The 60,948-nt window shown below is 33.1% G+C and overlaps 6 protein-coding genes across 6 annotated transcripts; 3 read left to right on the top strand and 3 right to left on the bottom strand.

The window, feature by feature from the left end:
* Positions 1-527: 527 nt before the first annotated feature.
* On the bottom strand, positions 528-2,930 carry LOTGIDRAFT_97309 (hypothetical protein; the record flags this gene model as incomplete). Its single annotated transcript, XM_009047109.1, has 3 exons — positions 528-652; positions 1,994-2,090; positions 2,847-2,930. Coding segments are annotated over 3 exons (306 nt in total), but the record flags the coding sequence as incomplete, so codon positions are not given.
* Positions 2,931-5,025: 2,095 nt separating this feature from the next.
* Positions 5,026-16,560, top strand: LOTGIDRAFT_185236 (hypothetical protein). Its single transcript, XM_009047108.1, has 11 exons — positions 5,026-5,169; positions 7,474-7,556; positions 8,374-8,540; positions 11,003-11,197; positions 11,645-11,737; positions 12,267-12,337; positions 12,814-12,924; positions 13,313-13,486; positions 13,824-13,931; positions 14,608-14,729; positions 16,376-16,560. Exons 1-11 carry the CDS (start codon positions 5,099-5,101, stop codon positions 16,495-16,497), a joined length of 1,317 nt encoding a protein of 438 aa, XP_009045356.1. The 5' UTR covers positions 5,026-5,098; the 3' UTR covers positions 16,498-16,560.
* Positions 16,561-21,039: 4,479 nt separating this feature from the next.
* LOTGIDRAFT_177773 (hypothetical protein) lies at positions 21,040-26,030 on the bottom strand (the record flags this gene model as incomplete). The annotated part of the gene is made up of 10 exons (XM_009047107.1): positions 21,040-21,157; positions 21,442-21,575; positions 21,943-21,993; positions 22,475-22,671; positions 23,100-23,142; positions 23,646-23,734; positions 24,095-24,163; positions 24,476-24,653; positions 25,189-25,233; positions 25,953-26,030. 10 exons carry the CDS (start codon positions 26,028-26,030, stop codon positions 21,040-21,042), a joined length of 1,002 nt encoding a protein of 333 aa, XP_009045355.1.
* A 553-nt stretch (positions 26,031-26,583) lies between these two features.
* On the top strand, positions 26,584-35,133 carry LOTGIDRAFT_230191 (hypothetical protein). The gene is made up of 14 exons (XM_009047106.1): positions 26,584-26,760; positions 27,093-27,176; positions 27,510-27,588; positions 28,560-28,660; positions 28,936-28,982; positions 29,238-29,329; positions 29,741-29,814; positions 30,178-30,251; positions 30,906-31,550; positions 32,156-32,300; positions 32,697-32,791; positions 33,129-33,324; positions 33,571-33,653; positions 34,329-35,133. Exons 1-14 carry the CDS (start codon positions 26,702-26,704, stop codon positions 34,556-34,558), a joined length of 2,004 nt encoding a protein of 667 aa, XP_009045354.1. The 5' UTR covers positions 26,584-26,701; the 3' UTR covers positions 34,559-35,133.
* A 5,201-nt stretch (positions 35,134-40,334) lies between these two features.
* On the bottom strand, positions 40,335-43,070 carry LOTGIDRAFT_110353 (hypothetical protein; the record flags this gene model as incomplete). The annotated part of the gene is made up of 6 exons (XM_009047105.1): positions 40,335-40,400; positions 40,725-40,779; positions 41,130-41,231; positions 41,607-41,821; positions 42,591-42,674; positions 42,990-43,070. The coding sequence occupies 6 exons, from the start codon at positions 43,068-43,070 to the stop codon at positions 40,335-40,337; spliced, it is 603 nt and encodes a 200-aa protein (XP_009045353.1).
* A 13,169-nt stretch (positions 43,071-56,239) lies between these two features.
* On the top strand, positions 56,240-56,656 carry LOTGIDRAFT_84400 (hypothetical protein; the record flags this gene model as incomplete). Its single annotated transcript, XM_009047104.1, has 1 exon — positions 56,240-56,656. A coding segment is annotated over one exon (417 nt), but the record flags the coding sequence as incomplete, so codon positions are not given.
* Between the last annotated feature and the right edge of the window lie 4,292 nt (positions 56,657-60,948).

Raw genomic sequence — 60,948 nt, 5'->3', positions numbered from 1 at the left:
ATAGATTCTGACTAAATCCAGACCATAAAACTTTCTGCAGTAGGGGCCTATTATTATCAAACCATCCGTAACAGTTTCTGATCAATGTCCGTATCACATACATAGGAACGTATTCAAAGATTTGCCCCGCGTTTTAACACCGATCCCACTTACAACAACTTGAACGACCTAGAGCACCTAGTTACTCGCAAAGGATTCCAATCCATGATTCATGATATTCTGAAGCTCTATTGAAATATCCTTCACTTGTATGCCCAATTTGCCTTGCAATCTATCCCGAGCCCCTTTTACAACAAATTGAACGATCTGGAGCTTCTATGTAACTCTGAGCTAAGGTCTCTACACGATGGCTTATTCACAAAGGCCCCAATTCTAAAATTTCTATGTGTTTCAGTCCTGTAGGGAGAATATCTTCTGAAACCTCGTTCTATTGAAAAACCCCTTACTTGTCCACCGCATTCTGATTTCGGTTCACGGACACTTTGGGGAAAGTCGTTATTGAGGGATATATTAGGGGATAGTCTTGTCTGAAGATACGATAGTATTCTAACGCATCTCGAATCGTTGAGTCCCAGGCCCTCTATATCAGTCATGTAATGGACCACTTCTCTCATACATTCGTTATACCCCAGCTCATAATTCTGACAAAAATCTGTCCATGTGGATCCGCTCTGGAATAATCCTGAAATAAAAAAAATGGAAAACATTGAATCTTAGTCAGCCACACTTTATTCGCTAGTATGATTATTTTTCCTCCTACAATTTTGCAGCAAACATACGATCCTATTTTAATGAAACGTATTTGTTCAGGGTTCGATTAGAATTGTTTTAAAGTTATACGTGATTATAGGCATTATAGAAGCTCCTAACATAACAGAACATTGATAAACTTATTCACTAGTTGGATTTTTGTACACGGTTGCGATGCAAAGCATACATCGTCGTATCCCGAATGAGAGTTTTGACATGGAAGTATGACGAATAGGGGTGTGGTTTGGACACGATGAGTTATTGACCTTGCTATGCGATGACTATGCCATATGATGCACATTGCCTGCGCACACGTCATATGTTTTCCAAGTTCGCAACATCTTAAGTTTTAACAAAGTCTTCATCTATAAAATTATAGAGTGATCGTTGCGCGGGCGTTTCGTGTTACGACGATAATTGCTGGTGTCTCGTGTGCACCCCAATCGAGAGAAAAGCAGATTTCCTTTCAGTTTCTCATTTTGACATGCGTTTCATTGTTTCCGCACACTCTGCTATAAAATTAGTCGGGTTTCCTGCAAATAAAGACATACACATCTGTTTGAAACACGTGAGCTTAGAATCCAAGTCGCGTGCGCATTTGAAACGCACGTGCGTGTTTGCGTGTGGACGGGTGATGTCGCGTGCCGTTACCGGGAAAGATGTTTGCACGTGATATCTTTTGTGCCCTGCACGTGCCAGTGAGGCAACACACATTAATTATTTGATGGAATTTTCGACGTGTGTAAAAGACCCCAGCCTGGTAGATTGATCAATAATTCGTTATCTTCCGGATACAAAATGTCTAGTCCAACTAGCCAAAACATGGCAGGTTTTTGTAGTCAGAATGGATATCCTCGTCCCCCAATATACAGGCACATAAATATGATCACGTGGGTAGGGCTGCCAGAATTAGCGCAAATCATTGGTTGATCGAACAGAAATAGACTTGTTTCGATCGAGAACTTAGGTCAATATGCGCGTGCATTATTATATCGAATTATATACATATTGTACCGTCATCAATTAATCAAGTATGTTCCCGTTAGTAACAGAATTTTAATCTTTCGAGATGTAGTTTATCAACAATATTTCCCGAAAGTTTAGATAAAAGTACGAAGCGAGGCTTCAAGTGCGACGGGTCATGCACGTTAAAATCAAATTGATAAGGTGTATTCCAATCCCTCGTTGAAAACGGCTAGCACCGCCAATATGTATCAGCCCGATGAGGAGTATGTAAACTTACTTGTGTCGTGTTTCGACCCACTTTCTGTTCTTTGTATTGTTCTTAAATATTCGACTGTCATCTCTAATATCTCGGCTTTTTCTAACTTTCCTGAAGACTAAAAATAAACCTCAGAATATATGGACGGATATATGGTTTGGATGCGTGAATGCTCAATGCGATAGTCTACAGAAAATTTGCATAGCACCAGGCCCGTAGGGGGGGGGGGCAAATTTTGTCTTAAAGGCCCCCCCCCCCCCCCTCCCTTCTTCTTCCCCCCACCCCTCCCCCTCCTCTCGCTACGGTCATGGTTAGAATGTGTGCTCATACCTCTATTGTTTTCTATAAGGGGTATATTATGCTCAAGCTTATGGAGGTATAACGTTGCCAAACTTACTATATCGAAGCTTTGAAATACCAAAGTCGTCCTTACAAAATACATGTTACTGCTACAAAGTAGGCTATCAAAGTCGATGTATTAAAATACAAAATGTATGAATGTTAACTCCTATGAAATACTATATATACAAATGCAATAGGGTGGGCGTCTTTGTGTGAAGTTGAGTTCAATTGCTTGGTAAGGCCTACTCTCAAACTTTATTATCTACTTCCCCAATGCCTCCTCCATTTACCCTATTGCAATATAACCTTTATAATAAAACAATTACTACAACAACAACCTCACTAAACTCGGACGCCCGCATAGTTAGGTAGGCCTATCAGGTATGGTATAAATCCCATATTTTAAAAATACAGATCACAGTCAGCATATATTGAATAAGGTTTCATATGTCAGGTTTAAAATTGATTTAATATTGTGGCGTTTAAAACTAGGCTACCTCCTATCAAGAAAAGTATTAAAAACTGAAATTACCTGTTTGGCGAAAACAGAAGGTACTGCTTGAGATAGTTCCATTAAACAGTTATTAATCCGATCTCTTCGTCTTTTCTCGATAACTTTATGGGAAGTTCTTTCCTGGATAACATAAATAGATCAAAATAACTGGTATACACTTATCAGGATAAACCAAAATTTTTACTTCTGACTGAAATTAGGGTGTCAAGAGAGTAAAGAAAAGAATAATACAAATATCAAAGGGATTGTAAGAGATTTTCTAGATCAGGGACACTGATAGTATAAATTTGCACCATTCCAATTTTCAGTCAGTCGTTTGTGGTTCCTGCAATTCCACAATAAATAAGTGTTTGTTGACGTCAATAATCGCAAAATGAGTTCGTATCACAAAGGGCCTTTAATGACGTCATTTGATGCTATCAGTGTTCCCGATACACATAAAAAAATCTAGAAAACCTCTTGACATTCTCTTTAACTAGTTATTTTTTAAAAAAAATAATTTAAACACTAATTTACACAACATTGACAAAGACAGATAGTTTTTAACAATACAGATATAGGCCTTCTATATAAGTTAGGTATAACCTAGGCTATATTAGAATTCTAGTGTAAACAGTTTGTAAATTTTTCCCTAATTTGTATTGTATCGTATTGTAATGATTTTGAATGGTAATGGATGTATATAAGCTTTAAAGCTTGTTTCCAAAACCATATGTTTATATATATGTATATTGTAATATTTGTAATTCTTGAATAAATATTGTTTAAATAAAAAATTCTAGAAGATTTCCAATTATCTTAAAAAGCTAATGACTAGAGAAGTCCTCGACTTTTAAACATCAAAATCATTGGAAATCAATCAATCAATCGGAAAGAACACAATTGTGCTGATGATAGCACAGATAACATAAATCAAAAGTTTTGATATCGAAACAAAACCATGCCTTTAACATACCGAATCCGCATTATAGAAATCCTCTGCCATTTGAATTTCACTGCAAATGTAAGTCGCTAACTAATTCCAGACGATGTCTTCAGTTAGAGTTGCACACATCGATTGATCAAGTTTTACCGTTAACAGTGAACGTGATTCAGATTACACGTGCGTGTCGCAGGGTCACGTGTCACTGAAAGATAGCGAGCGTTGACAATAACGGACCGTCCTTCATAGCCTTCCTGTATATAGTGACAAGGTATCTGCATACCAAACGTTGTAACATCCTGGATATAACGGTTTCCTTTCTAATGCACGTGCATTTCAATTAACGTCACGCATTAGACACGTGACCCGGTATAAACGCCAGTTAGTCTCGTGCTGAATGATAACGTAGCGTGCTAACATGAAATACTCAATCGGAAAATGTACCAGAGTGTCAAATCGACTTATTTGCTTAGTTGTATTTTTGATGATTCTGTATGGTTATAGGTTACGTAGCCATATGGGGTACGGGATCCTCTCAAGGCTTCGCAGGGGTGAGCAACTGCCCCTTTCTGTGAAGTCGGCATGGTATACGGGCAGAATTAATAACATTGAACCGAACATAGCCAATTCACTCGCTGTTGTAAGTTTTGAAAGCCCCCTCAAGAGGGTAGGCTACGGTTTTAAGCCTATTTTTCATAATTTTAAAAGCTAGCCAACAGAAAATTAGGCCTATATCGTTATCAAATCCGCTTTAGGACTTGTAGATTTTTTTTTATCTTGAATAGAACCAAAATTGTGAAAAGGCAAGTTACAAATTTACCCAATTTACTGACTAAGAAATCAATTAATGATCAATAGCTTTGTTATTTAAAATGGGCCACAGATGGCTATTGAGAAAATTATGACTACAGATATTAACAGTGGTCTGAATCAGTACAAGAGTTATCTCTGCTATTTTTAACCTAACCAATCAGATAACATCATTCTTGTGTCATGACCTTTACTGACTATTAGCACTGCATTCACGGATTGATAAGAAATTTGAATTCGCCACTTTGACTAAATCATACACAGGTCGAATCACGTCATATTCACATTCCAGAATATGCATACAATTAAACTTCTAATTCAGAACAGAAGATCATAAAAAGAAAAGCTTCGAGTGAAAATTGAAATTACACTTTAAAAAAAAGATTGTTTCTGATAATTCTACTTTGTACGTAATTGTAGTGTACATAGCCATAATCTTTATTGTCTACAATCGTAAATGGAGTCCACTGAGCTTTGGACGTAAAATATAAACACGGATTATATCTACAGTGGTGTTTCTCAAGGCTGGACTGGCCTCATGAACCTCGCAAGTCAATCGGGCGATCAACAGTCCAATCTGTTGTTCGTTAATTTCAACCAGGACTGTTCGTAAGTGTTCAATAATGGCTTTGTTTACATTTAATTTTTATAGTCTGTTTTCATTTTGACGTCTGCATCATCAGCTGAACTGTTTCGGTTTTGGTTTGTCAATGTCAATAAGTTAGAGTAACAACTAACCTATCTAAACAGCCATTGGGGCTATTTTTTTATGCAGGATCTACCTGAAAATTTTGATGGAGGACCACAGTTACAGACTGATGAGTTCATAATTTGACCTAAACTTTGAAACAAAATCAAAGCCAAAATTTTCCAGAATAATAAGTGGCAGAACTCCTAGCTTGTCAACAAACATTACATATGTTCTATTTTTAGAAACTTATATTGAATAGTTGTAGTTTATTGATTCTAAAAAAAAAAAGTAAATCAGATGAAAGATTCTTTCAGTTTCATTCATGAATAACAAAATGCCTTTCTTCAGATGAACTTATACAGTCAAGTAACTTAATTTCGTGGAAACCTATTATTCGTGGATTTCCGGAAATGTTTAATAATTTACATGAGCGACCTTGCACGACCTCCGCATTAGTTTGTTTTGATAAACATGGGTTTTCTCTACAATATCAGCTAGTAGAATGAATTCAGTAGTTTCAAGTAAGGTAAAATGTATTAATGTATACTTTGACAAATACAAAATGGCGGATTTCACTTATTACCAAACGTCACCATTTTTTAACGGCCGAATTTCCTTATAATCCCAAGCGGTAATCGGAGTTCCAAGTGTCGTCTGCTAGAATATATTCCAACGAATGAAGTCACGTGATCAACTAGCGGATTCTGTGTCAGCAGAAAATTTGTATGGAACACAAAGTGGACCATATTCTTATGTTGTTTCAGTGACTTTCAGCAATAAATCACGCTACGTATCTTATTTTGTCAGCCACTATTTTTTTTTTAAATCGTGGTTCTTTGAAGGAATTGTCACTAGTTATAATGAATTGATATTAAAGACAAATACTAAGAGAAGTTAATTATACCACCCGGTATCCATACAACGTGTTTTTCAAGACTTATTTATAGATCAAACATTGTACACGAAAATACGTGACGCATTCTGCCGCCGTTGCCGAGTTGGTTGCTCATGAAATATGGGTCAAAGTGAAGGATTCATAAAGAAAATCGAAATAAACCAATTTTAATTATTTTGTAGAATATCTGATGAAACATCTAAGACATAAAATTTTTTTTTCGTTTTTTTAACTTTGAAGAAATTCGGTGTTAAATCCCTATATCCACGAAAATAGGTTACACCACTGTACTGGTTTTATAATTCCTCTGAATTGCTTTGGATAAATTGTTCCTTGGCCTAGGTTCTCACTAAACCCTAGGAACCTATGATAAAGTAAATCAAATTGTTTTCTGTCCTTATTAATTATTAGTTAATATCAAATCTGTGAACTTTGAAATAACAAAATTTTCCAGAATTATATTTCACTCTGGTTCAATACTCAGAATATGCAGCGTCAACAATTTTGAGACTGTACTTGAGACTTGTCAAGAAACCATACAAAGTTAAAACAATTCTCTACAATATTATTGATGTATTGAGCTCTATTTTAAGAGTGAAAATAGTTTATTATTGCATAGTTAAGACCATGCATTTTCAGGACACTTTTTTTTGCGTTACCTAAAGAATATGTCTACAGAACCCAAGTGACCATTTGCATTGCTACAAGTATTAAAGTAGGTGTTGGATAAGGAGATGAGTTATAAGCTTCATTATTTAGGTTTTACAATTGAACACAAGACGACTCGGAGCAAAACAAACTCAGCCCCCTTTTTTGACTAATCAGGACCACTTTTCGAGACTAACTCGGCCCACTTTATATGGGAATCACTCACGACTTTTTACGAGAAATTGGACCAAATAATTATTATTTTTCACGACTTTTTATGAGACTCGGACTTAATAATTATTATTTTTTATGACAAACTCAGCCCACTAACTATGCAAACTGGGACCACTCATATTTTTTAAACAAATTGAAAGTAGAATGCTGAAGACAACTCAGATTCAAACCAATGTTAAAAGTCAAGACGCTGGATGGTCTTGAAAAGGGCCGTTTGAATTCTTTAATTACTAAGATAATTATATTAGAATTAAAAAGTAAGGTAAGTGTAAATAGTGGTTAATAATTGTTTAAAACTTGGTCCGAGTCAAAAAAAGTGGGACGAGGTTGTTATAAAAAGTGGGTTGGGTTTGTTGTGAAATATTGTTGATAAAAAAGGTTGGCTGAGTTTGTTTTGGTCCGAGTTGTCCTGATTCCCTCACAATTACATTTGTAATATTTTCAGATCGCTTGCAGTTGGCACCAAAACAGGATACAAACTATTCTCTTTGAATTCAGTTGAGAAGTTAGAATCTATCTATGAACATGGTAGGTATTATATATATATGATGAGGTTTTAGACGTCCTGTACCCCTGAATGTACCCAATCACCTATGAAATCTTTTGTCTGCTATTGGAGAATTGAAGAACCAAAATGATTCAATGAGAACATTACTGTGGTACATTGCCTGGTATTAGTCGGAAACATTCCAGCATCTGATAGATATTTGATCGTCTGACAACTACCAAAGGCTAGTATTTCTCTGTGACCTAGGCCAGTGCTTTCATTGAGACTCCATACACCTTAACACCAAAACCGAACTGGTTAGATTCTGATGGAAAAGTAAACTTTTAAAATCAGTCAACCGTAGAATTAATCTATAAAATATTTGAACTTTATTTGACATGGCTGTGAATTTAATGAATTTCAACTGTATCTATCTCTAACATGGTGGATGGATGTAATATCAAAGTGTATAACTTTATTGATGCACTGGATGACCTTTCGGATGATTTCTCTTGACACCTTTTTCTTTGCAATACCAAATAATAGACATGAAAAGAAAATTTCGTTAAAGGACATTGAGCCTTTTTCACTCGGTTTTTGTGGTTTGGAATACATCAAACTGCATGCCAACACGTAGAGGAAGATGCCCCTTACCTTCAGTGAAAAATTTAACTTAAAATATCCAAATGTTGAGTCAGAAACAAGTACAAAAGTCTACACCGGTTAAGTGAAAATTTTGAATCCCCCTGGGCTCCATTTTTTTTACTGTATTAGATAATTGATTATGAGAAATGAATTCTGATTGGACCACGAATTATTAATAACCAATCAGCAGCAATTTTTATATTTTAATTACAGATAGTGAAGATATAGCCATTGTAGAAAGGTTATTCTCCAGCAGTCTAGTGGCCATTGTCAGTCTTTCATCACCTCGAAAATTAGAAGTTTGTCATTTTAAAAAGGGAACAGAAATATGCAACTACAGTTATTCCAATTCTATATTAGCTGTCAAGCTCAATCGACAGGTAATTCCAAAGTTATTCCAATTCTATATTAGCTGTCAAGCTCAATCGTCGGGTAATTCTAAAGTTATTCCAATTCTATATTAGCTGTCAAGCTCAATCGACGGGTAATTCTAAAGTTATTCCAATTGTATATTAGCTGTCAAGCTCAATCGACAGGTAATTCTAAAGTTATTCCAATTCTATATTAGCTGTCATGCTCAATCGACAGGTAATTCTAAAGTTATTCCAATTCTATATTAGCTGTCAAGCTCAATCGACGGGTAATTCTAAAGTTATTCCAATTCTATATTAGCTGTCAAGCTCAATCGACGGGTAATTCTAAAGTTATTCCAATTCTATATTAGCTGTCAAGCTCAATCGACGGGTAATTCTAAAGTTATTCCAATTCTATATTAGCTGTCATGCTCAATCGACAGGTAATTCTAAAGTTATTCCAATTCTATATTAGCTGTCAAGCTCAATCGACAGGTAATTCTAAAGTTATTCCAATTCTATATTAGCTGTCAAGCTCAACTGACAAGTAATTCTAAAGTTATTCCAATTCTATATTAGCTGTCAAGCTCAACTGACAAGTAATTCTAAAGTTATTCCAATTCTATATTAGCTGTCATGCTCAATCGACAGGTAATTCTAAAGTTATTCCAATTCTATATTAGCTGTCAAGCTCAACTAACAAGTAATTCTAAAGTTATTCCAATTCTATATTAGCTGTCATGCTCAATCGACAGGTAATTCTAAAGTTATTCCAATTCTATATTAGCTGTCAAGCTCAACTGACAAGTAATTCTAAAGTTATTCCAATTCTATATTAGCTGTCAAGCTCAATCGACAGGTAATTTTAAAGTTATTCCAATTCTATATTAGCTGTCATGCTCAATCGACAGGTAAAATTTAATTCTTCCTCAGTGTAAGAGCTCAATTTTATTAACACTTTCTAACACAGCATCTAGTATCCCAACAATGTAGGATGCTAGTAAATCTATCAATTCCATGCAGATATTACTGATAATATAACTTAATAATGGAGCTTTATCAGTTGGTAATCCAAATATTTAGCCTACTGTAACACTTTTAATATCATCAATAAAAAAAATAAAAGTACTAACGGTCCAAACGGGAAATCCGAAATGTTAGTATAGCAAAACATTGGTTGCAGCAAATTATGATATTATTTTTATACGCTCACATGGACATGTGTTCAATAACAGACACGCAAATCATTTCACAAAGATTTTTAACAGTCCATTTTTTAGTTGATCAATATAATGTGGATACTCTAAAGCACAACACATGAGTAAACATTCAAAAAAATAATCTGCTATAGAAAAAACTAAGTAGTCTTAAAGTTTTTTCAGTTCAGATCGTTAGTACTTGGTATATTTATTCTACAGCAGATTATTTTTAAGTTTACCAATATTATATTATATTATATCATATGATACTATTTCTATAAGCTGCATATATAGACTTATATAAAGTGATTGTTAAATAGGTCTTTATATATTCACAATTCACTATAACATTGCACCTTTTATTCACTTAAGCTAAAGAATATTGTCTGAGAAATATATTATATATAGCACCCACATTTACTCTAATTATATCGACTTATTACATACTGTTTACATATTATCGTGTGATTTATTTTTTCCTTTATAAGTTGACTCATTTTATTTTTTATTATATTTTTTATGTAATAATGATTTATTTAATAGCCATTGAATTGATACAGACACTGCACCTTTCACTATTAAAATATTTCAATATCAAATATGATAGTTTTTAGAGGTTCATAGAAAGTTTATATTCCCTAGAACTGCACCTTTTATTCAACTCAAGTTAACAAAATATATTTGTTAATATTTATGTTATAAACTTCAAGATGCGTTCCCTTAGTTTCATTTATGAAAATGAAAATGCTAATACTTTTATTAATAGAAAGTAGAGGTGTTCTAATGACTTGGAAAATACCAGTTTATTTCACATGTCCATAATTAATTCATAATTAGCTAAATTAGAAGAGAATTACCTGCAGAATTCTAATGAGTGACCGATCAAGAAAGGTCAAAAAGTTTGTTTTTGGTTTATCAAGACTGTTTCATACATGGACATTTATGATTGGTTAAAACTCTTTATTATATGCAATAAGAATATAATGATATGATTAAGAATACATGATAATTCATTAGAAACACCAATTAATCTAATAGTTTGCTTAATTTGACATTAAAAAATAATGACTAATTAAACTAAAGAAAATTATCAAAGAATTAATATATTATCTTAAAATGATTTATTTTTTAGCTGTTGAAAGTACCATCTTCTACACTAGCAAAACACCTTCCACTTGTATTTTTCAGCGATTGATTGTAGTAATTATATTGTATTTTCCAGTGATTGATAGTAGTATTTATATTGTATTTTCCAGCAATTGATAGTAGTATTTATATTGTATTTTTCAGCGATTGATTGTATGTTTAGAAGAGAGTTTATATATACACAATATTCGAGATATGAAAGTGTTACATACGATACGTGATACACCACCTAATCCTACAGGACTTTGTGCTCTGGCTATAAGCAATGATAATTGTTTCTTGGCCTACCCTGGTAGTAATCAGATTGGTGAAGTCCAGATATTCGATACTATTAATTTAGTAAGTATATTTGATTATCTATGAAATTTCAATGGTAAAGTTCAGTTTTATGTAATAGTTAGATCATATTAAAGGGATTGTATAGAGGATTTCTAAACTTTTTATGTGTATCGGGGACACTATAAGCATTGATTTGCACCATTCCAATTTTCAGTCAGACGTCTGTGGTTCCTTCAATTCCACTAAACCTAAGCATTTGAACGTGCTTTTTTATAGTGACGTCATCAAACTCTTAGTTTTAGTGGAGTCGCAGGAACCACAGACTGAAAATTGGAATGGTGCAAATTGATGCTATCAGTTTCCCCGATACACATGCAAAATTTATAAAACCTCTTTACAGTCTCTTTTATTAAAGAAAGTGAATTATACTGTACAGTATTACTAGTGTATTTTGTTTTATGTTCTCTCAACTTATAAATGTTGTTAAACCTTATGTTATTATTTTAGAGAGCAGTTACTATGATACCAGCCCACGATGGTCCTTTAGCTGCTTTAAGTTTTAGTCACCAAGGTAACAAATTAGTCACAGCTTCAGAAAAGGTAAACTCTTTGAATTTGATTTAAAAATGCATTCATTTGATTCTTGATTAAACTCTTGGTAATACAAATTAAAAAAAAGCGGTCTTATAAAATGTTTTGACATTAAATTTAGACTGGAGTTGGGAAAACAGATACTTTGACAACTATTTACTTATCATGAAATTCAAAATATCCTGGCCACGTATTATCGCAACGATCTTAGCGCTAGGATGTCCTAGAATCAATGTTAGAAGATAAGATCCTAGGACATCCTAGAGCTAAAATCGGTTTGAGAATACGTGGCCTGGTCCATTGATAGCAGAGCTAGAGCCCAGACATTAATGCCCCTAAGCACACATCTTTAAACAAATGTTCCAACTCTTGAAATGTAGACATGAGAATAAGTTCTACTTGTCTAACTTCAATAGGGACACAGGCTGAAATAGGTCAGTTGTCTGAAGATCACACAGTGTGAAACTCTGAGTAACAACATGTTTCAGGTTCTGTTTTAATATTTCAACCTATAATAATATTTTGTGTGATATTACAGGGAACAGTAATCAGAGTTTTCTCTATACCAGACGGTCAGAAATTATTTGAATTTAGAAGAGGAGTTAAAAGGTAAAATAAAATACCAACATGGCCATTAGCAAACAAACAGTTGGTTGAGGTCTTGGAAATACCACATGGTAAAAAGCATCTAGTAGTTCGAATGGGACTATTAACAGAGGCCCTGTGTGCTACAGGCTGTGCACACTAAAGATCCCTTTACAGTTTCCCTCATTGCATACTGCATGGTGTTGCCTGTAGCCTAGAAGGGGCAATAAAAACTTACAACATACAAAATGTAAGCTATGTGTCCTTTTTGAAAGGGATGAGAAGTAAGCTAACCCAAACACCAAATAAACATTATTAGCTTTGTGGACCCCCCTGAAATACCAAAATGCTAAGTTGATAAATCTGAATACTAAATGATGCCCCACTTAATTTTGGCTTGATTACTGTTTATTTCAGGTGTGTTATTATTAATTTGTTAGGGTTTAGTAATGATACATTGTTCTTGTGTTCAGTTTGTAAAGTGTTATTATTTATTTCAGGTGTGTTAGTATTAATTCGTTAGGGTTTAGTAACGATGCATTGTTCCTGTGTGCCTCTAGTAATACAGAAACTGTTCATATCTTTAAATTAGATATCAATATGAAAGACAAGTAAGTTTTCTACTTTCATTTTAAATAACCTTAAAGGAATACTACTTCTTAGAATGGACATAAAATTTAATGTCTCAAACTTGGTCAATAAGAGTATTTATTCATCAGTTAGACTTACTAGGTGCCATGACTAAAGAATAGAATCTCTATATAACATGATATATCCATTAAATTAATTAATTATTGTGAAGTGCTGACATGAAAAAGATGTCTCGTTGTGCAACAAAAGGCAAAAAATTGTACCTTAGCTTCCTGACTAGAAATATCTTTTGGACAGCCGTTCCTCTAGGTATCATTGAATATGGGGCAAAGAAGGTGTAAAATAATGAGAAATTATAGTTGAAACATTAAAAGTAATAATAACTTTGCACAAAACTTATTATTTTAGACAAACAAAACCACAAGATGAAAATCAGAGTTGGATGGGATATTTTAATCAAGCTTTAAAAACCTCAGCTAATTATCTGCCCACTCCCGTTACAGAGATGTTTAACCAAGGGAGATCATTTGCCACGGCTAGGCTACCTAACTCGGGCTTACGCAATGTCTGTGCTTTAGCCTTGTAAGTAATCTATTTTATCTATTTCCCAATAAAGCTTGCAGGGAGCCGCGATGGGCCAGTGAGTTACACCCTTCCGATTTTTCAACCTGGTTTTCCTCTGTCAGTGATGCAGGTAAGAGGGGCTGACGTGGAAAAAGCGTCTAGTCGTTTGGAGGGGAAAATAAACTGAGGCCCGTTTCCTACAGGCTGTGCATGTTAAAGATCCCTCGACAGTTGGAAATCGAAAAAGGGAAGGCTTTCGAAATTTGTAAAATTCAGATGTAATTCTACTGTTATAAAGCTTTAGGTGATCCGACATCTTTATAAAAATGCTGACGTTGTATATTTTTGCTTACAGAATACAGAAGATACCCCGATTACTAGTGGCGTCTCAAGATGGTTATTTATATATTTATAATATTGATCCTAATGAAGGTGGTGAATGTACCTTAATCAGACAACATAGGTTAGTAAATATTGTATGGTTCATGACTCAGGTGAGGTTAATACGAGAATTATCAACATGTAGTGTGTAATATTTACTGAGGCCAACGGTAGTTAATACAGAGATGAACTGTTAGTTCGAGATTTTCTGTATGTCCAGGTGGATGACGTCAATTTGCACTCCAGCAAATACGTGGAAGGAAATGGCAGCAGTAGATTTCGGAATGGTTTACTTTTGATTGGAAATTTGGCAGCAATCATACCTTTCAAGAAACGCTGATTTTTAGCAAGAATTCTTCACTATTCAAACCCAGTAGAACACTGATGTATAAGATGTTTTGAATAGTGATTAAGTAATCCATAAGTTAACCATTTTTTTGAAAAATGTAAATACTGAACAACATTGAATATGTATGGTATAATTGCGATATTATGAGCAGTAGTTTAAATAGTGACAGAGCCAAAGGGGGGCAGAGGGGGCAGTTGCTCCCCCACTCCCCCCCTCACAGGCCTGGAAGCAAGTTTTTCGGGCAAGAATCTCATAACTATCTCAGATATCTCGCCTTCCCTTGGACGTAAACCTGGCTCCACCACTGAGTTTAAGACAGTTTAGTTGGCTTGTATAATTGAAAATTAAAATTGATTAGATCTTTATTTCTTTTGATTTTTTCATTTCATGTGGATTATGTTTCATACAGGTTAGATGGGCAGCCGGGTGAATCCTTCTCTCAAGATCCAGCCTCTCACGATCGTCCTCTAGCTCATCCAGGTGCCACTTATACTCGTCGAGATAACACTCCAGCAGGTGGCACTCCGCCAGGTAAGCCACCGTCGCTTGACCGTCCCCCGAATTCTTCAGGTTTTAGTTACGCAGAGATGCTGTCAAAGAAAGACGTGAAACCGGATTCTGTTGCTCTAATGGATGATGTTCTAGTTGGGGAAGGTAAAGTATGGCCCACTAGTTTGCTCCTCCCCGCACTGGTCCTCAACCATAACGTCGGCCGGTGGAGGAGAAAGGCTCTCGCTTTTCAAAAAATCTTACAATAAAACTTGTCATAAGTGTTGATTTTACCAGAAAAAGGCCATCCATGAATGAAAATTCATAAATGTTGGTTTTATATGAAGTATTTTACTATAAATATTTCATTAAAGAGATTGTAAAAAAGTTTCCTGAAATAAATTATGTGTATTGGGGACATTTATATCATCAATTCCCTAATCATCAAATCCCTAATCACAAAGGACCTTATGTGATAAAGCAAATTTTGCAAATTGATGCTATCAGTGTTCCAGATACACATAAAAAATTTAGAAAACCATCTTACATTTCCTTAAAGCTTGTAGGATTTTTTACATGATGCCACACTCTCATTGTGAAAGTTGAGATGAACAAGGGTCATCCACACTTGTGACAAGGATTGTTGGAAGATTTTTGAGAGAAACGTGGCCTAGAAGCCTGCCATTTACATCCTAGAGTAGCAGCCATTAATGTCCTTGACCTTCATCCATATTTCTGTAACTTTCATTTCTTTTGTTTGATCATTTTCAAATCTCACCAACGGCTTAGCATGGTTTTAATTTTAACCTGGTTAACCAAGTCTCAATTTCTCGAAATCTTATCTAAAAGGGATATATCTTTCTAATTATTGGCATTGGCAATACTTCAGAAAATATTTCCCTTTTACATATATAGCAATCTTTTGATCGGTTATTCCCCAAACTTCTTTTGAATTGAGTTTTTAACCAATCAGATTGCTGAATTTTCTGACATTTGTTTTAAACCAACTGTAATTGACTTATCGTTAGTCCGGAAATCATTTCTTGAAAGCTTTAAATGATTACTTACTGTATTTAGCATGCTCATTGGCTCTAAATGAAGGACTGAAGCATGATTTTTGATGATTGATCTAATCAACATCAGCAAACTTGAACAACTCTATACTACACGATGTTGAAGGAACATGATCTCTGGGTTTATTGGCTTGATCAGATTATACATAAAATGCTTTCTAAAATTAATGACTTCATTGGCATGCTTTCTTAATGGTTTTTTCAATTTAAAAAGATCTCCTCTTTTCTCTTCTCAAAACATTGTGTTGCACATTTCTTTAACTTCAATTCTGTAACTTTGTGGCACATTTCATACTGTGTTTATTTGGGCCTGTATATTTCAAATCTTAGTTAAAAAGAGCACGTCACTAATCAAAATATGCGTTATCACAAAAGGCCCTTCGTGATTAGTGACGTCATGAAACACTTAGTTTTAGTGGAATTGTAGGAACCACAGATTTCTCATTGAAAATTGGAAAGACGTAAATTGATGCTATCAGTGTCCCCGCTACACTTAAAACATTTAGAATTCTTTACAATCCCTGGAAATAAGTGCTTTATAAATTACAAAATAGTATCATCAAAATATATGACTCCATTTTTCAATTTTTATATGAACATATCTTTTTTTTTCAGAATCTCAGCCGTATGAAGAACTAGAGCAGGGAGCTGTGGGCGGGGACGAGGCCAGCAACATGGGAAAATTACGTTTGGATGATGAAAATGAATTTCCACCTATGACTCATAAAAGTGATTGAAAATCAGATAATTTTAGATCAGGGTCTGAGGGCCACAAACCGTTTTTTTTCCATACATGTACTTCTACCATTTTACTCAAACTTCAAGCTGTTATTACAGTATAACTAATTGTATCAAAGAAAAAAATATCAAATTATTCATTAGGATACAATGTTTCTAACATTATCACATTTATCTTCAAATTTTACCTTTTCTTGATGAGAGAGGTATTATGAATTTGAGTAGAAAGTAAGCTGAGAATGAGAAATGTTTTGTGGTCTGGGGCCAGGGCGTGGTCTGGGGCCAGGACCCTGTTTCTCAAGATGTCTTACGAAAAAAATTTGGCAAACTGATTGCCGGTGGGGAATTTTACTGTCAAAAATAGGGCACTTACGATTCAATTTACATCTAATCAGTGTTGAATTTTATGTGCAATTTTCACAAGAGCTTGATTTTGATGTATTTACCAGTCATGTCTGAGTCGAGCTTAAAGTTTATGATCATGTTTTTTTTGCCAGTCATGTCTGACTTGAGCTATTATTTTGTTGTATTTACCAGTCATGTCTGACTAAAGCTATTATTTTGTTGTATTTACCAATCATGTCTGACTAAAGCATTAAAATTACGACTTTTTTGCATTTGCATTCATGTCTGACTAGGGCCTTAAACTGTATTTATCAGTCATGTCTGAATAGAGCTCCCAACTGTTGATTATGTTGTATTTTGCCAGTCATGTTTGACAAGGGCTCCAAATATATGGATATGCATTTGGTTTTAAAGATATTTTCCTACAATTGAGCCAGGTTTTGCGAATTTTTCATATATTCACAAAAATTTTGTAGCGAAGTCCCTGATTTTTATTTTTAATTTATTTTACAGAAAATTACTATTATGTTAATCGTTTTAAATCTTTGATATGAAACTTATGAGTTTTGATATAATAAACGTTTGAAAAAGAATAACCTAATGGCCAATGTGGAATTGTGGGATAGTGAAACCCAAAGAGACTGCTCTACAATAGGTTTCGATATCCCACAATTCCTTATTTTATCAAGAAATTGGTTTTACACGCTTTGATAGGTCGTAAATATCAAAAAATAAAATAGATACAACTTTTTCATTTAATTTAAATTAGATTAATGCTCGCCCAACACGTTCTTGTTATCATGAGTTTTGTTGCTATGTTTAATAAGTAAAGAAAATGAAATAAGATGTTCTATAAAACAAGTATTGAATATCAAATGAAATGAATGGAGTTTTACTTCCTACTTTTCTGCACCATGTTATTGAAATATCAAGTATAAGAATTTATTTTGTAAATTTTTTACAATTGACTTTTATTATGTTTGTATGTTATAAATTATTGTGGGTAACTTATGTTAAATATAAATTTAAAATTAAGAAAATGTTATATGCACAAGAAGAATTATTATGATGATACAGATAGAGTCCTGATTGTTTTATGGATCAATATTATTTTGTTTATATATTATATTAAATTAAATTTGATAATCTTACAGAGAACTACAGAGCTCATTGTATTTGCTACAAGCTAGAAATTAGATACTGCACTGAAAGCAAGGTTCATAATGCAAATTACATCATCCATTTATAAGATGGCTACGTCGTATGAACAAATAGCCAATTTGACTTCATTAAACACCCGATCAACAGCGAGAAAATGGGCTTAAAACTGCCCTTTCTTGAAAATGTGCGAAGGTAAAATTCATCTGAAAGTATTCATAAAAACTTTGAATGAATAATGTAAAATATGATTAGTTTTGAGTTAGTGGGATTGGAGAAGGAGGCTTTAAAGACATCAAGTTGGCAATTTTATGCAGTGATATGTTCCCTTTTTATTGTTTGCGCTATGAGCCTCGTTCTCGATTCAATATTACCGACGCGTGAATAAGGTCTATAATGCTTCTATATCACTCACTTGTTAAGGACTAGAATATTAGTCTGTTAGCTCAAGGTCTAGAAAGACTGAAGATATAGCATTATGTACATACACATTACATTTTGTATAAAGTTACTATTTTGAAAGATACACATTGCTTTTGTTTTTTTGTGCTTCGATATAAAAGAAATAATATTTATTATATAGGTCTTGTGTTTAGGTATAACAGAATGTAAACACGTTTTCTAAAAAATGTTTGTTAATAAGGGACATTGATAGCATCAATGTACACCATTCCATCTATCTGAAAATTAAAATGGTGCAAATTGATGCTATCATACAAAATTTAGAAAACCTTTTTACAATCCCTTTAAAGAAGCATGTAATATGCCTTATGTTCTTTGTATGAAAATCTCACTGCTAAATGTTATAGTATAAATTATATAGTTTATCACTTGCTTTATTCTTCCAACTGGTGTAAAAAGCTTTTAAACCTGGGGCCTTATTCTTCAACTCCAAAATCATCTGATTGGTCAATAACTAAAATTGATTTTAAATTAAGTTTTATTATCCAATCAGATTACTGTATTTCTTCAAATCTGGATTTTATACTCCAAAGTCATCTGATTGGTCAATCACTAAAATTGTTTTTTAATTCAGTTTTATTATCCAATCAGATTACTGTATTTCTTCAAATCTGGATTTTATACTCCAAAGTCATCTGATTGGTCAATCACTAAAATTGATTTTTAATTCAGTTTTATTATCCAATCAGATTACTGTATTTCTTCAAATCTGGATTTTATACTCTAAAGTCATCTGATTGGTCAATCACTAAAATTGATTTTAAATTAAGTTTTATTATCCAATCAGATTACTGTATTTCTTAAAATCTGGATTTTACCTTAGTTAAGTTATTTAGAATAAGGCCCCCTGTTTGTGTAAATAGTGAAATATTGTTTTGTGAATATATATATATGTGTATTACTATTATTATTATAATCTACTATCATCTTGCTATGTGAATCACGGAACACTGTAGCTTTTATTCTCAATAAATACTGATTTCTTATAAAATACTTACTCGCTTGTGTCAAAATTCAAAATTATTAAATTTACGGGTGTGGCACTAGGCAGGTTATGCTTACTCTTCTAGACATCTGATACTACTTTTCATTATGAAATACTCACTTATTATTGATATACTTCTTCATGTGAACAGTTCATTAGCTGCTTATGAAATACTGACGCACTTATAAATGATTGATCAACATGTACTTCCTCATGTGGTATTTTGGATTATGTTTTGTAATTCAGTCGTACTTGGTTTATTTATTCAGTCATTTCTTTACATATATATACTCTTGTTTAAGCTCTGTCAATTATCCTGAGCTTTTAGAATGGACTGGAGACTTGCAACGTAGTATTGGATCTAGTCGAAGGTGTATTGTCATCAACTGGATCATTATAGTAACTTGTAGCAACTTTGACTTTTCTGTCATCTTTTATTCCCTGATGCCCAGACTTTTCCCGACATCTTTCGTTGAAGAGTTGCATCTTGTATCAACTTCGGGACTACCATGCTGCTAGTTACCAACTCACAAACATTGGCCAAAGTTGAGCAGAAAAGCATTGCATAGACAAATAGGGTCTGGATGACAGAGTCTAGTCATCAGTGCACTTAGGTCGTCTTTTCTGAATGAGACTCCCTGAACTCTTACCATCCCCCGTTAGCAAAATATTAAAAATAAATAATTATCACATAAAGGTTAATTTTATTATATAATTATGTACAACTACAATTTAAAAATCGATGATGAATTTAGAAGCAAGGCCATTAAAGATGATACTCTCACAAAATTCATTCATTTTTTTTACCAGCAACCCCTCTCATAATATGTAAAGGTTTGTTTTGATTGGTTAAATTCACTGCCTAATACAAAGCTATTTAGTTAAAGTGAACCACAATCCTACTATTTACTGATATTGAGGTCATCATTATTTATATGCATTATATCTGCCTTACTAACACACATATAGTCTTGATGGAACACGCATAAAACATAGTACAGTGGAACCACTTTTATCGGCACATTACCGTTCCCGAAGAATCTGTGTGCGATTAAATGATTTTCTGGATAGATGAAACATGTCATGCCACAATTAGAGTTATGTCCCTTTCTGTTTGTTCAAGTGTCACATAAATTACTATATAATTTAATATTTCGATGCCAATCACAGCCCTGCGGAAACCGGATTAACAGGTAATTTTATATACTATATATTCTGTTCCCAGTAAATAGCGTGTGAATATCAGGGTTTCCAGGGGCAACCTGTTAAACACGTCTCCACTGTACACCAACATAACCTATTGACTGAAATCTACATCACTATCTGTTTTAAAAGACAATCACACAAAAGTTTCAATACAAGAACAGATACAATTCATAGTTTTTAGTCATCCATATCAAGCTAATGTCTCCCCCTTCCCATCAAGAAGAGAGAATGGGGGTCAGCCAGACAGCCGAAGTTCTTCCCTGCCCCAACGAGTACTAATTATATTACTGTATTGCTTAAAATCTTGATCTGTCTTTGTAAGTTTTTAAGAAAATAGCTCCAGTCTTTTAATTAGGATGCCATTTTACTAAAGTCTGTGATTTTATCAATCTAGATGAAAATTAAGAGGTGAACTTGTCGATAAGGACTTGGTTTGTCGAACTTTCTTTGTCGCACTTTCCAGGTCCTTCATATTGATTCCACGCATCATTCCTTCTGATTCTCTGAAATAAACAAAGCAGAACAAATATTCACTGAAAACATTAGAAAGAAGACAGACAAATCAATTAAACAAACAGGTAAAACAGGTCCGAATATTAAATAATTCGCAATATAAAGACTTGTGTCCACATCCAATTAGAATTTCAATAGTTGTCCACATAAGCAAAAACCTTCGAAGATTTTCATCGTTTGAACTTGTATTTTTTTATACTAAAACTTATTTTACACTTAGACTTATTAAGGCGAGAATTCTACATCATTTCGGTGAATTTCAAATTTAACTTACGAATTAAAACCCGAACTACGAATAAATTCGTGTGCGACAGAAACAGCTGCTGCTCGACAGATTTCTCGTAAATCACTGCCAGAAAAACTCTCCGTGTGTTCAGCTAGTGTGTTATACTCTATATCATCGTCTACCTACAAAAAATTCATCAAATTTACAATGGCCGACTAGTTCAGAGACTCAGCAAGAAAATTGTGCACTTTTTGCAATAAGCATGAAACTTCTAGCTAAGTTAGATTGTACCGTAAGATTCATTTTCAGATGCGGAGGGAAGTCAGATTTAACCTCTGATGACCCTCTTCCGCATTTTCATGCGGTCTATAAAAACTAAAAGGCCAATGGTACCTGGGTGCCTCAGTACTGTAATCATAACCTCTACTTAGTCACCCCTGAAGAGTTCAACTTGAACGAAACCTGTCAAGCAGTAAACACCAGATCAAGGGTGTCCGAAATGAAAGTTACTTTTCCTTAGTTTGATCTTATTTCAAAATGTCTACTTACATTTTCACCTGATAGTATTAATCTTATTATATTTTCTCTCTGTTTCTTCCCCTATTAATATATATAATATGATATGAATTCATTAACAAAAGTCATGCTGGGTTAATAAATATACTGTGTTGATTCCATAAACAGGAGGATTTTTAAAGGGTGTTTATCATTCATTTTCTATTTTATTTCTATTTTCCATTTTTATTACCTTATCATTTTGTAAATATGTTATTGTAGTTGTATGTAGAAAGATCCCAGGAAAGGTTGCCTTGTACATCTGGGTTTCTAATAAAGTTATTATTACTATTATTATTTATGTTATGAAATTTATGAAAAGAGTTGCCAGATTTAATATTTTCCAAGTCTAGAAAACCATCCAATCTTATCTTGACTACTTCAGACAAGCATTCATAATATTCTGGCTTCGTAAGAATTCTCACATCAATATGAAAAAGATTAGAGAACAGGCTTACGACTAAATAATCTCTCTACATTTAAAGTGTAATGAAAATCTTGTAAAAGCTATAAATAGCACACGTACCGGTAACCCAACATGAAACATACTGGGCATTCTACGTAATATAGCTGCATCTACGTCTTGAGGTCTGTTGGTAGCCCCCATCACCATGACTTGACAAGACGGGTTAGTGATTAAACCGTCCCAAAAACTCATAAACTGTGTCTTAATCATCACAGTAGCTTCGTGGTCTGTTGAGGTTCGAGATCTAAGGAACGAGTCTGACACAGAAATAAAAAGATCTTATAACCATTACAAGGAGAAAACCTATATTCCATACATTTTTTAAGATGCCACTTTCAGGGTATCCAGTTTGAGAGCCAAAATGACCCCTTTTTAGATTCAATATTTCCCAAGATTAGCCGAAATTAAAATTGTTTATGTGTATCAGGGACACTGATAGCAACAATTTTCAATCAGACCTCTATTGATCCTGAAATTCCACAGAAAAGAAGTGTTTGATGAAGTCACTAATAGCTATATGCTTTATCACATAAGGTCCTTCGTGATTAGTTTTTGAGGAATTGCAGGAACCACAGATGTTTGATTGAAAATTGGAATGAAGCAAATAGATGCTATCAGTATCCCTGATACACATAAACAGTTTTGAAAACCTCTTCAGAAATAGAACTGACAATAATCAACTTACCAATTTCATCAATAAATATAATACAAGGTTGTAATTTCATAGCCTGGAAGAACAAGATACAGGAATGATAGGAAATGATGCAGTGTACAATGAGGGAAATACAGAAACCTTAGGAACTGAAATATTAAAAGGGACAACGAAATGAATTGAGTTTTACCTTCTACTTTTTAGCACCTGATTGAGTTAATGAAGACGGGCAATACCATACAGTGTGCAATGAGGGAAATTTTGCCATTAAAATGACTAAATGCTTTTCCATGCCAGCCCCTCGGACTAGCTGCTGATAGGCAGAAACTGAGGGCATTATTATGACCTATTCTAAATGGATCATGCTTTCATCTGCATTTATCTTTGTAAACAATACTCAATATAAAAATAATGTCAAATGACCATTAATTACCGAACCTCAAAGTTTTAAGATATGATGAGTCTGTAAATTCTTCATGCATGTCTCTACAGTATATAAGATTTTACAACAAATACTAAAGATAGCCCATAAATCTATTTCTATTGACAGCTACAAAGAACTTAGTAAAAAAGAATTACCAAGGAGAAAATAGCTTCTGCTCTCTTCTGAGACTCTCCGTACCATTTGTCTACTAACGATGATATCTGTAGATTGATAAATCTAGCACCTGTATAATTATAGGAAAAAAAATATATATATATTAGACGAAATCTACTTAGGTTTTCACAGATCATTGGCAAAAACTAGAACCTGTTTAATTATACATAAAAATCTATCAGATGAAATCTTACTAAGGTTTTCACAGATCATGGGCAAAAACTAGAACCTGGCTAATCATAGGATAAACCTTCAAATTTTATGAAAATAACTACATATAAATAAATATATCATAATACAAATATATGAAACAGCATCCACATTTTACAAAAATATCTTTTTTTGTACTCTGGTTTTAGACTTTATGAAGTAGATCAGTCCATACACCAACTTTGACTAATTAAACTCAAGAAAAATTAACAAATTTTACCTGCTCCTTTTGCGGTAGCCTTGGCTAACATTGTCTTTCCACATCCTGGTGGACCATACAGTAATACACCTGTAAAATAACATCAGTAAACAGTATTGATAAAAAAAACAACAACATATTATTCTAAAATTGAAAACTTATAAATCTAGAAATTATCTGATAGTACTATAATTAAATTCATAAAATATACCTATGATATTCTCAGATAAAATATGTGAAGGTACTATCTCAACCAATGCCAAGTTTGAACCCTGGATCTTCAGGTTAGCAAGAAAGCAAGAAAGCAATCAAACAATCAAACAATCAAACAATCAAGCAAGCGTTCAACTTGCCAAATGTCTGCGTAAATCTTGCTGCAATATCATATTGAAATATGCCTACCTTTAGGTGCTTGTAATAAACTTGAATTTTGGAATAAATCTGGACGATTAAATGGAAGTATAACAGTTTCTTGTATATTTTGTATAATATCACTTAAGCCACCAATATTATTCCATTGTACATCAATAGACAGAGGATCTACCAAGTTAGCTGCCATACACAATTCATACGCTGTTAACTAGAATAGAATAGGATATAATAACAAAACCTTATCACTGTTATAATAGTGCTCAATAGAACTTTAAAAGGAAAGAAACAAACAACTATTTTTACAAGGATAACCATCCATTCTCCAGCTGGTCCTTCGCATTAATCTTTCCAAGACAAACCAAATTACAAATGGCTTGACTGGAATAATGAGGAGAGTTACTTATTCAAGGTCATAAGGCTTTCACATACCAGCACCATTTGTTGGACATACCCTAACAATGTAACACTATGCAACTTATAAAGGGTGTCGTCTTTTTAATTTTCCAACACAGATAATTCTAGACAAACGAGGATTTGACGGCTCAAATTATGTTGGTAAGATGTCAACAGCTAACAAAATGCTGTTTCTGAGACTAGAGTAACTTGATCAAACAGATAGCCAACTTATCCCTTTGAAGACAGTTAATAAATAATTATTTTTATCTAACACAATGCAAGAAGCATTGATTAAAATAAGAGAATTTCGAATCATCAAGTACTAAAATTAGTGCTTGGATCTTTACCTCTTTCACATTTTTTACTCCCAGTTTTTTTAACATTTCCCTGGCCTGTAAAAAAAAAACAGTAAATATAATATAGTTAAACCTGAAAAAACCTGAAAATTCTGATGCCATAACTACAGAGACAGCTTTCACCGCCTTACAGCTTATATCTAACTAAGAATGATACAAGTACAATGCAACAGAGTTACAGATTTTTAGATCCCCTACAATAATCATTGTAAATGTCATTAATGACGAGGGCATGCCCAACCTTCTGCAACATCTAAATGGTTGGAAATTCAAAAGTGGGAAATTACTACGGGAGGAACTTATAAAGTTGTGGTAGTGGTTCCCACCCTTTACAGTTACGTCAGGTTCCCCCCAGTTTATCTTATCTATTCTAAGTGGATTCTTCCCCTAATTAACTCATAATAAACTAATTAAGAACCTGTTAATCTTTGATCAATTATTGTGATGGATCAACACAAGTAATGTATCGGGAATCCATTGGATTAATTTGCTTTCATATTTTTAATCAAAGATGTATTTTATTTTTAACTTTCAGTTTCACAATCAATAGATTAAAATTAAAACCTCTTTATTCAGCAATTTCCATCTAATTCTTATCTTGTCTTGTCTAGTCTCAATATCATTGCATCAGACAACCTTTGTAGATGTAGGCTACCCTAGTGGCCTAGACCTATTTATGCCAATCTTAAAAACCAAATTACTTTTCTGGAGGTCGTCCTTAAATAAACTTCATTCATGCAGAAATTAATGATTACCTTTATCTCTGCTGATTTTTTATCACTGTTAGTGGGGTCCATTGCCTTCACCAACAATTTAATACCAAAATAAGTCATTGCAGCAGACAATGACAGGCCCAAAATCGTCGAAAGTAACTTGGCCACGATTACATTTCGAGTTAGATGTTGCGGGGCTTCTTCGTAAATTGGTACCGCTGCGGAAGACATTTCCACCGGTCTCACTTTTGGTATAAAGGAAGATATTTTGTGCAAGGCATCCGAAAATACTTTCGGAACTTCCATCTTGGAATTGGTCTGTTTTCCAGTCGTTATGTCTATGTAATTTTTATAATAAAATAGAACTAAGATGATCAGGTCTACTGAAAACGTACAAAAACTCAAATTCATTTTAACCATGAACGACATATCTAAATTTATTTTAGGAAGAGACTATGTATTTTTTTTTATATTTCAGATGTCGTAGCAATTTGTAAGTACCAAAATACTTTAGCTATGTGCTTGCATGTGGATTTGGCAACATAACTTCATTTGGAAAATTAAATTCGTCGTTTCATAATTTTAAAAGATCGCCGTGATTATCCAGTAGCAATAATTTAGGCTGTTTGGTTTGATAAACTTTGACGTCTTGATGTAAGAGAGTAAAGTGTCACTTTTTAGCGGGGAAATATGAAAGAAGTCATTGAACTCAATGATCATCAGAAGCAAATCTAGATCTAAATCTAATTTAAATCTTGGGGATATATGCTAGATCACGAAATGAACAAGCCATGTCTGATCATACACAGTCCTTCAATTCAAAATCATTTTACGGAGCCAAATGCAGAAAGTATGTCGATAATGATAACATAAAATAAATAATTTGTTTTGTGTGATACATTTCAATGGCCAATTCCCAACTTATCTAACACTATTTTCTCCACATTGCTCATGTTTTATTAATCAGGACTCAAATTACTGTACTGAGTAGTCATAGGTTAAATATGACCAAGTGGAATATATACCAAAATACTTTCCTACAACATATCACAAACCCAAGTCAATATTTTGGAATAAGCACACTTGCTTAATATTGTCTTGTGTATGTGATATTTTCTCCCGACTTCAAGAGTCATATATGTCTTAAACATATTTTAATCAAACTGTTGTTAACCTTTTCAGAAGAAGATATGAAATAAAAACATTGATTGAACAACAGGTTCAAAAACAGAGTAAATATTCGTTACCTGAGGATTTTAAATCCAGGTGAGAAAATTGGATATTGTTTTTGATTATTCAACAGGCCATGGCAGTGGAATAGCTCAGTCGACTGTCGACTGCTTGGCAATTAAATGCTGTGGGTTTGAATCTTTCTCAAGATAAGAAAAATTCTAATGTCTCTGCCTGTGCTTCTGAGACTAGGCAATGTTTACTGCCTAATACCTAAAACAATCTTCTCCACAATCTCAAATTCAGGCCTCTATGCCTATTACTGATAGACCCCAAAGGTATTAACTTGATATGTTACTAATGAGTGTGCCATCTATATTCCAAAAAATAGACCCAAGGGAATGGTTTTATGTTAATGATGTTTTTTAGAATTGGTGGTCCTTCTTCCAGTTGGAAAATCTTCTATAAACAGAATGAAGCTTTTAGATTTGCTCAGTCAACCTCAGAGGTAGGTAGTCTGCAATGATTCTGGAATGTATTTTACAGAATTTAAAATACTTGCACACTGCAATGCTATTTCCAATCTTCATTACACACAAACACACTTGGGCAAAAAGTAGAGCTTAAAAATCATTTCATTTCATTTCATTTCTCTTATATATTAATTTGGCCCAAGTTTTCAGTAGTCACAATGTCAACTGCTACATAGAGTCCCATTTCCTAAAATATATTACGAGCAAAGTTGTTAAAATATATAAGATTCCATACTTACCATAAATACTTGTCTTAATATTTTTTGAGGAACTGAGAACATGCTTCTATCACTTTACATGTTTATATCTTTCTATTCTCTCTGTTTACAGGATCAACATCTATTCTCTCTGTTTACAGGATCTACATCTATTCTCTCCATTTACAGGATCTACAACTATTCTCTCTGTTTACAGGATCTACATCAATTCTGTCTGTTTACAGGATCTACATCTATTCTCTCTGTTTACAGGATCTACATCTATTCTCTCTGTTTACAGGATTTACATCTATTCTCTCTGTTTACAGGATCTACATCTATTTTCTCTGTTTACAGGATCTACATCTATTCTCTCTGTTTACAGGATCTACATCTATTCTCTCTGTTTACAGGATCTACATCTATTCTCTCTGTTTACAGGATTTACATCTATTCTCTCTGTTTACAGGATCTACATCTATTCTCTCTGTTTACAGGATCTACATCTATTTTCTCTGTTTACAGGATATACATCTATTCTCTCTGTTTACAGGATCTACATCTATTCTCTCTGTTTACAGGATCTACATCTATTCTCTCTGTTTACAGGATCTACATCTATTTTCTCTGTTTACAGGATCTACATCAATTCTCTCTGTTTACAGGATTTACATATATTTTCTCTGTTTACAGGATCTACATCTATTTTCTCTGTTTACAGGATCTACATCTATTTTCTCTGTTTACAGGATCTACATGTATTTTCCTATGAAAAGGAAGTTATAGGTGAAGAAAAAGGTCAAAGGTTATATTTAGTTACGAGTTATCCTGTGTTTTGGCATTATTATAGGTAAGATTTCAGTATTAAAATAGAAACTGAAACATGTTATTACTCACGCTATGCAATCTTAAGACAACTGACCTATTTCAGTTTTCTGCTCACGGAAGTTAATAAGTAAAGATCTTCAGACAACTGATCTACTTCAGCCTGAAGTTTAACAAGTAGAGATCTTCAGATAACTGAAGTTAGTTTTCCTACTGAGTAATTTATAAAGGCTGCCAAGTATTATATAGTAAATTCATTCCTTTTTGATAACTTTGTGTTTCTTTGTGGTATATTTTCAGACAGTTATGTTGTGATAAGAAACATCATTATGAAATTATACCTGAAGGTACGTCAGAATTTATTAAAGAGAATGTAAAGAGGTTTTCTAAATTTTCTTTGAGCATCAGGGACACTGGTAGCATTAATTTGCTTCATTCGAATTTTCAATCAGATGTCTGTGGTTCTTGCAATTCCTTTAAAACCATGTTTTTAATGACATAACTATCGCAAAAGCTTTTGTGATAGCTATATCATAAAACGCTTTGGTTCAGCAGAACTGCGAGACCCACAGATAGTGAAGAATTGATTGATTTATTTACAGGCAGCGTATGTAAAATATATTTTGATTTGGAATATATGAAAGAATATAATCCAGATTCAGCTGGCGTAGAAATGGTTCAAATCTTTATCAAGGTATTTGAAAGAAATTATTTTACAATATTACATTAAGTTAGCCATGTTTTTCTCGGGAAAGGATAATGATAAAAGGGAGATAATATTAAAGGGGAGATAATGATAAGTGCTGGTTTATAATAACTGTGTTAGCCATGTTGATTTTTTTTAAGTATGTAAGTGATATGGAGTTGACAAACCAAGTCGTAAAAGCATCAGGTGTTCCAGATATAAATACCAAAAATACAGCATTACCTACATGAAAGAGTTGCCTAGCGATATAAATGCCACAGTCTTGCCAGTCCTGTCCATCATGAACATATATCAAATTAACAATATTAGCTAAGAGACAGTCTTGTCTACCAACCTATTGGTGTCCAGAATGCCATTATTGATTTATTGTGTGAGCAAGAATATCAAACTTTATTTCAGTATGTTTGTTTTTGGTTGAAGAAGAGATTCAGTGAATCCTGTGATGTTTCAGATGTATTAAATTTAGATGCCAGGTAATTATGTTCAAGTTATTTCTAAGATGTTGCTTGATTGGTGAGATCTGCTTGTTCCAGATTCATAGAATCAACCAAAACTATAAGGGAACAGGTTTAAAAACAAGAAAAGGTTGGCTGAATTCAAAATGACAGAGAAAGAAATAGAATGGAAAGTATTGAATGTGACATCCGGTTGCAATTGAGGCCTAGAATGGAACCCGTTCAGAACTCATCAATCTAACACAGCCGGTCTAAAATGAATAGATTTGGAACCTTTTTTTCCAATGCTCAATTTTAGCTAATGACATTCCATTTTCATTTTTATTGAATGATAGGACCTGAATATTTGGTGGTTGACCTTTTTTCTTTAAATTTTTTCAGCACAGAACATAAATTCAGTAGACATCTTATATTTCAAATGAAAAAAGCAGCATTTAAAGATAACATACAGCTTGGTAAGAATGATATTTTTTAAAAAGATAGTTGAGTATCTTTAAAGACTCTCAGGAAGCAGTCTAATCAAAATTTTTGTTCCGTTTTTAATAATCCTTTATCCTGATGACCTGTACCTTTACCAGTGCTGGGGGAAGCCGCGGTGGCTCAGTGAGTTAGACGCTTGCTCGCTAACCTGAAGGTCCCGGCATAGGTCGAGATAATACCTTCGGATTTTTCAACCCGGTTTCCCCCTGTCAGTGATGCAGGTAAGAGGGACTGACATGGAAAAAGCGTCTAGTCGTTCGGATGGGACAATAAACAGAGGCCCCGTGTGCTACAGGCTGTGCACGTTAAAGTTCCCTCGACAGTTGAAAATCGAAAAAGAGCAGGCTAATGTCGCTGTCCTGGCAAAATTTCCCTCATGGCACCCTGCATGGCGTTGCCCATCTTCATTAGCCCACAAGGTGCAGAAGAGTAGGACGTAAAACTCCATTCATTTCATTTCAATTCATTTTTACCAGTGCTGGGATTTTGTGAGGTAATGATGGAATTTGATTGATTAAAGCATGAGTTCATTTATCCCCATGTAAAAAAATGGCTGTTCTGATGAGGAATCTATATCTGAAACACACAGCATATGAGCTCTTATTATTTAAAGTCCATTCTTTCTGTAGGTTATTTTGTAAAGGAGATAATGGAGAAATTAGAAGATATAATAACATATAAAGATGTTTTATCAGACTCGGGTATTGATGTATCTATAGACAACCAAATAGACAGTAAACTTACAACCAATATGGAGGACAGCCATAAAGATGCAGGATTTAATAAAAGGGAAGCGACTCAAGCTGATTCAGAAAACATTCAAGGCAGCAATATGCATAGGAAACAACAAAGAAACAACAAGGAAGGTAGCCTTAGAGAAGCTGAATTTGATAGAAGGGAGGCAACTCTAGCTGACTCAGAAATTAACAAGGATGACAGACCACTACTAGGAAATGTAAAGAAAAGTCCTCAAAAGACTGGAGTTGAAAATGAACAAAACTCAAATCTTGTTTGTAGTTTAAACAGTGGAAAATTTGATTATGGGGAACCAACTCTAGCAGGTTCAGAAAATTTTAAAGACATGAAACAAGAAACAAACAATACAGAAGACAATCTTGATAATGATGAAGTTCATCATGGTTATTCTCATCAACTAAAATCAGAAAGCAGATTTGAAGAGTTGAATGAATTATTAGAAATATTCAATATGGAGGATCTACAGTCTTTATTTATTTATAATAAAAATGGTGATAAAATAACATTTGTTGACACAGGTAAGTTTATTCCGAAAATATTTTATATGGATTGGCATCCCTTTCAGTCAAAAATATCTGTAAAAATCCTGGTTGAATTACTACACAATTCTAAGAAAGAAACCCTGTAGGTATTCCCTTAAAATTGAAAAGTTGTAAACTAGCCAAATAAAAATAGACACTGGAGTCTTGGTAGCACTTGCTTAGAGGATGCAAACCCACTGCACCCAACAATCAGACGACAATCCAACTTGCTACACAGACAGTATCCTACTGTCCATGCAGAAGATAATCTAACTCGCTACCAACTGAGATATATTCTACAGTCCTAGAAGACGTCAGTCTAACTCGCTACCAACTGAGACGTCAATCTAATTTGCTACCAACTGAGACGTCAATCTAATTTGCTACCAACTGAGATATATTCTACAGTCCTAGAAGACATCAATCTAATTTGCTACCAACTGAGACGTCAATCTAATTTGCTACCAACTGAGACGTCAATCTAATTTGCTACCAACTGAGACGTCAATCTAATTTGCTACCAACTGAGACGTCAATCTAATTTGCTACAAACTGAGATATTAAAGAAAGTAATGAAGTAATTACTGATTTCTAATTTACAGGGGTATATACTAAGAATAGAAATTTCAGACTATATTTATCCAGTAAACTTGGTAAAAATAACCCCTTGGTTTTATCAGACGACAACCAGTTTCTATCTAATACACAGGAAGATGTTTTTCTAGCCTCATTGATATCTAATGTAAGGTATAGTATTCTGATTTTCTTTCTTCATTGCACACTGAATGGCATATAATAGAGGGAAAGTATTCTGTGGTTCCCTCATTGCAGACTGTTTGGTGTTGCCTCAGATCCGTGACATCTAAAGTAAGGTATTGCTTTTAGTGGTTTTTCCCTCATAGCACACTGCATGGCATTAAGTTCATTGATATCTACAGTAATTGATGGCTTTGTATTGTTTTTCCCTTATTTCCCATGATATGGCATTGTCCAGTTTCAATAGGTTATCAAGATGCATAAAATTGGAACATAAAACACGTGTTCAATTAAACATGTGACCAAATGATCCAATGAGATGCCTTTAATTGCCATTTTTAAATATTTAACGTTAACAACCCATTTTCTCATTTTATTTGTCGTTAGTTATACTGATGAATTAAGAATATTGAAATTTTGTGATGATGTAAAATATAATGAAAAGGGCGTCTGTTTTCCTGGTAGAAATAAAAACACAGAAGGTATGTTATGTATTATCACAATATCTTCTCTTGAGCTTCATCAATATTTGTGATTTTTTTTCAAATTAAAATTCACAAAGAGATCCAAGTTCCCATTATCATTGCATTTTTAATTGAATATGGCTTAAACTGCAGAAATTAAGATCTCTAGACTCCTAATTCCTACTCATTTCGATCCATTGTACCCCCTTTCTACATTTGTACCTCCGTCTTCATTAGCTCAGATGGTGCAGAAAAGTAGGACGTAAAACTCATTTCACTTTCATTTATTCCCATTTGGTACTCTCTCAATGAACATCAGCAAAGTTTTAACATTATTTTGTTAACTTTAATCTAGCTACATTAGAAGGAGAGAGAAGTTCACCGTATCCAGAAATAGATCGATATATCAAGACTTTAATTAATGGTGGTGATCACCATGGTTACGTACGTCACTGGACATATTTTACCAATGGAGAGTTACTGATTTACGATATAGCTAAATATAGATATTGTGAAAATATCAACAGACAACATAGAAGTAATAATATTATGTAAGATGGTGTATTTTGTTTATTTAGTAACTAGTTGTTATGAGACTGCTAAATTAAGTTTAGCTATGAATATCAGAAACTGTGTGACAGGGGGACATAGGTGGCCCTAAACATACGGAAGAGTTCATGTTTGCAGGCAATTTGGGTGCCATTGTTCCCCTTAGACCAAAAACATTGCCTATTTAAAATCTCAAAGTGAGATTTAAGTCAGGTCGTTTTATGACAAAGAAATGTAATATTTTACAGGTATGTAGTCGATATCAGAAGGGGAGTTTATTATCAAAAATGTCATGATCCTGATTGTAAAAAACAAGATTTCAAATCTCAAGGTAAATATCCCTGCTTTTATTGTGCCGAAAAAAGGTAGCATCCCTAATAAGTGTTTAAAGTGGCAACATTTTAGAGTCAGTAAATAACGAAACAACCTTATATCCACATGGATAACAACTTAGGTTCTTGAGGATCCTTTCGACAAACTGGTTCTTGCTTAAACCTCTTGACAATGATTGTTCAAGGATATCAAGTTAACTTCCTTAAGTGGCATTTAGTAATTGAGTAATGCATAACTGGACACAATTATATGGATAACAATTACTTAAGTTATTTATTAAAGTAATTGTTATCCATAAAAATGTGTCCAGTTAATTAGATAACAATTTAGGTTCACAAGGATCCTGTGTACCCTTTTACAGCTGGGTCATGTGGGATAATGAGGCTCTGTCTCAAAACATTGATTATGGGTGTCCTCTGATTAAAAAGTTCACCAAAAACTGGATGAATTTGCATGAGTTTTTGTGACCACTCATATTTTAACCCTTTGAACACTGAGTGTATAATAAAAAAAACGTCATACACCCTGATATGAATTGTAAGATATATAACTTAAAGTTTATCTTGTGTGTTAGGAGAATTCACTTCACTGGCTAGTAGAGTGACCCCTAGTGTTGAGATGGTTAAAAGTGAGTGGATTTTAGATCAAGAGTAACAAGTTTTTATATTTTCAGAGCATGAAATACCTAAAGAATATTTACCGACCTATCTTCTAGAACAAGATGATTTCATGTCCAACTCTGATGACGATGATTTATTGATTCAAGCGATGGAAAACGTAGAAAAAATGAACGCAGAGAATTCAGATTCTAAAAACTTTTCCGATTGTGATTTGAGTGATAATGAACTGTTGTCTATTACAAATGAAATAGAAAAATCAAGTGATGAAGTTCACAAGCAATAAGCCTTTTTCACCTCTCGTTGAGAATAGTGTCATTAAATAGGTTAATTTCAATTTTAATGATGTTGATAAGGTTTGAGACATTTAACAAGTCAAGCAATGGTGGCAATTTTATTGCAGTGACACAACAGTACATTTTTGTTTGCGTTATTAGCCTCATTCTGGATTCAATATGGCTGATGACTGAAATAGGTTTATAGACCTAAACTGATAACTGATGTTTTGTTATAGGTTATATTTCTAATATTGTTAGTAGAGCAAAAACTAAAAATACAAAAATTTTGAACAAGAACTGAAGAATCCTGTCTACCAACTGGTTCATGACCAAAATTCTTTGGGTTGTATTTACCCATTTGTAGTTGAATTGCAGTCAACCTGAATTAAAATTTTATGTTTTGTTGATGTTAGCAGAGAAAATAGCAATAAATCAAAACAGCAGCTGGTTCTTGACCAAAACAATTTAAACTCAGTAATTTATCTAATTTGGTTTGTTATTTTTTCAATTCATCTATAATATAATGTGATATTGAAAACTTTGATTTATGCTGTGAATTAAAATAGAAATATTTATTTGTAAGAAATAAGTGTTGTTTTTGTCCTTATCGATACGAAGGTTATTTCAATTGCATTTCCAGAAGGTGGCTCAGTTATATTCCCCAGATCCTGTCAATACCTTGAGATTTTTCTACTGGGTTCTCCTTGCAGCGATGCCGCCCAGAGTGCTAAAATAGAATGAAATGAATTGAGTTCTGCGTCCTACTTTTCTGCAGACGGGCAACGCCATGCATGTGGCAATGAGGGAAATTTAGCCATCTTTTTCGATTTACGACTGTCGAGGGATCTTTAACGTGCACAGTCTGTAGCACTCGAGGCTTCGGTTTATTGTCCCATCCGAACCACCTCCTCAGTTCTGAGAAAAACATCTACTCATATGATATAAGCTGTACACATGCAATCAAAAAGATTATTCTAAGGCAGATGTCTTTCTCATTGCATGTCACTGCCTGTCTTCATTAGCCCAATCTAGAGCCATAAAAGACCATTTTATTAGCCCAAGGAACTGCACATGAAGATGTTTCATTCTTTACAAAGTAGGTTTGAGTACTTGTGTAGTATGGTCATGTCATCAACGGCAAATTCTAAGAAAATAAAAGAAAGCAAATAAAAATGACCAACATTTTATGTCAATGAAAATTCAACAATACATATTCAAATAATAATGATGATAATAATAGGAAAATAATTTATATTTATGTACAGTAAGAACGGGCTAATGTGAAATTATTATACATCGCATATTTCTTGCTAAAACATAGAATGTCGTAAAACAATGAAAGTGGTCTGCCTGACCAATTAAAACAACAAAACTTCAAAATAAATTGTTTATAATCCATCAATGATATTTATTAATCGTATCCAAGAACCATCAAATCAAAATCTAAGATTCATATTGATGAACAGTGGTGGCATTAGCCTTCTGTAACTAGGGTTACTAATGGGCTGCAGACAGACTCAAAGGGGGGACAACTGTCCAGGCTAATTTCTAAATTCATTAACTCTGTGAAAGCTAGACTTTGTTAGTTATGATTATCATCATGAGCTGAATTTTAGATTGACCATTGGAACTTCTTTGAAATTGTTCAACTTCTCAATTCTTGATTGACAGTAGATTGTTTTTGTTAATGTCTTGGAAATGAATAAATATCAAAGACTGACTTCATTTTGCATGTTCACACTCAAATCTTCGCTCAAAAAACACCTTGGTATTAACAGCTAGCAAAGCTGAAATAATGTAGACCCTATCAATCATGTTCTAAACATCCCTTAACTCTCTAATGAACTCTTCCACACATGCATACTTTCAATCAATATAATACAGTGTATTGAATGTTTAGGAGAGTTCAATATCAAAGTAAGGGGTGTTGTAGTGGCATGTCACAATGTAAAAATGAATAACATGACTCTTTACAAATTACAAATCAAGGACAAGTTCAATGTTTTAATAGTTCAACAAATTCTTTCCCACCAAATATCAAACTAAAATAAGACATGAAATTGGCCTGGCCTTATTAATATTCTACAAATGCCATATTTCAATACAATAATTCCAAACGAAATATATACAAGAATAAAAAGTTAAAAAAACCTAATTCAAATCTAAAATATTATCTGCAATCATTTCATTTATAAAAATACTAACTTTTACTGTCCATTCTTACCACACAACCCCTCGAAGTTTTGAATTTTCTAAAATACAAACACATTTGGCTTTATAGACACAGCTTTAACAAGCAACGATCATTAGTTTAAGTTTTACGCATCGTTTTGATGTGTTTCCCCCGTCATCCTCAGGCACAGAATACACAACACGTCAAAAAGTTACATAAAACTTTAACCAGTGATTGTTGCTTGTTAAAACTGTGTCTATATATCATACTTAATTACTAAATGCCATTTTAAGACCCACCGGGCTACGAACTATTAAACTTTTACATCTTATAAATCATCATTCAACTGTCAACACAGTATCAAATTTACCTAAATCGCCATTATCCTTTATCTATAGACCACACTCAAACTTTCAAATCTTAACATCAAATAATACAAAACTAACCAAACTTCTAGGCTATCAATACAAAATTTCTTATTTTTAGTAAAGTGGACGTATAAACTCTTAGTAAAGTTTCCAACATGAGAGGAAAATTACAATTTCTAAACAAAATTCATTTGTTTCTTATAGAAAGAAGATAGTACTCAACTTGTCTAGTTTTCTTTAATTCACCACCTTACAGTTACAAAACAACACACTTTACTTTCCTTTGAATTTCATAAAAACAAAGAATGGCTTCCGATTTGGCATAAAATAAAAAGATGGCTTCCGATTGGTTATATGGCTCATTTAGACAATTTTTCTAGTGGGTCGTGCAACTGGAAATTGGTGAATTACATCCATATCAATATCTTTGCTTCCCAAAACTATCATAGATTTAACATTCTGATACAAAATAAAACATTTCCTTTCTATGATTTACATAGCAACTACAAATTTAAGAGAATTATTAAAGGGATATGGTTGTTTAATTATCTGCTTTAATAGTTGACAAAACTTCATAAAGAAATATAAATTACAAATGATCTCAATGTCAAATATTCTTACTGAGATATCCGAAATTAAGCTCTCTTTATCTAGTCAGCTGAATAATTAGCTGAAATTAAGCTCTCTCGGCTAGTAGGCTGAAATTAAGCTCTCTCAGCTAGTAAGCTAAATAATTATACCCCTATATCCCTACTTTCTCACATGAATATTCATACATTTTATATCTACGGATGTACAAAACTTGCCCTGAGATGGACAATATGAATAAATGACTGGATGACAAGGACTATAGTCTCTATTATGCTAGTACAAACAATGAGAGTATAATACAATATACAGTATGAAGGACAAAATGTTTGATATTTTTCTTTTCTGTAACAATTTGTTCAAAATAAGGCTGAAACAGACCTCTAACTAGCCTCTGATAAAAATTAAAACACTGATATAGTGTCAAACAGAATAACATATTGAATATAATTGAGATAAATTGACCAAGGTCTTAGATCATTGAATTAAATGTAGCAACATTCTAAAAATCTTGTCAATTTCATAAAATTAAAATCAAAATACTTTTAGAGTGTGCACAAAAAAAAAAAAACAGAAATACCAAACGTGTCAGATGAACAAAATATGAAATGAAATGGAAGTTTTACCTCCAAATAATCTGCAAATGCATAGCTAATGAAGTCATGCAGTGTACAATGAGGGAAATTTTGCCATGACAGGCATTAGCCTACTCTTTTAAATTACGCAAAAAGATGACAATAAATAATAATAATAGCACTGCCCCACTAGGGGAATATCATCTTCATCCTGAAGGGTCACGAGACGTCGAATCCACCAGGCGGCTAATTCGACACCGCGTGCCCCTTCTGAAATGAAGATGAGGGATTATCTGAATATGACACTGTTTTATTATATCACATCTAAATATCACAGTTTTTACACACTATCATTTAATAATTCACATCAATATAATACTAGTAAACTCCCTGCCTTCACTTCCTTCTCACTTATTAATATTAAATTCACTGAACAATATCTAATGAGTAGAAGATTTGAATGATATTGAAAAATAAACAATGCTTGATAAAGATTCCTGTATGTGAATTGAAACTAGAAATTAAAGAAAGGACTAGTATATCTATAATAGTGTTCTTATTTATCTCAATTAAACAGACATGAAGCTTACATATATTAAGAATTTTACATAAATAGTAGGAAGGTACTTCTTGACCCAAAGCTTTCTATGAAAAAACATCTGCTAGTTTTAATGAGATGTTTCACTTTGACACGACTGTCAAATTACAGGCAGATAATACAAGTAAGGCCAGGAATTTTTCTTTTCAAGTATAAAAGATTTTCATCAACAGGAAAACTCAGTTTTTTAGCTCAAAATAGGAATGACATTTTTCCAAATTTTGTTTTCATAATAAAAAATGTCACTTTGTAAACTGTTAAATAAAAATTCTGGCCTAATATTGATGTGAATTAAAAATGATTTATTATTATTATACAACTACATTGATATATTTACATTTCAATATCATCTTGATCTATCAAGGGAATTCGAGTCAGTTTACAAAATCTAACCTTTGATTCAGAAACATGATATTCTCAACACTAATTTAATTGGTAGAGGAGTTTTAAGTTAGAAATTCATCAAAACTAATGTTTAAAATTCTATAGAGGCTGCAAATGTCAAATACAATTCTGTATTTTAATGTAAGACGAACTCTGATTGGACAAGCTGAGGTTGCTGAGCTACTCCATAAACCATATGTAACGTTATCAGTCATTGGTCAAAAATATATAGATCCTATATTTAATTTGTAACAGGATTTGTAATTGGTCAAATCGATTAAGAGGTCACTTATTCTATGTTGTTACTAGTAACTAGTACTCAGGTCAGACACTGCACAATGGTGATGTTGATTTAAAGTGTTTTTGTATCAAGGGATATTTATTGTCCAACTCAAGAACACTCGATAGATCAAGATAATATACTAGAATATAGATATGTATAATATTTAAAAACAAAACAACAATACAAAATTCTAGGCACATTAATAACATCTTTTTTCTTTAAAATATTCAACAAAATATTCAAATTCTTTATTAAAAAACTCAAAATTTGTTGATTTCCAAATTTTGACTCAAGTTGTTAATTTAACCATTTGAACTCGGATGCTCTGATGATCTCCTGACCCCAAGGTCTAATATCATGGTGATACATTAAACATTAATAACTGAGGGGACGGGACTGTAAAGCAGCCCTTATCAAGTGATGGCCAGCGGCAACCACGAAAGGTCCCCATCACGCTATTTTTCGTCATGCCTAATTATAACAATAGGGAGAAATTTTACATCATCTTTACGTAAAATTCAAGCTTTTAAAGTTATCTGATTGGCCTTTAAATTTACATTTATTAACCAATCAGATTACTGTATTTTTTAAATCTCAGTATATTTGAGGTTTCATCATCGGACACTTAAAGTTCAAAGGGTTAAAGTAAACCCTTACAATAAGGGTTAAAATGTCCGCTCATACCTAGGATTTAATATAATCCGTGTTTATTTTGAGACAGATGTAACTAGGACTAAAGTTTTAACACAAGTCTCTCACAACCAGTCTTTATCTAGCATGTGTCTCACACAACCAGTCTTTTATCTGTCTATCTTTCAAGCTTCTGATGTGTTATGTTTTGTTATCAAGGCTTCCAATAACCGTAATCTGGCTTTGATTTGCTGCAAAAACCATTAAAATTATTTAGAACTTGCTATTTTAAGCAAACATAAACATAATCAACAGGAAACAAAAACACCCTTATCTTATAAATGAACTCTTCCGTTCATTCATGTAGCTTTCATACTGATGGAAAGTATGCATGTTTGGAAGAGTTCAATAGAAAGTTTAGGGGTGTCACATAGATAACTAAACCACGGATATATTAAAAAAAACGTTAGTTACTTAAAATTCTCATGAGCAGTTATCAGTTTTGTTATTCTTAAAGGAAATTTTTGTTTTTGCCACCAAACATTTTTGATCTAATAATAAATTTAGACATTTACCTTATATTGATCATATTCTTCTTGTAATGGAGTTCTGTCCTCTTTTTGAACTTTCCTAGAAATAAACACATTGTCAATGAGCTAAAAACAATATGGCTGACCTTCAAAATGATTTAGTATTTAATATCTAATTAATTTTCAGAAACTATTTAATATTAAATGACCTAGAACATAAGATGCATAACAATTTAATCAGATCATGGATGCTTAATACAGTTGAAAGCAGATACATGGCCTTGGCACTGCAATTTTTCTTCAACAAGGATTTGAACCCAATGCACGTATTCGTCTAGCAGACGACAATCCAATTAGCTACTGACTGAGCTTTACCAATGCCACTGCACAAAAGGAATTTTCTTTATGAAATAAGGAGGCGAAGAGGAAATAAAGGGGGAATAACCTTACCTTCCATTTTCTTCGAAAAAGTCATCTTCAAATTCCCGAAGTTGTCTCCTCATTTTACGTTTATCAGTTTTAGTTTTATGTAATTCATCATGTAACTCATGGCTGAAAAAAAATTACAAACACATTAGATTCAGGATGGGATATTAAAATTTGTTTTAACTGGCACAGTCTGTAGCGCATGGGACCTCGGTTTATTGTGCTATCTGAATGACTGGACACTTTTAAGTTTCCATGTTAGTCCTTTCAACCTGGTAGCGTATTTAAGGGGAGGGCCATTGGGACTGTGAAAAGTCTTATTTTAAAGTGAAACTTAAGCCCTCTAAATGCTCAAAATTCATCTTGGGGCCATCTGAAAGCCGTTGGATTCTGGGGGCCTATGGCAGACCCCAGTCCTTTGCCTGGACCTTGCCTCGGCTTGACACCTGTCATTTTTGGCCTTCCCCCAGGGGCTCATCTATAATAAACAATATAACCTACATGTCAAGTTCATGAAGATTAGATTCTGTAGACTGCCATTCTGTATAGGCTAAGATAGATTTCTTTTTAACATTGGAGACAATTGAAGATTTGATATCTGTTGGTATAATAGTATCCTTTAATACATTAAAATCACGAGTGACTGCAAAATCTAAAGTTCCTAGTTGATCATAGCATTCTTCCTCATCTTCTTCAGCTGTAGGGATCTTCACATGCTGGAAACAAAAATCAAATCACAGTCTTAATCAGGAATCAATTTAAGTGGAATTTCATTGCAATGTGCAAGTCAAAATAACTCCTTTTGTGATGTAATTTAATGTATTATTAAACACAATCTGCTAATCTCTATCATATCATATATTTTTCATGAGAATTTTATGAAAACCCAAGAAATATTTGGTAACTCTCAATGGTCTCTAAAGCCTTGACGATTAGACCTTTTAGTCTAGAAACGGCGAGATCTATTGCAACAATGTAGTTGGAGAGGTGCGATAGAAAGTTGTGAGATGTCAAATAGATAACTAGGCACTATATCCAGTCTTTTGAACCAATGAACCATTATTGCACTGTAAGTAGAATTTTGAAGAATATCTACTTACAAAAGGAATGGAAGGTTTAGAAGAGATTTCTATAAGTTGATCTTCTGGTACTGTTTCTAATTCCACTGTATCTCTAGGCTGAAAAAATGTTATTCATGATTTCATAATCTCTCAAAGAATACAAGGCTCCATTGTAAATCTGTCTCCATGGTAAACCCGTCTCCATTGTAAACCTGTCTCCATTGTAAACCCGTTTCCATTGTAAACCCGTCTCCATTGTAAACCCGTTTCCATTGTAAACCTGTCTCCATTGTAAACCCGTCTCCATTGTAAACCCGTCTCCATTGTAAACCCGTCTCCATATTCATTTATGAGTAAACACATCATGTACCTGTGTTATCATGTCTTTAGAAGATTAAAGAAGAAAGCTGTCCGTGTTACTTACCGACATGGGTTTTGCTAGAATACGTTTAATGGATCTGTATCTATCATAGAGTGGCCTCATCAAATCTTTCTCTATTTTGTTAGTCTGAAAAAAATATAATATCAAAAATTTAATATAAATAGTCAAAAATTCATGGTAAAAACCCTGAATTGGCAGAATTTAACCACAGCAGAATTAATTTTACTGGAAAATACATGACAAGGATATATGAATCAGGAATACTACATATTTCATGAAACAATCTATCAATTTATTTGTCTGAAGAAATTTATCATGACTTGTCCATTTCTAATAATCAATAGCCCTTTAACATACACAGTTTGTAGTACACACAGCCCCTTTATATCAGCCCCTTAGATTTTACAATTTAATCTTATATCAGTTTTATTCCATACTTACAGGTCGACCATGTAAATTTTCAAAATGTAGAAGAGATTTCTGAATGGCTAATTTTTCTTCTTGAACTTGATCTCTTCTCATTGTCTAAAATAATAAATAACAATAATGAAATGGCGTTTTGCTCCTGATTGGACGATACATCTTATTGTTCTGTTCCTAATCGAGTTTATGAAATGAAATGGAGTTTTACATCCTACTTTTCTGCTCTTCATTGAGGTAATGAAAATGGGCAAAATCATGCAACACATAGGTTGTAATGAGTCGTATACAAGCACTGGCCCAGGTCATGCGAGAAAAAATCATAAATAAAGTACCTCTATATCATGAGGTCTATTAGCCTCAATTCGTTTATCTTCTAAACGTTTCTGTAACATTTCCAATGTCTTCTCGATTAACGATAGTGCAGATGTGGGCGGATCAGTTCGTTCACCTGACGACGAAGCACCGCTACCATGACGACTTCTACTACCCATTTCTGCCTCCTCTTTTAATTCTGAAAATAAAATCCATTAATATATATAAATAAAAATTTCATTTTCAAGATTTTAAAATGATAATTTATACAGAATAATATATACAGCCTCTGAACATTACATTGTATAGTCAAACTTTATCTAAGGCTTACAAATATACACCATACTTACTTTTAAGATCTTTTCTAGCTTTTGATAATTCAGACATATTCTTCTTAATTTCAGGTCTGCTGGATTTCTCACTTTGTGACGGCTACAAATAACAAATATTATATCAATATAATAAAGATATCAACCACATGCCAAACTTGGCCAGTTGAGGACTTACTATTACAAATATTATTGATATCTGTGAAGTCAGAATGGGTCAAATAGAAGCTATGAGTGTCTCAAGGCTAGGAAATCATTATCAATCACTTAAAAGGGGATCAGGGTAACTTTTTCTTGAATTACAGTAACAACAGGTGTCTGATAGTTTGATTAAAATCTATGAACATACAATGATTAGAAAATCTTCCTGGAAAACCTTGTTAAATCAACACTAAAATCAATAAATGAAATATTTCCAAAATTTACACTATTTCCAAATCATTGCGCTTATTGACTGTTTTGAATTTTTGACATGGTTCAGAAAAATATCTCTTTTAGAACATAACTTACTCTATAGCCATGATCTCTTTCAAAACTCTCTTCAAAATTCTTTATTTTCTTCTTGTGAACTGAAAAAAATATATAACATGGAGTTTTACATCCTTCTTTTGACCCTTCGACTGGTCTGTTAGAGACACTTTAGGGTGTACAATGAGTCAAATTATGTTTGAACAACAGGTGTAAGGGTATTTTCAATTAGCAAACGAGTGTCTAAGACCAGAGCCTTATATTCTGATAGAAATGTGAACCTCTGATAAATGGTTTTTTTTTTAATTCGTTCAAGCTCTTTGGTTCCCTTCCAATGCCACAAGTTGCTTTTAAAATATTTGACTAAAATACCTTGTATTTTCTTAGTTAACTGTCGTAATTTACAGCTGATATCATCATCAGGGGCTGCTCCGTGTTTTCTATAGAAATTCTGATCAACTGGTGGGGAGGGGGGAATATCTGTATTTAATGCTGCACTGAAATATATAAACAGAATAAATATATAATATAAACAGAATAAATATATAATATAAACAGAATATAAATATTGTTTTTAATTAATAAACAATAACAAACAACCATATTTCAACATCATACTATAAAACCAAACCAACCATAATTTACAAGGATCACGGTTTGAACGAACAGTTGTTAACCTTCTCCTTGACCAAACCTTTCGGCAATGATTTTCTCTTGACTAACTAGTATATGGTTAAAATCTCTCAGATTATACAAACAGAATGAATGACTGGAAGAATGTCTGTCAATAAGTTCGAAAAATGGATTCTTGATTGAAAAATTGTTAACTATACATTTAACCTCACATTTCAGCCTACATCTTTATACAATTCTCTTTTATTAATTGAAAGTTTTGACAAACACAACACCAGTGTAAAAGTGTGCCGATAAATTCACAATATGAATCGAAAGTAACAAGTTATTGATTATTGGGAGACTGAAATAAGTCACAAATCCTGTTTCAAAAAGTTGTCTAACAGTTCCCTTGTTTTTTTTCTGTTTTTTTTTTAAAACAATATTTAATACAGTTCAAAACAGACAGACAACAACACATCAGAAAACTTTGTGCTTGACACACTTTGTGGTTCTTGACACACTTTAAAATACTCTAATCTGATTGGTTAATAAAATAACACTCAAATTCAATCTTAGTGATTGACCAATCAAATGAAAAAAATTCTAAAATACTCTAATCTGATTGGTTGATATAACTCAAGAATTTGATTGATCAATCAAATGAAGAGAATTCTAAAATACCGCAATCTGATTGGTTAATAAAATTTAAGAATTAGATTGACCAATCAGATGAATAAAACTCAATCAGTCTCTAAGTAAAGTTATTGTGAATGGAATGCAGTGCCTACAATCTAAAACTTAAAGAATCATGAAATAATAAAATCACCTGTTTTGATCAGGGAAGGTTTTGGCACTCGGCGACATTGGTGCTTCTTCTATATCACCATGGTCACCAGACAGCCAACTAAAAACAAGTCAGTTCTAAAGTCATTTATAGTTGGAATTTGTGAAATAATGGCTAGTCCAGGCATATTTCTGAACTTTATTTCACAAAAATTAGCTGCAAACTCAAGTCTAAAGTTGATGGAATGTTGATAATTGTAAGTAATAATAACCGGTCCAATAATTGTACTGGGCCACTCGGACCACTTTATCAGACCATCCCACAAAAAGCAGTGTGGTCTACATCCCTAATCTCAGTTACTAGTAGTCTGTCAATATCTACATGTTTCCCTCCTTCTACTAGGATTATAAAGTTGTTTTATAAACTTTTCATGTGTATTGGGTCACTGATAGCATCGATTTGCAAAGTTACACTTTTCAATCAGATGTCTGTGATTCTTACAGCTTCATTATTACTTAAATTTTTCATGACGTCACTATTGTAAAAAGTGCTGATAATATTTAAGGGCCTTTGCAATGTCATAATCAGCTAAATACACACAAAAACTTCAAAAACAAATCTTTACAATCCATTTAACAACAATAGATCTAATAAGACCTGAACTCGTATTTGGACAACTATTCCCTGTAAAGCTAACTAGGATCCTTCTCTATGCAGCAGACCTACAAATCCTTTATTAAGGAAAGAGCTTGTTCTAATTAAAATTATAAACTATAAACTTTCAATGTTCTTTCTAAATAAAATTAAAACAACTACACAAAGCAAAGAGTATCCCAAGTTAATAATAAGAGTTTGATTGCCTAGCTTAGTCTTTATCTGTAGGCTAGACAAAAACTAAAAGACTAAGAAGGGATAGAAAGGGTTAGGCTAGTTTCTATTTTCTCTGGTTTTTACAGACCTATTCATCAGCGTTTATACGAGTTATAAATTGCATAGCTTTAATGTTAATCATAAAGCACAAGTTTGAAGTATTATTTTTACTCTTTTAATCTTTAAAATATATATGATTTTAATTCTGGATATATATTCAGCGTAAAGCTATTAGAAATATTTTAAAAGCAAGCCTAGGGTAGCTAACTTGACTTAATCATTTAAAAAGCAAAATTTTGCTATAAGTATAGCAAGATGTCTATTGTAGCATGTTGCTTAAAGAACTGTTTGCTTTAGCTATATTAAGTAGGCCAAAGATAATTATGCACATGCAGGGCATTATATAACAGGACAGTCTATTTTGGTCTTAACTCTAGCTCGACTAATATTGTATGCATAACTACCTAGTCCACCTTAAAGTAAAATGAACTGGTCACGTTTATTTTTAGAAACAATCCTGCATGTGCATAATCACATTTGACCCACATTATTTCACCTGTATAAATCAGTATTGTGTAATCCTGGACTTACTAATGCCTCATTACTACCAAACTCTTTTTCAAACCAACTAACAGAGTTTGTCTTATTGCTATGAACAGAAAAAAATTCCCATGACTTTAAAACAGGTTTTTTGTTGCTTTTTTTTTTAAGTCATCACTTCTTGACAACAGATTGTCATCAAAGTTTAAAATTATAATCTAATTATCTTTTGTAATTAATTAGAAGTTATACTTAGTTCAAAAATAAAAACTATTACCAAAACAAAGAGAAATTCAGATGTAAATTAACAACAAACCGGTAATTTTCTCTTGAAGTTAGACCATACATAATTGAAATCCTGACAACCTAAAGAGTTTAATGGATACTACCTTATCTTTAACAGATCAGAGGCTTCTTGTTTTTAATTTACGATTTTCATATCTAATTAACTTTTAGAAATCTAATTAACTAATTTTATGACTTCACAACTTCAAGAATTCTTTGTAATATATGTTAGTTTGATTTTTGATTTAGTTACAATGTTTATGACAAGAAGCCTCTGAATTGTAATTAAGTCTACAGATAAATATAAAAACAACACACAGTGTCTTCATGTCTACATGTGCCTTGACCTAATTATAATCAGGTTGTTATAACATCTAGTGAAATATATTCTGATGTTTCTCAGTGAAAGCTCTAGTCAAGCCAAAGTATCAGTAACATCTGGGGACATTTCAAAACATTTACAAGATCTGGGGCCTTATTCTTGAAAACTTAACGTTATAAGATTTTAATGTTGTAATCATCTGATTGGTCAATCACTACAATTGATTTTAAATTCAGTTTTATTATCCAATCAGATAACTGTATTTTTAAAATATGGATTTTATCTTAGTTTAGTTTTTGAAAATAAGGCCCAAGTCCATATTATCTGAAGGTAGCAGTTATAACCACAATATAAGTCTGGAGCCTTATTCTCAAAAACTGAAGAAATACACTAATTTGATTGGATAATAAAACCAAATTTGAAATCAATTTTAGTGATTGACCAATCAGATGACTGGAACACTAAAATCCTAAAAGTTAAGTTTTCGAGAATAAGGTCCATAGCCTTTAAAATTCAATCCTACTTGTTCTACCTTGAAATAAAGTGGACTGATCATGGTTATTGTCTGTGGATGTGCAAAAATTGATTCATAAAAATTACATCAAAAACAAACGAGGATGAGGCTTAATTATTCCAACTTAAAGCAACACAACATATACGCAAAACTGAACTAAAGCCATGGCACAACAAGCTAGCTTTTCTCTATCTTCACAATGTCAAGATATTACATTCTTATCAACAGAAGAAAATGGATTTATATTCCATATTCGTAAACAAGAAAAGTGGCTAATGATGTCAAGGTGTTAGACCGAGTTCATAATAGCTTGACATTGTGAAGAAGGCTTGACTCTACAAATAAAAATTTCAAAGAAAAATTGGCTGTCTGTATGAGGCTTTAATGCTAATATGAAATAAATAAATCAACACTAGGTACCTACCCATTTTTTTTCTTGCTAGATCTTGGTGAGAGGATGACACACGGATCCATTTCCTCTTCATTCTCTTTATCACATTCATGATGTTCTACTGGTATTATATAGGACATTGATTGGGCTTTAATAGCTGGTATAGGATCTACAAGTTTAATAGATTAAGATACTTTCTATTACTAAAAGTTCATTAGGTGTAACCAATGTCTTGCCAATATGTTGTTTTGGATTTCAGGTTTCATTATGCAGCTTGGATCGTTACTTCTGCGTTTTTTTAAATATTTTTTACATGTATTCTCTGCATGGTGTAAAGCTACAAAGTCAATTCGGTTTTTCAAGCTGATATGATATAAAGTCATGTTGTTTCTCACTCTCACATTATTAGGTTGCAAATGACAGGCATTTCACAGTGTTGACAGATATACATTTCAATATGAGCGAGGCTATGCCAGAATTGAGAAAGTTAATGAACACAGTTTTATGGTACAACAATCACTAGTTAAAATATTACGTAACGTTTTGACACGTTTCTGTGCCTGAAGACGAGGGGGTAAAACATTACAAAAAACTTTAACCAGTGATTGTTGTTCCATAAAGCTGTGTCTATATATCGAACTCACTATTGCTAAATGTCATTCAAAGACTTTAAAGCAAATGAACATACCTGAACTATCAACGTGTTCATGTAGGATGGTAAGATCAAGAGGAGGTATAAAAGGTTTACGACTATTACTCGGTGAATGTTCAGGTGTCGGTCGATTTTCTTTCTCTTCAAAATCGTCATGAGCAGACGTCATTTTATGTGTATCGTGAATATGTTCCGATTTCTTCGACCATTTTTTACCAACATTATCTTTGGTACTAACTATGTCTGTTTCCTTCAATAGTGCTTCCATACTTCGTCTGCCTTTCCTACTTGGTGTTCGTCTTACCGGTCCAGCCGGCTTTTTGAACTGAAAACAACAAACGTCATATTTTGATATGAAGGAAGAGTTCAATAGGGCGAGATCATACCCGGTTTGTCAGAAATGCAGGTAAGAGTGGCTGACATGGAAAAAGCGTCTAGTCATTCGAATGGGACAATAAACCGAGGCCCCATGTGCTACAAGAGTCATCAATATTCAACACAGCTGTAAAGGGGTACTGAAAAGTCATCTTTCCTTATTATTCCAGTCAACTCAGATAATTAGTGAAGGATCAATGCCAGGAGGTCTGATCAAGAACCAGCTCGTAGACAGGATCTGTGCAAAACAATTCCTTGAAAAAAAAAGGTTGTCACTCACCCCAGAAAGCAGATTATCTGATTTCGTGGCTACAACTTCAAATTCTTCATTCATATTAAATATACTACAAATGAACATAAATTTACATATATTAACATAAATTTACAAAAATTGACATAAACAAATTATTATATATGAATAAACATCAAACAGGTGTCTAAAAAAATCTAACTTTCAATCTTTGTTATAAGATTTTTCATTTCTCAATGAAAAACTTAACACTTTCAACAAAGTTGGTTATAACGTTAGGTTTTCGAAGAAACCCATGAGTCATCTGACATATACGAGTTATATGTGATGATAACCTTTTTGTTTAATTTAAGACCGTGCTGAGCATTGGTCAATCAAAAAATTTTTAATCTAGTTATCAACCAATCAAATTACTGTATTTCTTAAAATCTTTATTATATTATTGATAATTCATTGAAATCGATTTTAAATTTAGCATCAGATGACTAAAATTTGACACATCTGGATGATATCTCAGTTTTAGTGAAACTGTTAATCAGCTCAAATAGTAAAAATTAAAATATTGAAAACTTACCTAACAGATGAAGATGTTCCTGTCACAGACTTAGACATCGGTTCTTGAGCCTAGAATAAAATAGATCCTTAGTTACTTTCAACACAAAGTATTTCAAAGACTATCAGTTTCATTTTGAAGGTAATATCTTAATCTTAAAAAAAACAACAACTGAAATATGATGTACTGACTAACTTGTGAAGACCAATATACCACTATACTTTGAATTACTAACGAAAAGTGCGAAAAACAGTGACAATCTACAGCCTTTCCTATAGAATATAACACAAAGGTAAACAATTCAATTCTTTACATCACTTTCTCCTTGCAGTATCTCATAAATAAAATAAATATATTCTACATAGTTTGGCTCGATTTCATTCTAAACAAATATGCAAATAAAAAATAAAAAAACTGTTGGCAAATATTCAAATAATATTGAAATAACAGTTCAAGGAGAAAGTAAAGTAAAAAGAATACAATGAACATGTGTGTAATTATTGAATGAGATGTTAAAATACTCTTTCTATGATGACAATAATAAAGCTATAGTCCGAAATAACTGACAGTTTTCTTGTCTCTAATAAGAATGTTGAGTAGGCATGCTGGGAGTCAATTTAAACCAAAAGTAAGCCCTAAAATGTTATGTACTTTGTTTTTAAGCAAGTGTGAAATACCATAATGTATTCCTTTGTATATTTTGTTATATTTTATGATGATGTTGATTTGATATTTAGGTTTGTCAATCAACTCAGCATCTCTTTCAGAGAGTCCACATAGCAAATAATGTTTATTTGCCATTTAGGTATGTGAACTCATCATCTCTTTCAGAGAGTCCACATAGCTAATAATGTTTATTTGCCATTTAGCTATGTGAACTCATCATCCCTTTCAGAGAGTACACATAGCTAATAATGTTTATTTGGTATTTAGGTTTGTCAATCAACTCATCATCCCTTTCAGAGAGTCCACATAGCTAATAATGTTTATTTGCCATTTAGGTATGTGAACTCATCATCTCTTTCAGAGAGTCCACATAGCTAATAATGTTTATTTGCCATTTAGGTATGTGAACACATCATCTCTTTCAGAGAGTCCACATAGCTAATAATGTTTATTTGCCATTTAGCTATGTGAACTCATCATCCCTTTCAGAGAGTCCACATAGCTAATGATGTTTATTTGCCATTTAGCTATGTGAACTCATCATCCCTTTCAGAGAGTCCACATAGCTAATGATGTTTATTTGCCATTTAGCTATGTGAACTCATCATCCCTTTCAGAGAGTCCACATAGCTAATGATGTTTATTTGCCATTTAGCTATATGAACTCATCATCCCTTTCAGAGAGTCCACATAGCTAATAATGTTTATTTGCCATTTAGGTTTGTCAATCAACTCATCATCCCTTTCAGAGAGTACACATAGCTAATAATGTTTATTTGCCATTTAGGTATGTGAACTCAGCATCCATTTCAGAGAGTCCACATAGCTAATAATGTTTATTTGCCATTTAGCTATGTGAACTCATCATCCCTTTCAGAGAGTCCACATAGCTAATGATGTTTATTTTGTATTTAGGTTTGTCAATCAACTCATCATCCCTTTCAGAGAGTCCACATAGCTAATAATGTTTATTTGGTATTTAGGTTTGTCAATCAACTCATCATCCCTTTCAGAGAGTACACATAGCTACTAATGTTTATTTGCCATTTAGGTATGTGAACTCATCATCCCTTTCAGAGAGTCCACATAGCTAATGATGTTTATTTTGTATTTAGGTTTGTCAATCAACTCATCATCCCTTTCAGAGAGTCCACATAGCTAATAATGTTTATTTGGTATTTAGGTTTGTCAATCAACTCATCATCCCTTTCAGAGAGTACACATAGCTAATAATGTTTATTTGCCATTTAGGTATGTGAACTCATCATCCCTTTCAGAGAGTCCACATAGCTAATGATGTTTATTTTGTATTTAGGTTTGTCAATCAACTCATCATCCCTTTCAGAGAGTCCACATAGCTAATAATGTTTATTTGGTATTTAGGTTTGTCAATCAACTCATCATCCCTTTCAAAGAGTACACATAGCTAATAATGTTCATTTGGTATTTAGGTATGTCAATCAACTCATCATCCCTTTCAGAGAGTACACATAGCTAATAATGTTCATTTGGTATTTAGGTATGTCAACTCATCATCCCTTTCAGAGAGTACACATAGCTAATAATGTTTATTTGCCATTTAGGTATGTGAACTCATCATCCCTTTCAGAGAGTCCACATAGCTAATGATGTTTATTTGCCATTTAGGTATGTGAACTCATCATTCCTTTCAGAGAGTCCACATAGCTAATGATGTTTATTCAGTGTTTAGGTTTGTCATGGTGTGTGATGGTATTTATATAATTATTCGACTATGTCTATTGATTAAGCTGAAAGTGCAGCGCTTGTTTCAACGACATGAAATATGTAGATCAGCGTACACTAGGACAGAATGCACTAATTCATTTATCTGTTGAAAATTAAGTGGGGTAACACTGGTTAAAAACTCTGCAATGCCTTTCATGACGTACGCTTCGTTAAATTCATGAATAAATTTCGGTTTACAATAGGTAACAACTCACGGACATAAAGGTAAATATTTGAAGCAGAGAAATGATTATTTACACGTGAATAATAAAAGGTATTCAGAATATTTTTAATCTAACATCAGATCCGGGTAATATTGCTTTATAATAAACCTAGAGTTAATAATAGTTACAAAGTTTTTGTTCGACATGACCTTGACTAAATGTCACATGACTTTGAAAGCAGCATGACATCTAGTAATATTTTTCAGCCCAATTTTGCTAAAAATGTTGATTACTTTTTCATCTTTTATCATTTTCTTTTTTTAATTTTAATAGGTATAGTGTGTGTGCTAAACAGGAAAATGAAAATAAAATCTGTTCTATTTAAGTCCGCTTAAAGAATATGATAACTTTTGCAAAATATGTGATGTGTCACCTTAAATGGTAAACTAATTTTCGTGGAAAGATTCCAAACTTTATTCATCTAGGTGAAATTGGCATTCAAACTTCAAGAAATAGACAAACATTGTATCACATGATACCAGAGAAGAAATCTATTACCTCACGAAAGAAATTCAATATAGATATATGTGCATTGTTTTCTGATTTTCTCTGATTTACAGACCACTTGTCTTGGTGTACTTGGCATTTGAACATAATAAATATAATTTTTTATGACTTAACATGTAATACATCTTAACAGTACAAACAAACATTGTATAACACCAGATCAGTGAAGAGATTTATTGGTCAATGATATTTATTGTTTAGTTCTTGATAAGAAACAACATATCTCTTGTCTTTAAAGGAATTCAAACTGGATTTGTATGTGTATTGTCACTTTATGTAGTCATTTAATTTTCTTTGAAAGATTTGATGAGCACTTGTCTTGATGCACTTAGACTTTGAACAAAATAAATGCAATTTTCTACGTATATAAGTTTAATATAAATATAAACAAACAATAGAGAAGAGTTTTATTAGTCTGTAGTATTTATTACTTTGTACTTAATATAAAATAAACTATCTTGTCCTATCTTGAGCCACTTCTGAATAATTATTATTTTTTTCTTTTTTAAAGAAATAAATAGTTTGAAGAAGTAGAACTCTTAAAAAGTTAGATGTAGAGGTTCAATTTGATTAAAATGGATGGTATTGCTTCATATTTTTTCTGATGGATGACCAGTGTAGATAAGCCCATAAAATACATGAAATAAAACATCTAGATCTTCATATTAATTCGCTTGATAGGTGTGACTAATAATTTAATGGCCTCTGTCTTCTGATTCAGACATGCAAACCTTCAGATCGTCTCGCAAAATTTCTCATTAGCAACAACGCTGCACCCCAGCCCTGGCGTAAATATACAAATAAAGTATTACAACTTACCTGAGCAATAAGAACACCTTTACTTTCAAAGAAATCAAAAGCTGTAGAACTGGGTCGTTGTTTTGGTTTACTGGCAAACGTGACGTCACCTTCACCATCAATATCTTCTGAGTTCTCAAATCTATTAATCAAATCACAGATCTGAATACTAGGACCATGGGACTCACTGAAAAAAAAGTCACAGAAAATATAAGAATTTGTTTTCCCTCATGGCTTTCATAATGTTAATACACATCCATAGAGTAACATTAAGAGAGAAAAAAAGAATCATGTTTAAAGGATAACCTTTTACAACCATATTTTTTAAAGGATAATAACTAAGGTTCACAAGGATCCTTTCTACCAACTGGTCATTGACTAAACCATTCTGCATTGACTCTCTCTACAGTACAATTGATAATAATGAATATATTTTTTAGCACTGAATAATGACAAATGACTAAGTTTATATGAATCAAAGTTAATATGCTATCAATGGTAAGGGTTAAGTAATGATTTATCAGGCGCCAAAAAATACAAGTGCTTTACCCAGAATTTTTCCAAACCTGCCTATAAAATGAAATAATTTTCTGTATCTTTTGAAAAAAGAGTAATGACATCATTTTGTACTGAGTGACCTGTCATCCAGACTAGACTAGACTAGACAGAATGAATAAATTCATTAATGAAAAGAGTTTGACAGTTTTAATGGTAAACGACATGTCATCAAGTATAGACTGTATGACATGTGTGAATGAATGAATAAATGAAAGAATGAATGAATGAATGAATGAATGAATGAGTGGATAAATCAATTGGACAAATAAATCAACCAAATAGATAAATAAATACAAATCTTACCAATCATCTTTTTCTGTGTAAGAATGTCCTGCTTGCGAGAATATTTCTGAAATATAAACCATCTCTGAATGAAATTTTCTAGGAAATTGCAGTATATCACAGTTCTGATGAAATTATCTTACATAATTGTTATAAATAACTGTCGAGACCAGCCTATATCTGAGCAAGGTGAAAACATGTGCCATATGTTACAGCTGTATCATTGATATAACAATTCATCTTATTTTAATTCCATAGCAATTCTCATAATTTATGCTGACGTTATTAAATCCATCATTTTGATATTCAAATCGGTGACATTAAAGGAGCTCTTCCACTTTATTTCTTTAATGACATTAATTTTACCTTGTTATTAACTAACACAGTTCAATTTTGAAATAATTGATTAAAAGAGCTGTTACACTTAGAATTGATAAAACCAAAAACGTTTAGAAAAATACCAGTATATGGAAGTAAAAATACTATTCCACTTCCACTATTTTGGGGACAATCTATGAAACTAAAGAGAGATCAAAGTCCTCTTTTACAAAGATAAAATCAAGAATTCTAAGTTATACAGCAAACTGATTGGCTTTCAGAACTTGACTTTAAATCTATTTGAGTGATTGACCAATCAAATGACCGGATTTCTTGTAAAATTGACTCGTTTATTTCGGCTAAAACACTTTTTTGACAGCACCAAGTCAAATGAAGTTTGAACTCAAACATTTTGTATAAAATAATTATATGTGGAAAGGTTACTTTAATTGGATTCTATGTATAGTAAAGGTATGAAGTTGACTCGTTCATATGGCAACAGATGTCGCTAGAATTTACTTTCATAACAGCTGGTTTGAAAACATGGGAGTGGACTAATATTACTATGTTTATTTAGTCATCTTCACAATGTCAAGCTATTACCAATCTTCACAATGTCAAGCTATTGCCAATCTTCGCAATGTCAAGCTATTACAAATCTTCACAATGTCAAGCTATTACAAATCTTCACAATGTCAAGCTATTACTAATCTTCACAATGTCAAGCTATTACCTACAACATCTTCACAATGTCAAGCTATTACTAATCTTCACAATGTCAAGCTATTACAAACTACATCTTCACAATGTCAAGCTATTACTAATCTTCACAATGTCAAGCTATTACTAATCTTCACAATGTCAAGCTATTACTAATCTTCACAATGTCAAGCTATTACAAACTACATCGTCACAATGTCAAGCTATTACAAACTTCATCTTCGCAATGTCAAGCTATTACAAATCTTCACAATGTCAAGCCATTACCAATCTTCACAATGTCAAGCTATTACAAACTTCATCTTCACAATGTCAAGCTATTACAAACTTCATCTTCACAATGTCAAGCTATTACAAATCTTCACAATGTCAAGCTATTACCAATCTTCACAATGTCAAGCTATTGCCAATCTTCGCAATGTCAAGCTATTACAAATCTTCACAATGTCAAGCTATTACAAATCTTCACAATGTCAAGCTATTACCAATCTTCACAATGTCAAGCTATTACCAATCTTCGCAATGTCAAGCTATTACAAATCTTCACAATGTCAAGCCATTACAAACTTCATCTTCACAATGTCAAGCTATTACAAACTTCATCTTCACAATGTCAAGCCATTACAAACTACATCTTCACAATGTCAAGCTATTACAAACTACATCTTCGCAATGTCAAGCTATTACAAATCTTCACAATGTCAAGCCATTACAAATCTTCACAATGTCAAGCTATTACAAATCTTCACAATGTCAAGCTATTACAAATCTTCACAATGTCAAGCCCTCATCAGAAAGACTGTAAACATTATGGCTTATTGTTTACAGACTTTCTGTCAAGAGCTCTCATTGGCTGTAAATTGGTAGCGTACAATCCTATCAAATCTTTTCAATGTGATACAAGCGAGGGAGCTATTTCCCCTACAACACCCCTAATGATATACTATTTTCAAAACCCCTGGTAAGGCCAATAAGGCCCCTATTAATAATATATTCTCACCTGATTCTGTACCAATGGATGACGTGTCTTTATCTGGACTAACACTAAAATCATCATCACCAAATATCAGACCTGTCACTGTATCACTGATAGCTCGGTCCACAGCCCTGTTAAAATACAACAGTCATTGGTTATGTTCAAAAATCAACAATGATGTAAGGCCATGGTTCCCAACCTGGGGTGTTTTCACCCCCTGGGGGTGTGGGACTAGGGTGTCAGGGGTGTGGGACTAGGGTGTCAGGGGTGTGGCCAACTGGTGTAAGAGAAGAAATTATTTTGAATTGAGAGAGCACCTCACATCATCACATGCTGGAAATGTGGATGAAACAAATTTTTGGGGTGTGAAAGGTCCCGGACATTGCTCTAGGGGTGTGAAGGCTGAGAAAGGTTGGAAACCATTGATGCAGGGGCTCAAAATTGGGAGAAGAACTGAGAAAATCTCGCTCTGTTTAAATGCAATACCTGAAAATATTTCCCAAAAATCTATGATATCAGCATCTGCTGAAAGCTGACGTTAACTTGTCATTTACCGAACAACTAAATTGGCAACTTGAGTTAAAGTTTTTAAAACATTTTTTAAAATAATAATAATAATGTTTATATTTAGTGTTTGAATTTGTCAACTAGACAACTGGAATTTCAGTTTTTTTATTTGGCATCCCTTTCAGAATGACCACATAGTTAATATAGTTTATTTTGGGTATTTAAGTTTGTCAACTTCACACCCTTTCTAACATGGTTTATGTTTATCATTTTTAATAAGTAATATCAATATTAATTTGATTTTGTAATCGTATTTTAATTCTATAAGAATTCTATTGGCAGAATCCCATTGTGAACAGTTTTTGAAAGAGAGGCTGATGTAAGTGACATATAAACAATATAACAGAAATATACAATGTGAAGTTATTATTATAACTATGTTTTTATTACCAGTCCAATATTTATAATAACTTCTGTTTGACTTGATTCAGGTCAGTAATAGGTTCATTAAACAACAATTATTATTTGATAAATACTATACTAGGTCACTGACTGTGTCATACCATTGACGTTATTTTTATCACAAAAAAACGCACTTGAAATTTAAATGAGAAGTGTGTTTCAACTTCAATAAGTCCAGTTTCTCAAAGGCCTAATATATCAATTTTTATCAATTTTTTGTAGTGAATATTGGTTTTTCCCAAAAGCCTACCCTTCTGTTAGGGGATCTTTGACACGCACAGACTGTAGAATAAAATAGGCCTCCATATATTTTTCAAACATAAAAACGTTTCCATATCAACCATATTAAGTCGCTTAGTTTCTCATGGTGTCATATATTTCTATGTCAACCCTTAATTCGCTGAGTCATTCCAGCTAGCCCCTAAAACCCCCAGAAGACAGGGAGGGTATTGCATGGCATAAGAAAATGGCATTGCATGACATGGCATAAGAAAATGGCATTGCATGACATGACATAAGTAAATTACTAAACTTAAAAGCACATAAAAATGGGTCATGTATTCTCGAAATGATCTTAGTGCTAAGATATCCTAGATATAGTGACCTTAAAACTCTAGGATATCCTAGATACAGTGACCTTAAAACCCTAGGATATCTAGATATCCTATATTTAAAATTGGTAGATTAAGGGAAACTGAAAGCTTACTTTGAAGTTCTGGCAGTGACCACTGGTGATTCTATCATACTGTAGCCTTCACTAGAAATATAATACAATAAAACATGAAAATCTTTTATGAATAACTTTACAGTCTCAATTTCAAATCATAAATGCTCACATAACTTAATCATTTAAAAATCTTTGCATCACTGAACATACATTATAAACGTAAATTATGTTTCAAGGTTAATCCAAGGGGTTTCTATCAACCATGTGTACCCTTTCTTAGTCATTTTTATATCTTAACTTTAAAAAAAAAACTGTCATTGTGAACTTGGCAAATGTATCAAAATAAAAAAAGTAAAAGCAAGATGTACTTAAAAATGAAAAATAACGCATGATCATTGTTCTGGTATTACAATATGAAAGGTAAAGTAGTTATTATCATGTTTGTTTTAAAAAAAAAACAGGAAAGTGCATGAATAAAATTGTATATTTAACAGACCTGTAGCCAGATTGCTGGGAGGGGAGAGTAATATTTCAGGAGGGGAAATGGGGTATAGTGTTAAGTTACCAGAATGGAATAGGTAGGTTGCCAGAATTCAGGGGGGAGGGGACGGTTGAGGGCATTGACCCCCTGCAGCTTTAGGCCTGTTATTCAGTATGTACGCTAATTATGCGATCATACCATCGTGTGATGTAAAACAATAATGAAAATAACGAACCTATCAAGACCGAAGGGTGATGCTCGACCAGTAAATTCATCATCACTATAATTAGCTCTAGGACTAGCTGGTATATTATTAATGGTTGGTATAAAGTCATCACTCCAATCATCCTGATAGTTGGCGCTTTCATAATCTTTAATCTGGAAATTAAATTTTAAATACATAAACATGGCAACAGACATTTAAAAAACTTTCATATCGTTTGCAAAAAGATTGTCACAGGACAGACAAATATGCGCGCCCAGGGCCTCAGAAGGAGTTCCAAAAGGTGTCCAAAGGGCCAAGGCCTTGAGGACCAGGAGGCTGTCAGAGGCCTCCTAGAAGCCAAGAGATTTCAGATGGCCTGAGCTAAATTTTGAGCATTTAGACGACTCGATTTTCACTTCAAAATAGACTTATCACAGGCCTTCATTCTGACCTCCATCTGACCTCCGTCTGACCTCTGTCAGACGCTACTGTGCCTGACAACTTTATCTGTCCAAAAAGTTTAAATGAATCAAATTACACAGTACGTACAAACCGAGTTTTATACAAAAAAAAAGAAGATTCTAGAGACTGGTAGCCTCTTTTATGAATCCACATTTAGGCATTGAATAAAAGTAAAACTCTACTGTACCTTTCGGGGTGAGGGTACAGGCCTCATATCTTCAATATGTACTGTTAGCTTAGGAGGAGGGGGGCGTGGAGGAGGGATCTTCTGTCTTCTCTTTTCCTACACGATATACAGACAAACATTTATAAACACATAATTTAAACCATTATATTAGTCCTAGTAAAATATCACAAAATCACACTCTGATAACTCTGATCTCTTTATTTGTGACCTTGGCCAGTGCTTTACGTAGGAGTTTTTACAAACGTCTTCACTCTTAATACAAAATCACAGTTGAATGTCATGAGAATATCCATACAACAAGTCTATATTTCAGTTCTATGCCCTACATCAAAATTAGGCTTGTGGCAACATTGTATAATATAAGAATGAATCAATAAGTGAATGGATTATCTAAGTATTATATTATATATTGCTAAGAAGGCTAAGAAGATTAGAAAATTAATGCTATTAAAATCTTCTTAACATCTGATTTGATTTAGTTAATGAAAATCACATAATCGTAATCAGTTACAAACAAAATGGAGTCTTAACTCTCCTAATGAAGATAATGAAATGAAGTTGGGTTTTATGACAAAGATAGAGAACGCTATGCACATGGCTGTGTTGAGGCAAGCTTATCAGTTACACCACAGGAGTCAGCCCAATCAACATAAATAAATAAAAAAATAATCAGTTCCTTACCCACAGGGAAACAGGTGATTCCTCGTAATCCAATTTAAATATATTATCATAATTCATTATAAACTTCGTAGTAATCTGATTGATTATTCCTTGATCCTTTAATCCAGTTAATCCCTGACCACATCTACAAAAAGAACATTAATATAATATAGATATATGGATAATACTAGGTCAAAATCTCAGTTTTAATTTAATGAGGCAAATTTGGGAATATTTACACTGCTTCTTCAGGCCAGGATAAAGACTTTGGAGATGAACTAACTATATATC

The sequence above is a fragment of the Lottia gigantea genome, assembly GCF_000327385.1.
Source record: "Lottia gigantea unplaced genomic scaffold LOTGIsca_11, whole genome shotgun sequence".
Classification (NCBI taxonomy): Eukaryota; Metazoa; Mollusca; class Gastropoda; family Lottiidae; genus Lottia; species Lottia gigantea.
The sequence above is the reverse complement of the archived record's forward strand: the minus strand, read 5'-3'. Positions and strand labels throughout refer to the sequence as shown.

Coding starts and splice junctions, on each gene's coding strand:
- LOTGIDRAFT_185236 (XM_009047108.1), top strand. CDS start 5,099: ATGAACCTCGCAAGTCAATCGGGCGATCAACAGTCCAATCTGTTGTTC. Junction 5,170..7,473: donor AATTTCAACCAGGACTGTTC/GTAAGTGTTCAA, acceptor TAATATTTTCAG/ATCGCTTGCAGTTGGCACCA. Junction 7,557..8,373: donor AGAATCTATCTATGAACATG/GTAGGTATTATA, acceptor TTTTAATTACAG/ATAGTGAAGATATAGCCATT.
- LOTGIDRAFT_230191 (XM_009047106.1), top strand. CDS start 26,702: ATGTCTGATCATACACAGTCCTTCAATTCAAAATCATTTTACGGAGCC. Junction 30,252..30,905: donor TAAAGATAACATACAGCTTG/GTAAGAATGATA, acceptor TTCTTTCTGTAG/GTTATTTTGTAAAGGAGATA. Junction 33,654..34,328: donor ACAAGATTTCAAATCTCAAG/GTAAATATCCCT, acceptor TTATATTTTCAG/AGCATGAAATACCTAAAGAA.